Consider the following 70729-nt stretch of genomic DNA (forward strand, 5'->3'; position numbering starts at 1 on the left):
ACTTCATAAGCACAGAAGCCTGTCTGCAGCCAAACACCAGTTCAGAATCAAAAGCTAAAGTAACTGCAGTTGTACCTATAACTCATCCATGTCTAGACCACTGAATAACACCCCAATGAATGAGCGGTCTCAGACTCTGCAATTAATCCTGGAAAGGACGAGACATCAGGACAAGAAAGAAAGAACCAAAGTAAGACAATGCATGCATGTAACTTCTAAATCAGTCAACCTTGGGCAAAGGGAGGCCTGGAAATTTTCACTCTGAGAGAAACAAAGCAATGTTTCATCCTGGCCCTTTAAGCGCCAGTTAGGACTGAGTGAGAGAAAGCACAGTTGAGCAACATCTGAGACAAACTGAAATACAAACTTATCTTGGGCATCCTCAGTCTGATGATGTGGCTACTACCATGACGGAGCAGTCCATGGAGAAGTTTCAGGAACTTTCCAAGTTGAGTGGGCAGAGTTGCCACTTATGACAGAATTGGCAGATGCCTGTCAGTCACTTCTCAAAAAGTGAGTGGGGGGCTTCCCTGGTGGCGCAGTGGTTGAGAATCTGCCTGCTAATGCGGGGGACACGGGTTCGAGCCCTGGTCTGGGAGGAACCCGCATGCCACGGAGCAACTGGGCCCGTGGGCCAGAACTGCTGAGCCTGCGCGTCTGGAGCCTGTGCTCCGCAACGAGAGAGGTCGCGATGGTGAGAGGCCCGCGCACCGCGATAAGGAGTGGCCCCCACTTGCCACAACTAGAGAAAGCCCTCACACAGAAACGAAGACCCAACACAGCCAAAAAATAAAATTAAAAAAAAAAAGTGAGTAGGAGGAATATTAAGCAAAGAACTAGCTACGAGGATCAGCCAGAGGGCCTATGACTGATGATTCTGGGTGGCCAGCACTCACAGAGGCATATTTGACCTCCTGGTTCCTCAGATGACTGAAGATTAAATACATGGTGAGAACGGGATCTCTGGAACCTTGAGGTTCTACACTCTGAATTTTTAGCTGGAAAACCTCTTTTCAAGGCAAAAACATAGCAAAGGACATTTGGAAGTATTTCGAAGAATGAATTCACATGCACTAACTTTGTAACAGAGGAAGCTGCACATCTCACTTCAAGAGCTGAAGCAGAATCCTCGCTGCAGGCGAAGTCTAGAGCAAGGGACTTTACACCCTGGATCAAAGCAGAGTCTTCAAAACTACCAAGTCTCCCATCTACCCCTCTCCACACATCCCCCACCCACCAAAAAAGCAAAGAAACAGCCAGCACACAATCTTAAGGCTCTTTATTTAAAATAAGTATCTCTGAGTCAGGCTGCTGTATAACCAAGCAGGAAAATCTACTGAAACTTGACAGTTTGATCAATGGCCTTCAGTCTTGGATGTTAATGAAATGTTTGTTATTGTTGTTGTTTTTTAACCAAGCGGTCTGTAACTCCACTTTCACGTCTAATTCAGAAAACTCCATTTCATGAAACATCAGGCTCTGAAGTGAAGAAATGAGCATGATTCTCCTTGCATTAATACTCCCGAGGCAAGTGTTAAGAAGCTGCCCAGATAACCCATGGTGAGGTGTCCCAGAGGAGGACACCATACAAGCAATCTGGTTGTTGAGAAAGTGGATGATTCATCTTATTACTTTTTTAAAGAACTGTGCAGTGTGTGTCCTTTTAAACTGTATTGTAAATCACACATTAATTTGTTCCACATAGGAATGCCTACACTGAGAATCATTACACTTTTTCAGGTCAACATTCTTTAAACATTATTTTAGCTTGTTTTATGTTATTAACTAGTTAATTATTATTATTGCAAATGACCTTATATTCTCTTTCTTAAAGGTATGAAGTGAGTGGATACTGGCCAAATAATTTATACACATAGGTATTTGGCTATGTTTGTATCAATTAATATAAAAACGGGCTTCCCTGGTGGTGCAGTGGTTGAGAGTCCGCCTGCCGATGCAAGGGACATGGGTTCGTGCCCCGGTCCGGGAGGATCCCATATGCCGCGGAGCGGCTGGGCCCGTGAGCCACGGCCGCTGAGCCTGCGTGTCTGGAGCCTGTGCTCCGCAACGGGAGAGGCCACAACAGTGAGAGGCCCGCGTACAGCAAAAAAAAAAAAAAAATTAATATAAAACCCATAAAATATACCCATTTTAAAATCGTATCTTGTGAAATTTTAGAAATAAATGTTACATAAAAAATAATTTACTCCTGTGCCTACCTTCTTTATAGGTAAGAAGACAGACCAAATTTACATTTTCTTTGTCCTTTTTCTTTAAAAGTATATATTTATTTATTATATTGCCTGCAGAATTACATTTTCTCTTGTCTCTTTTCACTGACAAAACTGATAGGGGTTCTGGCACACTATCCAGCTCAGAAATATTCTTGAGTAATAAAGTGAAGACAATATTGATTACGAATTCACCAAAACTGCCTCTGTGATTTAGTTCAATGCAAATCCTTTATGTATGCAGATTATATAATCCGATTTGCTATTTTTCTTTTGCATCTTTAAGCTTTCTAAATAGTTTCAAAAGTAAACTATCAGACATAAGATAAAGATAATTTTTTGCAAAATTATATTCACAAATAACCATATGCTGAAAGTTATATATTAAAGAGTGACTTTTTAAATGAAAATGATACTAGTATGTGGCTTTTTAAATATGCGTAAAAAACAGAGTTTTAATGGGCAAAAATTAGCAGCTTAAATAGTAATGGGATGAACAATAATTCTGAGGTTTAAGTTTTGTTTTCCTTGGGATTCTTATTATATAGTTGTATCTTAAATATAGATTTAAGAAATTTAGAAAACATATGACATCATTATATGATAAAGTATATGGAGAAGTGCAAAATTATCATTGTAAACGTTCAGCAATATATATTTTTTAGTTTAGTGATTCAAACATCATTTAATAAAATAAAGGCAAAAAGAAAAAGAACTGTGCAGTAACTTTTCGAGCAGTTGAATGATGTTTTAAACATACTGGGCTGCTATACCTGTCAGAAGAAAAATCTGGGTCTAAGAAAATCTGGCAAAGCTATCTGAAATGAACCCCAATTTTTACCTATCCTAAATGTTCAGATTATTTTTAAATGTTAATTTATAGATATTTGTACACTATGGGAAAAAGTGTCTGGTGAGCAGACAGCTAGCCAAGGGAAAACAGATCAGAGGCCAGGCAGGCTGTGGATCTTCTATTTAAACCTTTAATAAAGTGTCTGACTCCCTCACAGAGTACAGGCCATCCTAGGGTTGATGGGTTGCCAAGCTGCTGCCAGAACATTTCGAACGCCCCAAGTCGCACTGTCTCAAGGTAACTCTGGAGATACAGCCTCTGTCCTTTAGTTCTCTCCAAAAGGTTTCAGTATTTTCATGGTCTCTCTTTTACCCATCTTTAAACCAATTAAGGGCATTTCTGAGCATTCATTAGTTTCCCAAGATACTGCAATGAAATAGCCATATCCCTAGGTCAGCAATGGTTCTGAAGAAAGCATCACTTATTATGGCACCAGACTGGACTGGGGAATTAAGAACTTTGTGCTGTATTTCCAACTCTTTCTCTGGCCATGCTCACTGCTCTCTCCACCACCCACCTCCTCTCTTGGGTCCTCAGGAGGAGGTGCTGGAAGAGAGGAAATGCAGGTTAGCACCACCCAGGCTAGTATCTGTGGGCCACTGCCAACTGATTTCTAGTTAACTACCAACAATTACCCACTCATTTGGCAAACAATTATCAGGTGTTGCTCCTGGCCAGGCCCCACGCCCTCAATTACTTTCCAAGTTTCTCCCACCCTCAAAGATTAGGTTGGAAATCATGTTTCTCTGCTCTTTCTTAATCGATTCCTGCAGTATGTAGGACTACATGCCTGAATTAGAGTTAGGAATATCAAAAACGTTTATAAATAATAAAGGATTCCCATATATTAGAAAGGAGAGTCTGTTATTCAAAAAGCCACAAAATATCTCATTTAGAGAAGCCACTTAACAAAATATACATCTTAAAAATTCAGCAGTCAAGAATGCTTTTTATAATTGTTTCCATTTGAGCAACAGAGAATTAAAATGGATAAGAATTATAAACACAACTTCACACAAAATACGCAAGAAGCATCACCATGTTTTTCTGAGGTTCCTCTTTGTGGTTATCTAACCACACACCAGGGAGGGACCAAAGTTCAGATGTGCCCCAGTCGCAGTGCCCCAAAGTGGCAGTGCACTCAAGGAGTTTCCTTCCCTCAGTAAATGACATGGGGGAGGCGGGGAGGCTTTACCAAGAAGCACACAATACAGCTTCTAACCCAGTCTGCTACCATCATCAACTGTCAAACCATTTGCTCCTCTTTGCAAGAGGAGCTCCTTTAGAAGGTCCCAATAACTTCTGCTTATACTGTTCGACCAGCTGGTTGAAACGAATTTCTGTCTTGTTTCCCTTAGCTTTCTTCCTAGGTACCTACAAATGAAAGGCAAGGAAACATAAGATAATCAGTTTCAAGCACTAAGTATTACCTTACCCTTAGGCCAGCCAAGGAAGAAAGTAGGTTCAGAGATCTTGTCCACCACAAGAGGGACTTCCAGACAGTGACCCCGCAAGGATCATCCATTGGTAAGAAATCAGACTGGGAGTGCCTAGGAGAAGGGCCCCACTAAAGTACCGAGTTTCAAAGGCCTCTCCCCCTTCAATTCCCAAATGTTCACACGGATCTCCTCCAAGATGAGTCAGCCCCAAGTCTGGATGGTCTTGCTTGTTGCCCTTTCCCTCACCAAGAATTACAGGGTTTCAAAGAGAGCTCTATAAGATAGTCCGATGGGTCAGAGGCTTCCCAGAGACACAGATTTCTTGAGTAGGATGAGAAGCTAATGCTCTTGTACCCTTTAAAGAAAGGAACTAGGCAAGGAAAAAAAGAAAATTTGACTTCAAATGATCAAGAATGCAGGACCACCACTTTCTATTAAGAACTAGGGCCCCTTGGAAGCTAATGCCAGGGTTGACGAAGAAATAGATAAGTTGGGACATCCAGTTGTACTAGAAAGTAAGGACACTATCAAAGACAGGGTCATGTCAGAAGGACTCAGGCAAGAGTCAACCTGAGGGGGCTTCTGCTGGCCTCAGATGGGACAAGAATAATGACTGCATCTCACTGAAACACATCAAGTACATAAAAACTCAGGAATTCACAACACTAAAAAAAATCTTACTGGTCATCAGAGGAGGTTGGTAGGGCAACTCATTACTCTGGAAACTGATAAAAGGAAAAAAACAAAATCAAGCATTTACCCTGCCTTTCCTACACAAATGATATTTCATGGGAACCAAACAGTTGACGAGGGAAGATTCTCTTTTCCTAGAAATATTCTTAAAAAACACAAAAGCGTTGATAAAATTAGAAAATTACCATTCTGCAACTCGTATTGAAATACGGATCTAGATAGCAATCATCGGTGGGTGCTAAGACCCTTAGGTGGGAGGCTGATGGGGGACTTTACAAATGGAGGGATAAGGTAGACAATTCCTAAACTTACTGATGAATCACAGCATCACTAAAAATGGGGCAACCAGACACTACGCACCTTATGGTGCAATGCAACAGAAAGCACACAGCACCACCTATGAAATACTCTCGCCAAGAAAACTGAACTTGAATCTAATCTAGCCTCTAGATCTAACAACCAGTTTGTAGGCAACATGGGGTGTTAGAGGAACAAGTTACATGACAGCACAAGGAAGAAAGCAACTAAATTCAAAATGTAATACATTCTAAGGCTAAGGACTGGCTTATCCAACAAATTAACTGCATGGAAAAAAGCGGGGGTGGATGTAAGGAAGACTGGATATTATAGGGGAAAAAAAAAAGATTTAAGAGATTTAAAAACGAAGTATAAGGAATTCCCTGGTGGTCCAGTGGTTAGGACTCTGTGCTTTCACTGCCGTGGCCCAGGTTCAATACCTGGTCGGGGAACTAAGATCCCATAAGCTGCAGGGCATGGCCAAAAAAAAAATTCCGAGTATAACATGTGGACTTTGTTTGGAACCTGATTCATACTAACCAACTTAAAAAATGTATTTTTGAGGCAACTGGGAACGTTTTAATATGAGTTACATATTAGCTATTCAGAGCTTCTTATTAATTTCATTAGATGTGATGATGGCATAATATGTGTTTGTGTATATGTGTGTTTAAGGCCTGATCAGCTCGAGATGAATTCTGAGATATTTTTCTGAGCAATATACCTCATTTTCACATGAGGCACATTTACAAGTGAAGTAGAATTCGCTTTAATATATTCACAGGGTGGGGTGGGGCGGGGGGTAGGTAAAACAAGATAATTGTTGAAGCAGAGTAAACAATACATGGGGTTCGTTTTATTATTCTCCCCACTTTTAGGACCGTATACCTCCACATCCTCTAAAAAGCTGCAATCCTGTACAGAAGTGCAATCCAGAAGCCCTTTCCTTTTGCACAACTAATCACGGCACAAGTGGCTGCTGACCCCGGCAGAGCTGTGCCATGCCAAAGCCTCAGGGCCTACAGAACTTACCTGCTTGGAAGATAATTTCTGCTTCTCTTGCTTCCAGTGGTTTATCTGGGGGTTTGGCTTCTTGGGAGGGAGAGGCTTCATTTTGCCTTTGTCCCGTAACCTGAAACAATATGGTCAAGTGTCACCCTGAGTTCCTCCTCTAATTGGGACCCCTGAGATTTTTCTCAGCCCAAAAGATAAAATGCCTTTTCTTACACTAGCTCTTTTTAAGCCCATGAGAAATCATGCTAAAAAGGGATACTGCAACAGAATGTCCTATGGCTCAACATCTGTATACTTGTCTTTTTGTTTTAGCTTAAAACCTCAAGGGAATCTCAAAAACCTTCATATACTTAACAAAAATTTTGTTAAGATCGACTTGACGGCACTAATCTGTTATCCCAAACAGAAACCTCACATAGATGGGCCTCAGCTGACAGAGACCGCCATCAGGACAGGAGGAAGCTCTTCAGAAGAGAAAAATCGCATAAAAGCCCGCACTGGAAGGCTCCTCTGAGGCCCCCTCTGCCAGTCCTGTTCCGGCCTCCATTTGGTCCAAGAGCGACTCTGCTGGTGTAGAGATACTTCATGTGGGACTGGCGCACACTAAGCATCCCTTTCATCCAAACAAAGCCACAAAGAGGAAAAAGGATGAAGCAAAACAAACCCTCTGAGCCGCCATCCTGCATCTCACCTAATTTTGGGGCCTCGGTGTGAGGGGAGCACCAGGACCTTTCTTCTCTTCTTCCCATCAGACAGCTCCACGTGCTCCACTTCGGCCTTGGTCTGGAACCCTGTCCACGAGACAGATCCTGTCTTCTCCTTCTGCTCCATGGGGGCCTTGCTTTGTTGATGCATGTGGTTCTGAGCTGTCTCCTGTTGCTGTTTTTTTCCAAGCTCTGGTTGTTCTTGCTGGGGCTGCTCACCAGTTGCCGACCTGGATTTCACTTTTTGCTGTATAAGACAAGAGAATGCCATTTAGTTACTGGGTGAGGTTTATTTGCTGGAAATACTCAGAAGAGGAATGAGCTGGTGAGAGAAAGGGAATTCTTCCCCCAAATAGTTAGAGACTATAGAAAAGTGAATGCAAGTAGTTCACAGGCCCTGAAATAGTAACAGATGGTTACTGGGTGGGGGACACAAAACAACCATTTCCCTTTCCACATGCAGAAATAGGGGAAAAGTACAGGTATGTCCAAAATGCAAAAGCCAGTAGAAAATAGGCCAGTAGCATGGGACAATTACCAAAGGTGTAACACATGTATAATGGGAATGAGAAGAAAGAAGAGAAATATTTGAAGTAATAAGAGCTAAGGATTTCCAAACTTAAGGACAGACACTAAACCACAGATCCAGGAAGCTCAGCCAAAAACCAAACAGGACATTAAAAAAAAAAGAAAAAGAAAAAAGTACACCGAGGCATATCATATCAAACAGCAGAAAATCAAAGAGAAAATCTTGAAAGAAGCCAGAGGTAGGGAAAATACATTACCTACAGAGGAGCAAAGTTAAGATTACATTGGATTAAAAAAAAAAAAGATTACATTGGATTTCCCTTCAGAAACCATATACGCAAGAAGAGAATAGAAGGAAATATTTAAAGTTTGGGGGAAAAAATCACCAACTTAGAATTCTTTACCCATGTAATTATCCTTCAAAAGTGAAGGAAAGGGGCTTCCCTGGTGGCTCAGCGGTTGAGAGTCTGCCTGCCAATGCAGGGGACACGGGTTCGTGCCCCGGTCTGGGAAGATCCCACATGCCGCGGAGCAACTGGGCCCGTGAGCCAAAATTACTGAGCCTGCGCGTCTGGAGCCTGTGCTCCGCAACAAGAGAGGCCGCGATAGTGAGAGGCCCGCGCACCGCGATGAAGAGCGGCCCCCGCTCTCCACAACTAGAAAAAGCCCTCGCACAGAAACGAAGACCCAACACAGCCAAAAATAAATAAATAGATAAAGCAAACTGTCAACAAGTAAAAATAAACACTATAAAAAAAAAAAAAAAAAAGTGAAGGAAAAACAAAAACTTTCTCAGACAAACAAAAATTAAAGAAATCTGGGAATTCCCTGGCAGTCCATGGTTAGGACTCAGTGCTCTCACTGCCAGGGGCCCGGGTTCGAGCCCTCATTGGGGAACTAGGATCCCACAATACACACAGTGAGGCCAAAAAAAAAAAAAAACTTTAAAGAAATTTATCACTGGTAGACCTGCCTTGCAAGAAATACTAAATGAATATATTAAGGGAGGGGAAATGACAGGTCAGAAACTCGAATCCATATAGAGAAAGGAAAAACATTAGAGAAAAGATAAATGAAATGAAGATAAGGAAAAGATGACGTGAGAAGGAAGACATAAAGTATGTTACAGATTTATTTTGCACTGAAGTGGGGGAAGAAAAAGAAGATTCATGTGAAATTAATGTAGTAATAATAACGTTATTTTGTCCTTTTCACCTCAGAAATCTAGATAGGCACACTGACACAACAAAGATCTATTATGTGCCTCTTATGTGCCAGTCTCTAAGTGGTAAGGGTACAGATGGACAGAATGAAGTGTCTACCTTTTAGCACTCACAGCCCAGTGGAGAAAGGAGACATCCACAAAGTAAAAAACTAAAAAAAAAGTTTAAGGAACTTCATGAAGTACAAGTAATAAAGTCTTATCTCTTTTGAGAGAGGTGGGGAAATGCTACTTGTGGAATATGAGTATGGAAGCTGAGTAGAAGCATCCTTGAGTCAGGAGAGAGGAACACTTTTACACAGAAAGATCAGTATGTACATAAGTATAGGCAACAAATAAGGCCAGCTGAATTTTTTTTTTAAGCCAGTAGCTACAGAATCACCTCTGACTTAGGCAGTAAATAATTCTATAACTACAATAACAAAGCTGCCTTGAATAATAACCAGAACTCAGGTTTTTCCAACCCAGGGCCATTGTATTAACCACTGATACCGCTCCTCTAAAAGTCATGCTCAGGGCTTCCCTGGTGGAGCAGTGGTTAAGAATCCGCCTGCCAATGCAGGGGACACGGGTTCGAGCCCTGGTCTGGGAAGATCCCACATGCCGCAGACCAACTAAGCCCGTGCGCCACAACTACTGAGCCTGCACTCTAGAGCCTGTGAGCCACAACCACTGAGACCACAACTACTGAAGTCCGTGCACCTAGAGCCTGTGCTCCGCAACATAAGAAGCCACCGCAGTGAGAAGCCCGCGCACCGTAACAAAGAGTAGCCCCTGCTCGGCGCAACTAGAGAAAGCCCGTGTGCAGCAATGAAGTCTCAACGCAGCATAAATAAATAAATAAATAAATTTATAAAAGTCATGCTCATGATATACACCATAAAGACACCAAAGCACTGCAAATGTTTGGTATATACGCAAGTTAAGGTATAATATCAATGAGATCTGTAAGAGTTATGGTGTCAAAAATAACCTGGCCTTCTATGTCCTGCGGCAAGATGGGTAAGAGAATGAGTACTGACTGTGCTGACTGTGTGGTAACCGAGACAACTTACACGCGTTACCTCATTTAATTCTCATCAACCATGTAACACAGATGATGTTAATCCTATTTTTACAAACTAGAAACTGAAGCTGAGAGAGGTAATAACTTGCCGAGGAACTCAGAAAGGGGCAGAGCCTGAGTTTGAACACGAATATTCTTGTTCCCAAAGTCCCTGTTCTTTCCTCTATACTACACTAGATTAAAAACAGTACTAAAACTATCAGGCATCACACTTCTGGAGCCATCTAAGAAGAAAACAGAATTATGGAAGAGAGAGCTGAAATCTACAGGTAATGTAAAACTTAACCTTGGCTATTAATTTTGACACGTGCCATCACCAAACACTGCAGTACAGGCACTGCTGACTGGTGATAACATCAGTCTGATTCTCCTCTCTCCTTCCTCCCCATTCTGTGCAGCTATCACAAGACAGGCCAGCAGAGGAGAGATGGCCTGCAGAGTTCTAGGGAACTAAGAGTAAAGGGTAACAAAGAACCTAACGAGGAAAAGACCTACTTTAAGGGAGCAGAACCACAACCTGAACAAAACAGGAGTTTAAATATGGCCCGAAAAAAAAATTGTTCTAACTGAACCGTACACTTAAAAACAGTAAAGTTTATGTGTATACTACTACAATTTAAAAAACAAAGACAGAAAAAACATTTCAGTTCCGTACCAGGCTGCGCTGGATCCTCAGTTCCTTTATTTTAAGTTTCCTTCGATCTTCCAAAGAGAACTCCACTATTGGTCTCTGTGGCAGAAGGGGACAGAAAGTCATTCATTAGATTTCTTAATCTCTGCATGCAATGAGCTGAGATATCGTCCCACCACTACCCTCTTTCTTGCAAGTCAGAGGATGCTGCTCACTTCACTCTACTTAAATGCAAGGGGCCAGTTCTGCAAGCAGTCTATCCAGTTTAGTGTTCCTTCTAATCATCTTATCACCTGAATCACTGATCACTCCTCCAACGCCTTGCCACTCTTACCCACCATACAAACGTCAGAGGGTTTTCCGCAAATGGCCCTCAGAGGAACATGTTCCCCCCCCGCCCCAGGATGAGGCTCACCTTCTGAGGCCCAAAGATTTCTGGATTGTTGTTGATGTGGCGTAGGGCTGCCAGGGCATGCTCGTGCTCCTGGAACTCTGCAAAGGCATAGCCCAAGGACTGACCGTTAATTTTCCCATGAGCTCCTTTAAGGCCTCGCATTACCCGACACTACGAGTAGAAAAAGAAAAAGAATCAGTAATTGGAGGATAAAGATCCTTAACAGCTTCAACAAGAAATCAGGTTATTGGAACAGTTTTCATATATATATCACCATCACAAGAGTTTTACTGGAATAGCACTTATAAATGTCTGTTTTATTAGAATACACCTACGGAGAGCACAAAACGAGTTAAACAGATATTTTCTTGCTTTCTAAGAGCTTACAGACATCAATACAGACCTACAAATAAGCATGTAAATAAAATTAATTTCCCAAGGGAAAATTATAATAGCTAACTGTTGACACAACAATACACACAAGCTGAGAGGTACGTGGTACTTGAGGTTGTATAAGTTAGCACTGAGGCTAAAAAGCCATCTGTGTATCCCCTCACTGAAGAAACCACTCAGAAAGGAAATTACTGAAGAAGGGAAGGATAAGGGCCTGATGGCTTTAGATAAGAAAGACAATTCAGGTATGGGGAAGCTCCTGCCCAACATATAGCCTCAGAAATACAGGAAGGAGCTTCAGCCGTCTTTGCTCAGAGCTCAGATCCTCTCTGGCATGATTTTTCCCTAAATCCTTAAGCTGTAATAGGCATCCTGGGGCACCGAGGAACAGTAGGATATTTTGGGAAAACTGATTGTTTACGTGCTTTTACTCCTGGAAGCTGTAGTTATTATGTAACAGAGAAGTCCAGGTATTGGGTACACATGGATGCTGCATTTGGTGTGTGTCCGGTATCTACTCTGTGCCTAGAACTGTGCCATGTACTGTAGGATAATCAAGAAAAGCATAAAATGAGGCTCCTATCCTCAAGAGGCTTACTATCTTACTGAGACACGATATTTACACATATGAAAGAATTAAAGAGAAAATTCAATATAATGTAAATATTGTAAAACACACATACATTTCTCTAAATGATGGCAGGTGTTAAATGTGCAGACTCTTACTAAGCATTGTGGATGTTAATGAGAAATTACACAACTCACCCCTATGCCAGTAACAGTTGGACAGTTACCAAGTTTTACCAAGAGTGGTGTCGGCTACGTGCTGACATGTTCATATTCTCTCCTGGAATTCCCTGACTACCAATACCTTACATTTTGAAGAGGCTTTCCAGGAGTAGGAAAATAGTTTACGGTGATGAATCAGAGCAAAGCAGATTCATAATATTGGCTAGGTTACTTATTCAGTAAACACTAATCAAGAGATGACTATGTGCCAGGTATTATGCCAAGAACTGGGAACAATGAGGTAACGCCTGCTCTCTAAGAGCTCAGCCTGGTGGGGGAGGAATGACTGGCAGACCGTCACAAGACCTGTAGTAGTCAGTACTATGACAGAGGTATGCAGGGGTGTTGTGGGAGCAGAGGAGAGGTCTCTGTACGCACACAGAGCCTGACCAAGGCTTGGTGTGAATCCAGAGTCTGTCTAACGTAACTGCTGAAGACCCGGGTGGCTCTCTATGCTCACCACAGGGCACTGAGGACTCTTACTACAGGGTAAGAGCCTAAATGGTAGTGAAATGCCCTTCTAAAGAGCAAAGCACACAGATTATTTTCTCTGCAAGAAAATTAACCTTACAGCACCTGGTATAATGCTGAGAACACAGCAGGTATTCAATAAATGCTTGCTAAATTAATTCATGAGGGCAGAGACTTCCTCACATTCTGCTGCAATTTGGTCAGATGTGAAAGGTAGTTCTTAGAAGAGGTTAAAAAAAAAAATTTTCAACCCCATAAAACCACAAAAATCACCAAACTCAGCCTTGTCTGCTGACAGTGTGTCCAAAAGAAAATCTGTCAATCTGCCACACCACAGCCTGAACGAAATATTCGATCTGACCCAGGTTGAGTACCTAAGTTCTGAGTGGGCAGGGCCAACTCTCACCTCCTTGATGCGCACCCCCTTCTCCCGTCTAGTGGCATTCAGCAGCAGCTTTCTGAGCTGTTTGTCATCCACGGCCTTTGGGAGATTGTGCAGGCACAGCCTGGTCCGGGAGACAAAGATATTCTGGTCCTTGAGTTTCTGATGCTTCAGCAGCTCAAACTGAAAGAACAATAAATTGTTAACAATACAATCCACCCTTTAAAAATACAGGCTCATAATTCTCCAACAGGAAAGAATCATGACGCCTATCCAATAACCACACATCTAGAAAAAAGGAGGGAAACCACCCACCCTGCAGCCTTATGATACTCAGCACAGGGAAAGAAAGGGTCAAGGAAGCAAGATGATGGTGGAGAGGTGATAAGATCATGGGCTCTGGAGTCAGACTGAATTAGAAATCCATCTCTAACTGGAGAAGCTACATAAAATTGTTTAAGCCTCAATAATTTCACCTACAGAGTAGAACTGTAGATCAAAATATAAGACCAATCTTTCAGTACTGATGTGAGGCTGCAATGAAGTAATACACATAAAATCCCAAGCTCAAACCTGGCCCAGAGAAAATAAAAAATAATAACTGTAGTTAACATCTATGCCAAGTCCTTATCTACCCATCAACTCAAACTAATTACTTAGTCTTTCCAAAAGGAAATGGAATTTATTTAAGAATTCTTGACAGAATATTATCTCGTCTCAACTCCGCCACCTTGAGGCAAAGAAACGTCTCAACTCTGCCACCTTGAGGCAAAGAAACGTCAATGGCCATAGAAACAAACTGCATCTAGACCCTCAACTATACTACACAAAGCACTGGTCCCAGGGCAACCTGTCTCTAAAGTGAAAGGATGACATTCTTCTCCTGATTTGTTTGTTAAAATTAGCTCAGTAGAAAAAAGTTTGCAATTAAATTTTTTCTTTTATCAAGTCTCATTCCTGCTGCTTCTTGTTTGGTAAAGGTACTAACAAATCACAAAATAAACAAATACCCTGGAAATGAATATTAAAAGGGCTATTTGAAGAGGTTATCATGCTTAAATTAAACAGTCTAATTTTTCTCCTAGGAAAAACTGTGCTGCTGTGAATTACAATGTATATAATCTAGTGACATTTTTGCTAGAAAAATTCACTCTAAGAGAGAATTAAATGTGTCACTATCACATTGTGATCAGAAAAGGGCATACAATGCCCCCCAAATAACCAGGATTTCCAGATGTTCACTACCAAAAAAAGTTGAGAACACTAGTCTAGAAACTGCACAGAGAAAAGACATGCTGCCTCTTGCTGTCACTATATTCTCATCTCTGTCCGTCATCTTCTGCACTTTCAGGTTCTATAGTTCATTCTGTTAATGAGCATGAATCTTTACCATTCTAGGCTGGCTTAGCTTTTTGAAAGTAAGCTATATGGGCAAAAGTAAAAATTACCAGAACAAATATTGCCGAGCAGCAAAGGAACTCAATAGCATCAGTTATCAGTAGAAATCCCATAACATAGTTTTCCTACTGGAGACACCACCCTCCCCCCGTCAAAACAGACATCTTAACTCTCCCTTCCAAGACCCACATCTACACCTCCTTCCCTACTAACTCTAGCCACCCTGACCTTCCTTTCTTATGTTATTCTGCATTTATACTGACACCTAATTATATACAGCCCGAGCCTCTAGGTATCTACTCCATGATCCAGACACATACTATGTGGCAAACGTTTACTGCTGAGCATAAAATAAAGAATAAGACCCAGTTCTTATAATGGCATATAATGCTGACATGATATTATGTATAACGCTGGGTTAATTGCTGTTTCACCTGTGTGCTTGTTTTCTAACAACAGTGTAAGTAGCACCTGTGACCGATACTTGCTTGGCTCTTTGATGAGCATCTCTAGCATTCAATTATTATTATTTATGGATTTTATTAAGTCATGCAGAACATGAAGACTGGTGCCTATCTACTCACTCGTTCTCTTTTGGCCATATCAGCAGCACTCACACCCTCTGCAGCCTTCGTCCCAGCACGAATCACTGCAGAAAGAGGGAAAAAGGCCAAGACATCAGCAAGGGAATTTTCACTGAGCAATAAGAGGAATGTGATTTGAATGATGCAAGCTCTCTGTACAGGGCCCAGAGGACTATGCTGGCCAGGACATAGTGGCATCTGGGTAGGTCCAGAAATAGGCTACAGGGCTAAGTTCTTGTCTATGAGCTGCTCTCAAGGACTAAAACTCTGAACATTTTGTGATTTTGTTCCTCTCCTTCCTTTCTCTCAGAGTTTCATGTACATGCCCAAAGTCAGATGGTAAGGCCTAGAGAAAGCTCTGGAAATAAGTACATTTTAGGCATCTAGAATGCAAAAATGCTCTACCTATAACCTGTCCTTGGAATTTCAATGCACATGTATTTGGGAGCCATTACTAAGCAGTGAGATAAGCCAACCTAGAAAACAGCTACATCGTAACACAGGGCCTAGTCTCAAAGGCTAATGGTCTCCCATTTGCTAGTCCAGGCTGTGCAGCTGTGCAGCAGGTGGCAATATTGTGATCTACAGGAAAGGATTCTCTTTTATCTTAATTAAAGCTAATTCCTGATTATCTTTCTGACATTAAGGGAAAGGTACTCAGTGCATATTTAAAATCCATGAGTAATCCAAAAGAGTAATTTTCATCATAATTTTCAACTTCTTCAGAAAACCTATCAGGAATGATGACAAAAGGCAAAGGTAATTTGAGTTTTTCCTCCCTCTTTGCCCTGCTAATCCTCTGACAAAAAGGTCTAAAGGCAAGCAGGCAAAAAGAAGAAAGGGACTCGTTAATCCAGGAACTGGGTGAAGGCTTCCTAACAGAAAGCCACATCTACTAAAGTGGATTAACAATATATCACTGTTAAAGAGGACACAGGGTTTTTAATTTGAAACATGCCCCAAACATACTATTGCCAGGTCACTGTCACAGCAAGGGGCCAGCTACTCAGAAGCCTGGTTCCCATATCTCTGCCACCACTCACAGCCTTCTCGGGCCAGATAGAGGTTCCGGGTCCCAGTCGGCTTCTTCACCTTCTTTGTCCGGAGCTTTGCAGCCTCGTCACGGGTCACTGCCAAGTCAACCTTAAGCTGCCGGCCATCCAGTTTAAGCCCACCACTCTGTAACAGATTGCAACCTCTCTTAAAATTCATGATGCGCAGAAACTAAGCACCTGACAAGGAACACCAAGGAAAGGGAAAACAGCAAACCCAAATTATACTGTGGAACCCAACCCCCAGGATGTTTTAGCCCAGCTGGTTGCAAGTAGATCCCTGAGCCTAACAGTATTTAGCACAGCTGTGCAAAGGCCACATGTTCATTTGTTTTAAGGGAGCTGATTAGTCCCAAAGTAGGCCCAAATTGAGGAAAATGATCTGGAAACTGGCAAATTTTTAGTATTCTAAAGAAAGCTAATGAAATGGTAGTATTAATACTCAGGAGAATTTAAGAGACAATGGCAATACAGAGTAACTTATCTCAAAACAATTTACACTTGGTTATAGAAATCACAGAAAAATTCTCCGTCACCCACACTTTCTCTCTCAAACATTTACTCCACTTCACAGATGGCCTTAATCCCTTCTTGTCCCAGTGTTTCATGTCATCAGCCTAGGATAGAGACTGACATACAGAGAGTGAACCGTAGATTATTATACCTGTTTCCTCACCTGTAAAGTAAGAATAATGATTGTACTTACCTTATATACACCTACAGGGCTGATGTGAGGATTAAGTAAAGTAACGTATGTAAAGCTCAGTGCCTAACATACACTACGTGCTCAACAAGTGTTAGCTTTATTATTATTATATCATTGACAATAATAAGGCTTTGTGTAAACCTCAGATGCTGCCCCTGGGAGCCACTACTGCCTAAGTTACAGAGTAAAGGAAATGTCTTCCTTACCTCGGTCTCTGGAGAGGCAGCTTCGAGGCATTTCTGAGCCGCTTCTTGAGTCATGAACTGGGCAAATGCACAACCTGCACAGAGAGAAAAAACTAAGTAGATCCCAAACACCCATGGCCCACCAGGAATCCAAAGACAACACTACAGGGGCTTCCCTGGTGGTGCAGTGGTTGAGAGTCCGCCTGCCGATGCAGGGGACACGGGTTCGTGCCCCGGTCCGGGAACATCCCACATGCCGCGGAGCGGCTGGGCCCGTGAGCCATGGCCGCTGAGCCTGTGCCCCGCAACGGGAGAGGCCACAACAATGAGAGGCCCGCGTACCGCAAAAAAAAAACAAAAAAAAAAAACCCAAAGACAACACTACAGATGGTGGCAGCCTGACACAAAGTGGAGGGGCAGTAGCATCCTTTGGTTTAGTACTAAGAGACTTAACTAAGAAGCCCTGTGTCAGGCCCTGGAGGTTCAAAGACAGGCAAGATAGCACACTTGCTCAAAATGAAATTTTATTATTACTTCCTTCATCTTTTCTAAGGCTTCTTAGAAACTTTAGTCTCACCGTCCCACTCCTTAATAAGAAACATCCACAAGAAATCTAGAGAAATTCCAGCCTAACATTTAATTCAGCATCACTCGCTGCGTGCCTATCAGAGGACTAAAAAAATGAGGCAGCAACCACTTAAGCCTGAAATTAAATTACAGATCTCACTGTTATCACAGTCACTGGGAGGCATTATATAAGGACAGATCTAGCTCTTGGAGTAAAAGTCCCTGGCCTCTATCCCATGAATATAGTGGTGAACCAGAAAGCCGTGAGCTCAACTCTTTTTTGTTTTGTTTTGTTTTCATGAATTCAACTCGACTCATGCTGTAGAATTTCCACACCTTTCACTGGTTAGAGGCAGGGCCAATCAACCCATCCTAATTTTCTGCTCTTGATAAAAAGCAGCTTATGTAAGAAAAAAAAGTTCACCTTAAGTAAACTCAAAAAAAAAATTAAGTGCCATAATATTTTGTTAGTATTCCTTTAAACTTTAATTATTCCCTCATATATGAAAATAATGCCATATTTCCTGGAGCTACTAGAGCACTGATCTTTTTTTTTTTTTTTTTGTGGTATGTGGTACGTGGGCCTCTCACCGTTGTGGCCTCTCCCGTTGCAGAGAATAGGCTCCGGACGCGCAGGCTCAACGGTCATGGCTCACGGGCCCAGCCGCTCCGCGGCATGTGGGATCTTCCCGGACCGGGGCACGAACCCGTGTGCCCTGCATCGGCAGGCGGACCCTCAACCACCACGCCACCAGGGAAGCCCTAGAGCACTGATCTTTTGCCCCTCTAAGAATGAATGGCAGCAGACTAACTGAAAGGACACCTGCGGCAGGCCAACCCAAGGGTCGCCATCTAGTGAGGTCTTCCCTGCTTCCTCCAGGCAGAGCCAAGTGCCCCCCCACCCCCCGCCGGTCCTCCACTCTCATCTCTATTACAGCACTGGTCAGGTGGCATCTTCCCCAAAAGACTTGAATGTCTCTGGAAGAGGGGCCATGTTTCTTGGCTATTTCTACATTTGTAGCACCTACCATAATGTTCAGCATTAGTAGATACTCAATAGGAAGAAACAGGTAACATAGAAAGAAATATGGGGGGAAAAATGTTTCTAACAGGCAGATTAGCCTGTTTGTCCAATATGAAGAAAATAGGATGAGTTCTTCTCTCTGAATGGGTAAGAATTTTACCATTGGAATTTCCAGGGTAACTACTGGGTTAAATCCTACCACCTTCCTAAAAGTCTTCAGACAATACCTAGCCCTTCCAGGCAGTGAAATAGCATGCTGACAGGGGTGAGGAATAGGAGGAGGTTGTGGGAGGAGGCAGAAAAAGTGCCAGAAAATTTTAATATGAGCTGAGGAAAGACAATGCATTATGAAAAAAAAATAATGGAAACTATGCCTATTAAGACCATTAACTCTCAGCTAACATTAACAGACCAAGAAAGAGACTGAGCAAGTCAACTAGACTCCATTCTGAAAATGTCAACCCAATACACTACTGCACCCAGAAAGAGACAAAAGAGATCATCAAAGTCAAGCAATATCCTACAGTACTTGTAACATTTTATGCAATCCTAGTTGCCCATTTTCAGAAAAATATACTAGAAATGGAGAAGGTCCAAGAAGTACAATTGAATATCAGAGCTGAACGCACGTTAAGTGATTCGTTGAACCCACTCGTTTTACATGTAAGAAACTGAAGCCCACAGTGGTTAAATGATTGCCAAAAATCACCCAGCCGGTCTATGGTTTAGCTGGGATTAGATCCCTAATCTCCAGGAAGCATTTCAGTTTTCTTTCCATTATACTACCTCATTTACATCTTTCACAGCAGAGTAAAAACCAAAAATGATCAAGTTTCATCAAACTGGAAAATAAGAAGGTTCAGAATGGAGGCAATTAATCCATAGATAGGCTCCAGAGAGCCCCAAAACACTCAGAAATGGCATTTTTCTGAGGACAGGGTTCAGAATTTTTGCTAGATCTCAAAGGAATCAAGAACCAGAATGAATTAAGAATTCACTGCTTTAGTAGAATGACTGCAGTTGATAAAATCAAAGATTATGAATGGGTCGAAAAGGTGCTTACCTAACAACAGTATATTAGAATAAGGAGTGGTCAACCTTTAAGCTCAAAAAAAATAGCTTTAGGGGGGAAAAAAAAAAAATTAAGCCAGCACTCCTGCTACATAGTTTTCCTTCTGACTGTTGCCACTGCAACAAAGTTTCTGTCAGCTTCCACCTCTAACAAAAGCAACTGAAAAATATCCCAGCAATTTCAAGCAATGTGGAATGATTAATACCCACGAGATGCTATCACATCTGAAATTCAAAGAACAACAAATGAAATTCATTACCCTAAAGTAAATAAGCAAGAGCTTAAAAAGCTGAGACAAAATTATGGCTGGCAGCACCATTACAGATGCTGAGTTTGACAACATGGAAGACAACCTCAGAATGTCCTTGGTGCTTCTATGGATCACAGAAACCTGGATAATGATGGACCCCTCAGAATGGCACACACTATGCTCCCATGTAACCTAGTCAGTGCCCATGGCAGTGGTCTCAACCCTTTTGGGCCTCACCAGCTGACAGCAAATACCTTTAGAATGCTCTGTGTCTGGATGCAAGACAATGCGGACATATTTAAGATCTCCAAACTGCTGGAGGAGCTCTCCAAGGTCTTCTTCCTCTGAGTCGAAGGACAGGTTTCTATGGAGGACAATCAGGTCACAAGAAAGGTCAATTACAAAAGTGAGATCCTACCTTCCAGTACAAGGTGAGTGAGTCAGACATCAACTGGAGTGGTTCCCTTGCTCATAACCACCCTTCCCAGGAACAGCACCAGGGGGTGGCTCCCACTAGCCAGGCCTCCAGTGTATGACTCTGCCTATTGGCTGTAACCGACTGACCTTCCTCTGTTAATCAAATTCTCCCCCAGGAATATAAAACTTGAACAGACATATACAAAGACCAGAAGTTGTAGATACAGATTCACTTCAAAACAGCAGTGTCCCACTTGAGGGAAACTTACGGGGAGCTGAAAATGTTCTATATCTTGATCAGAGTGATGGTTACACAGATATACACATATCCATGTATAAAGGTATATGTATATAGATGGTTATATACATGAAAAATGTCACTGATTGTACACTTACATTAACACACTTTACAGAATACATGTTATACCTTAACGAGGGATAGAAAAAAGGATGGGTGTCTTCAGAGAAAAGAACACATAGCCTTCTGCAGCCAGGGTCCCAGAACCACCCAGATCTTCATCCCCTTCTTGAGGTCTGCTCTTTGACAACTTTTGTTCTGTGAGCCACCCTAATGTTCATCCAACATACCAGCCTTTTCACTTAAACTGGCCAAACTTAGTTTCCCTTACTACAACCAAAAGATTCACAGACAGCTAATGAAAAGTCAAATGTCTCCTCTGTACTCCTATGAAATCCAGGTTTCAGTTAAAATTTTACAGAAGTCAGAAAATCCTTCAAAATAATAACTCAAAACCAAACATGGTAAAGTTTACTAGCTAAGTGCAAAAACAACAAAAAACTACTATTTCTCTCGATGGGATTAAAAAATGTTGGAAGGAGATTCTGTTCTACTAAATTTCAACACAGTGTAAAGATTCCTCTTTTCCCAGCTATGCACAGCCTTCCAGGGGTAAGAAAAACAGTCCCAAATAAATATCTACAATTTTACTTCTCTTATGCTAGTTAACAACCCCATAAACAGCTCTATCTTATGGAATAACCAAGATAAAAAAGATGTTCTGGAATAAGACATATCCTAGCTACATTATTTCTTCTAATTTGCCTCATCGTGGACATAGTTTTCTCTCTTCCATCCTTTACTTCCCTAAGTTCTTTTTTAATTAAAAGATGTATAAGGAATGGTATCCTTGGTATTGAGGTCACAGGCTTCTAAGTGTGACATTCCTTCTTTCCTGTTACACAGAATCCTCTACAAATACAAAATTATATAGAAATTACAAATAACACAGTAAAAAAACATGGAAAGACATGCTATAAAGAAAGAAAATGGGACATATATACACTAATATGTATAAAATGGATAACTAATAAGAACCTGCTGTATAAAAAAATTAATTAAATTAAAAAATTAAAAAAAGAAAGAAAGAAAGAAAATGGGCTACAGCACAGCATGTATAGGCTAAAATCATCTTTGTAAATATTTATGATGTTATGAACATGTGTGTGGGTGTTCCCCAAGCAGTGATTAAGGTTAACTTTTTGCTTATTCATTTCCTGTATTTCCCACAATAAACATAAATTACTTGTATAATGAAAACAATCTTAAAAGACTATACAAGAGAATAAAATAGACATCTCTAAAATAAGACCCAAATGGCCCTAGCACAATGGTACTTAAGGATGAGAAGGCATGCTTGAGGTATGCCGAAGATATCCCAACCTCCTGAAAACACCAACCTACTGCAGTCAGTAGGACTAAAACAGCAATGGCAACATGATACAACACCTATCTCCCTCCCTCAGTTTTCCAGGAAACAGATGGGATGCCTCACTATACTCTGGACATGACTGTAGAAGATAAGTGAGGCATGAAGAGAGAATTCACTTGGGATAAGTGGTATCACCCCTCCCTAGCACTCACCCTAAAACAAAGGCCAGAAGCAAGATGGTTCTAATAGTTGAAAAACTGATCTGTTCCAAATGATCCCACCCCAATTACAAAGAATGAAATCTAAATGAGGACAAGATATAAAGACCCCTGCTATTTATCTTCTGTGTATAGTTCTGATTCTCCTACACATTTCTCATTGTGTGCTATGTTCCTAGCACACATTATGTGCTAATGGTCTTCGATGCATCTAACTTTTTGGCCTAGCTAACAGAATTAGTGCAAAAAGAAGATGATGAAGAAAGGAAAGAAGGGAGGGAGGAAGAATGGAAGAAAAGAAACCTATGAAGGCAACACAAACAGCAGTTCTCAAGATAGAAAGTCATACCTGATAAAGACAGTTTTCCCTTCATTCACATCAGAGGGTAATTTCCTCTTCTTCTTCTTCTTTGAGACTTGTATATCCAAAGTAAAAAGAAAAACAAAAAACTGAAAAAGACTAGTACAAGCCTTACAACAAAGGCTTTTAAATATATAAAGATCTTACATAAATTAAGAACTCCAATTAAAAATGAACAAAGGATATGCAACTAAATATACGAAGATGCTCAAACGCACTCATAATTAAAGAAAAACACAGCACAAGAAATGAGATACTATTTATCACCAACAGATTGGCAAACAACAAAAAAGACAGATGAAATCCATTGTGGTAAGGGTGTGGGGAAAAAGAGAGATTCCCATATACTGTTGTGACAGTGTAAACTTTCTGGAAATATAAAATGTAAACATTTGAGGAGAAAAAAATATATATCTACATTCGCATACACAAATATACATTATATTCTACATAAGTGCATATACATTCATGTTTTTGCTTATAAAAGCATTAACTATCCTTAGATACACAAGAAACACTGGTTGTCTCTGGGGAGGGGCCCTAAGTGGCTGCGGATTTGGGTTTAAGGGAGACTCATTGATTTTAAGAATAGACATAGGGGCTTCCCTGGTGGCGCAGTGGTTGAGAGTCCGCCTGCCGATGCAGGGGACACGGGTTCGTGCCCCGGTCTGGGAAGATCCCACATGTCGCGGAGCGGCTGGGCCCGTGAGCCATGGCTGCTGAGCCTGCGCGTCCGGAGCCTGTGCTCCGCAACGGGAGAGGCTACAACAGAGAGGCCCACACACCGCAAAAAAAAAAAAAAAAGGAAAAATAGACATATATGCTTATATATACACAGAAAATTTCTGGAAGGATACAAAAGAAATAACAGAGACTACTTTGGGGGACTACTGGGAGGACTGGTGAGGAACTTTTAAAGATCTTACATAAATTAAGATCTTACATAAATTTCTATATTACACCCTTCTGCACTATTTATATTTTTTGTACTGTATTTTTAATTAATTTTCTCTCATTATTATCCATCAGTCTTATAATTTTTTCAAGTGAAAGAATGGTAAGAGACAGCTGAATCTGGTTATAGAATGCAAGGTCTCTCAGTTCCTTCAGAATAAAAGCTTCTTTGCTTCTAAGGTGTCTACTATTCTCTCCTCACAGAAAAAGCTTATTTCCTCAGATTTCTCATATGGTCAAATCAACATGCCAGACTTACAGAAAAGGGAGAAGGGAGACCTGAGAAGTGAATAAAAACCTCCACCCAGACAAACTAAAGGACCACTTACTGACTGCTCCTCATTCTGTAATGACCTGCCTCCCTCAATAAACTAGTTGAGTTTAAACCCAACATTCTTGATAAAAGTAGCAATATGGTTTGGTTACAGTTTTACAAAATGCCCCAGGAGGGCCTTTATCCCCATTTCAGTTCAAAATTGTTGTTTATACTCCACCACTGCCACAGAACAGTAACAATGATAATACTAGTAGTACAAGGCATTAGTCACACAAATAATTTAATCTTCACAACAACCCTATGTGGTTATTATCTCCATTTTATAGATGAAGAAACTGAGGTATAGAGGTTAAGTAACTTGCCCCAAAGTCATACCTTAAGAAAGGAGCAGAGACAGGATGTGAAACCCTCTGCCAAACAAGCTATTATTGTGATTTCTAGGAAATGTGGCGTTTTATTTTCTTTTAACTCCTGTTCACCCAGTGTGTAGCACTGCAGGCACTCTGAATATTTGTTGTCTGAATAAACGAAGGTGTAGTAATAGTAAAAAAGAAAAAAAAAAAGTACATTTTTCTCTCATGACAGGTTTAAAAATCACTGTCTCATGAAGCATCTATTCCAACCTTTCCAAAGAGCAAACACATGGGCATTTACATACAACATGGGAAGGGTGTGCACCGAAGTGTTCATTCATCAGTTCCAAATTGGTTCATCTACATTTTTAAAAAACTCTGATGAAAGTGCAGAAGTGTTTTTGTTGGTCTTTGCTTGTTTTCCTGCCAATCCTTTGTGACTGAAAGTAGTGGAGCCAGATCAAAAGCTCCTAGAGGGGCTTCCCTCGTGGCGCAGTGGTTGAGAGTCCGCCTGCCGATGCAGGGGACATGGGTTCGTGCCCCAGTTCGGGAAGATCCCACATGCAGCAGAGCGGCTGGGCCCGTGAGCCATGGCCGCTGAGCCTGCGCGTCTGGAGCCTGTGCTCTGCAATGGGAGAGGCCACAACAGTGAGAGGCCCGCCTACCGGAAAAAAAAAAAAAAAAAAAGCTCCTAGAGAACAAGGATTTTTTTTTCTGTTCAGCCCGAAGTTTAACATTAGTAGGTGTTCAATAAATGATTCTTTTTAAGCAAATGATGAGGAAAGGAGACTTGATTTGCTCAACTGAATGGAGTAGCGGAATGCTCAGACTGCCTCCGCCTCCCTCCCAGTGACCACTAAAGGCAGAAGATTTTATCAGCAGCCATCTTACATCTAACCTAATGATACTCACATTTTTTAGAAGATTGTTGGTGGCGGGGGTGGGGGGAGGGGGGCGCATAAAAATAAGATTAGTAGCAACAAAGGCAACTAATACTGTTGGGAAGGTACTCTCTGCAATGTCAGGAGATGGGGACCTCTAACATCCAATCACAGATGAAGTAATATGGAAACTAGAGGCAAGGACTTGACCAGAACCAGACAACTAGAAATGGAAAAGCCAGGACTTGAACCCACATGGTTTGACTCCTAAGCCCATGATAAAAGGCAGAAAAGACTGCTTAAAAGAACTGAGCCTTTCCAGGTAAGATATTCTGAGTTCAGTAGTTTGTTACTATCATAATGGATTATTTTATTGTTGTTGTCAGTCTTCATCCTGGAAGGTGCCAGTGGTTCAAGTACCTCTGATTCTGAGTAGAATATACTAAGCTGATGTTCTGGGGTTTGCTAACACTGCAGACACACTTAAAATAATACCTCTAATCACTGAGGGGAAAAAACACCATCTTTGGGCTTTCAAATCTACTCCGTATTATCTGTTGTTTACAGACAACAGCATGGATGGAAAAATACAAGTGTTTCCCTTCCTGAGTTTGTTACATTTAATAAAATGTAATTTTAGTACAGAAGTAAATAAATTAAATTAATTAAATAGAACCCATTTTGGTGGTAGGATGCAATATCCTGTTTATCCAGTTATTCATTCAATTTGGGTAATTGAGAGAGACAGAGGCAGTGCCTCAGCATTAAGCTAGGTTTTAAATTCCCTAAGAATCTTAATCCTCAAACACGATTCCAAACTCGTTAAAAAAAAAGAAAAAAACCTTTAAAAGAAGGGAATATAGGGGCTTCCCTGGTGGCACAGTGGTTAAGAATCCACCTGCCAATGCAGGGGACACAGGTTCGAGCCCTGACCCGGCAAGATCCCACCTGCCGCGGAGCAACTAAGCCCGTGCGCCACAACTACTGAGCCTGAGCTCTAGAGCCTGCAAGCCACAACTCCTGAGCCCACGTGCCACAACTACTGAAGCCTGTGTGCCTAGAGCCCATGCTCCACAAGAGAAGCCACCACAATGAGAAGCCTGCGCACCGCAACGAAGCGTAGCCCCCGCCCACGGCAACTAGAGAAAGCCCGCCCACAGCAACGAAGACCCAACGCAGTCAAAAATAAATAAATAAATAAATTTAATAAAAAATAAAAAAAAAAGAAAGGAATATAAAGGTTTCATTTTCAGCATGTAAACATAAATTTGACAGGACACCTTAGGGTCCTATTTAAAAAGAGGACTGAGCTGAACTGATGCACATTTCTCACTAACTTATTTTAAATTTAAGGCAAACCTTCCTCCTCTTGCTCTTCAGTGTTGGTATCACTCTGAGTGGTGTCACTCAGGTCCTCTCCACCATCAATCCTGTCTCCTTCCTCCAGGTCGCTGTTGTCATCAGAATGCTCCTCTTCACTGCTTTCTGCAGGTGCTGCCCTCTTGACTGCTCTGCAATGGCACAGATCAGAACTAAGGTTCTGGGATGAGAGAGGGGCCTGCCTCTCCAACTTCACCACACATGTCAATTCTGCAATGACGGGGGCAGGCAAAGATATTTTCCTCTCAGGGACAACCCTGAATCTTCCTCTGCTGTCTCAGAACACACTGAGCCACTTACCTCTTCTCAATTTGCACAGGCTTGGTCAGCTTCGATTCTCTATTCTCCTCCTCCTCCTCCTCTTCTTCTTCATCATCTTCCTCATCATCATAACCACCATCATTCTCCTCCGCCTCCATATCCTCTTCTTCCCTGCCATTCTCTTGACCTAATTCCTGACACTTAGGTTCAGGCCTCTTCTCCTCACCTACATACATAGTTGGTAAAGAAAGTTAGGAATTCATTTAGTATCCAAAACAAGGTTATTTAAACAAGAGTAACTAATACCCCAAGTTCCCGGTTCCTTTGGTTTTACAGAAGCTCATATATTTTTCTTACTGTACATAATAGGAAAAAGTATGGGGGAAAAAAAAAGAAAAAAAACAAACAACAAAAACCCCTCATCGCTGAGATTCCCTCGGAGGCTGTCCCATTCATCAGAAGCCTTAAGGTTAACCTGGCTCAGCAACTGAGCCTCTGCAAACAGCCTACCATTGTGCACCATGGCCAGCACAATGCATGCTCTGGAGCCCAGCCATGAAATTTAATCTCTGTGAGTTCTGTTCTCTGAGCTCCTGGTGGCTTAAAAGCCAACTGTTTTCTAAATAAAAATCAAGTTTTAAGCTTCCCTATTTTTAATGTTCCATCACTCCCTATTATGAAAGCTGGGAAAGTACAGCAAGTAGTAGGGACAATGAACTTGGGCCCCACTCTTCACATCCACATCAAGGAGTGGGCTTAGATTCAAAAGATCCTGTTTTGGGACCAGATCACCAGATGGTACAATACAGACTGACAAACAGTTAGGACATAAAACCCCTCCTACCCAACACCACTGCATCTTACCTGCGACAGAGGCAGACTGTGTATTTTTATATTTATCCTTTGCCACAGCCCAATCCACAGCCACTGTCCGCCCTGTCAAACAGAAAAGTAGCATCAGAAAGCCCTTCTCTTTAACATTTCTATTTCCTATAAATGGCTTCCTATTCGTCAAAGACAGTAACGGAACCAAAGGAGACAAAGAAACTACGGATTCAGAGACCGTTGGTCCTAAAATAAAACTCCTGGTAGGTGTCTATTCTTTTAACCCTTAACCTTTTTATCAATGAACAGAAGTTTTGCCTTTCTACACAGCCACTACACCTGGAACAAGACAGAGTAAGAATCAGAACAGTGTTTCCAGTTAGACCAAGTTTCCACTTATACTAGCAAGAGGGAAAAGAGACATTCTGGAATAATTGCATGTTACTCAGAAGTTAGGAAGTCTCCAAGCCAATCCCTTCTTTAGGCACTGTACCTGGTAAATCAATACCCAGAGTAATGTCAAGGTCAGTTTAAAAGCCCACAGGTGGACTTCCCTGGTGGCACAGTGGTTAAGAATCCACCTGCTAATGCAGGGGACACAGGTTCGATCCCTGGTCCAGGAATATCCCACATGCCACGGAGCAACTAAGCCCGTGCGCCACAAGCACTGAGCCTGTGCTCTAGAGCCCGTGAGCCACAACTACTGAGCCTGCGTGCCACAACTACTGAAGCTTGCACACCTAGAGCCCACGCACCACAACAAAGAGTAGCCCCCGCTTGCTGCAAGGAAGACCCAATGCAGCCAAATAAATAAATAATAAATAAATTTGTAATTTAAAAAAAAAAAAGCCCACAGATGCTGAATAGTGATCATAACCAAGAGGGAGGAACCTGCTAATCCCACATCCTCTAGACAGCAACCTGCCTCTATCAGTCAGGGACAGTTTTTCATTAGGGATTTAAAAGGACACTCATCACCAAAAAAAGAAAAGAGAAGGACAGCATGGGTTCTTTCAAGTTTAACCCTAAGATCAAGTACTAGGAATATTTCACCAAAACAGCTTCTATATTAGCAATGAGACTCTCCACAAGGCAAACACCTTTTGAAAATGTAGAAAGTGGGTTACTGTGCTAATTTGCCTGAACACCAGAAATATCTGAGTCAATGGTATGGGCATAGAAAACTTACCTTTTATCTCTTTCATGTTCATGTTTTTGAGAGCCCTTCCTGCTTCTAGGAGGTTTTTGAACTGAACAAAAGCAAAACCACGCATCTTTCCATCTGCGTGCAAAGACAACAAAGAAGTTAGAGGTAGCTGGTAGGGAACCAACAGACACTAGGAAGGATGTTACAGAAACCTGGACTGGCAAGAAGACCCAAATCCTATCAACCAGTCAGCCCCTGGCCCAAAGCACAAGCCTATATCCTGCTGAGGTTACCCTGACACAGGCTTGGGGAGAGCAATGCATTTTCTCAAACTGTAACTTGTCTTCTAAAAGTAGTTCTGATCTAACTAACAATACCCTAAGGGGACTAAACACTGTTATTTGTCAAGCACTGTGCCTGATACTTTACATATATCATATCATCTGGGGCTCACAGAGTATGATCCGAACCTTGTATTTCTGCTTAGTTCAAAGGTGATACAGAAAAAGACCATTATGTAAAATAACCTTAATCTAATCCACACAAAATAAAGGTTTGCCAGTACCTGGTTTCCTAGGGATGTTTACTTCCAGCACAGCTCCAAACTGAGCAAATACTGTCTTCAAGTCATCTTCTAAACACTGAAGCCAAAAGTGAAGAAAGAAAAAGAGATATTATCACAGCAAATAAACACAAAACATCAACTATTCAATTAGTTCACTAGGAAGAGCTTGAATATTTGTACTCCTTTTTAAATTTTGAGACTAGGACACCAAACATTCAAAATAGACGACATCTTGCTTTGTTCCTATACAGGCAAAAAGGACAGATATCAGAGAGCTTTTCCTCCCCTCCCTTTCTCAGCAGTAGTTTCCCCAAGGCATCTTCACAGTCTCTGTCCTTAATAAGTTCTTGTTTATACAGGCCCATTTTCTGAATTCAACAAGGCTAAAGTTCGTTCCCAGAAGGAATTAAGCCCAATTATACCATCCTGGTGAGGAGTTCGACCAATGAGCATGCCTTGGCTCCAACAGCCTTCAGAACACTCACTGTTAGTTTTCTCTGTCTCTTACCTTAAAGCTCAGGTTCCGAATAATTAATCTGGCTTTCTTATCTGCCACTTTAGCTTTTTTAGGCTGCAGCGCCTTCTTTGGGGACTTTGAATTTTCTAAAAAATAAATGGCAATGAAGTAAATCTGTGATCCCCTTGGCCCAGAACATCACAGGAAAGAAGCTACTAGCAACAGATGGCATTTAACACAGGGTTAAGTACGGCAATGCCCAGGAACACCAGGTTGTCCAGACTCAGAAGTAAACAAAAGACTAAAACTAGTAACAAAATACATTGGATGATTTTGGACATCAAGAGGAAATTCAGGAAGCTTTTAGGCCTAGACACTACTCCCAGAGCCAATCTACTGCCCCCTCAATCCTGGAGGAAAACTCCCTTCGGCTACTAGAAACTCACCAGTTTTCCCCTTTTCCTTGGACTTATTTCTCGGTTTTTTCTTGGCAACAGTCACGGTGATCTTGCAGCCTTCGAAGGTGGTAATCTCCTTGAGGGCCCTCTGAACATCTTCCAGCATAGAAAAAGTGACATAGCCGAAGCCTCGACATGCCTTACTCCCTGGAACAGTATGGGGATGGGAGGAGGGGAGATTAACAGTAAGCCAAGATCCCTAAACCAGTAAATTCTCACAGCCCTAAACTAGCAAATATACAGCCAGGCCAGCCAGTCTGCCAAAATTCTCAAAAGAGAAAGAGACAAGGTTAGCATGAGTGGCCCCCATCCCCTCTTTGCTCAGAAATTATTAGGCTTCCTCTTCTAATGTGGTGTCTTTGCTGTTAGCTCCCTTTCTTCCTTCTTTCCTGATAATTTCAAGAATTTGGAGGACCCATGATATGCATTACACCCCTGAAGAAGAACTCAACGTCAAACAGAACAAAACATCACCAGAGAAGGCAGGAAAGGTAAGTACAGTAGCTTCAAAAATTACAAAGAAATAATTCAGCCAGCGCCCCACAGAACAGATCGGCAATGAACGCCAGGGGTCCTGAAAAAAGAACCCCAAACAATAAACATTGCTTCAGAAGCCTGCAGACACTATTACCATTATTACCAAGCCCTAGAAATCAATATCAAATTAAACCTTTCTAAAGCGGCTGTAAACCTCTTATCTCATTTTGTCAGAACACACCAAGAAGGGAAAAGCCAATATCATCATCGCTTTTTTCCAAACGAATCATTTAAGACAAACAGTTGCAATTATCAACTGTAACCCACCTTTTCCCTTTTTGGTATTTCTTTTTTCAGTTTAATATTTTTGTGTAGTAAAATTTTAAGTAATTTACTGTATCAAAAAAGAAAAGGACAGACCAAGTAGTCAGTCTGCTTACTACCCAAAGAAGAAACAGAGCTCACACGCTCTCCTTTTACAACTACACTCCAGTCTGCTTCAGGGTACAAGCTCTCTAACACAGGACGCTGATCCACTAATAAACTGGTTAAAGTTGACACCTGGCACCAGGAAAGCATACTACGATCTGACGATCTCTTTTTCTCTTGAAACTCCTTCTCACAAAAGCCTGCCCACTCACTTTCAGAAAACAAGAACAAGAAAAATCAGGGCCCTTCCTGATCAGTACAACCAAAAACGAAGCAGCTGAAAGGTGAAGGAGTTCAGTGACAAAACAGAAGCATGTTGCTCACAAAAACACCACGCATTGTTTATGTCTGCACAAAGCACTCTCACACATTTACTTGAATCTTTACGACAATCCTGTGAAATTATTCCCATCGTAAAGAGGTTAAGTGGCATGTCCAGGTCACCACTACTGGTGAGGTCTTACCACAACCCCTCCCTCCCATCCCACTAAGTACAGCATTCAGTACATCTGGCTGCCTGGACAGAAAAGCACGTTTTTTCTTAAAAAGGGAATAGCAGCTTCTGTTAAAGATGTAGACTACATACACAAGCTACAGGTAAGGTTACATGTAGCCTATATTCTGAGGACCCAAAAGAAGAATTCCCATTCAAAAGCCTGTTCTTCCCCAGAACACAACCAACCACTGTTGAGCAGCGTTTCTCAATTGTTTTGATAACCCACAGTAACAAACGTAACTTATAGTGGATCCAGGATGCAGTTTTTTACAAAACTGAAAAAAAAACAATTTTATGAAAACTTCTCCTTTACCATGTATAGATATACTCCTATTTCATTAAAAAAAAATCTCTAATCATGACCCACTAATGGACAATGATCTGCAGTTTAAGAAACACTGCTATACAGCATTCATTCTCATTCTCTCATTCGCCCATATCTATACTTAAAATGACAAAGAACCAGGCAGCTGCTATGGTTTGTATAGCAATCAGAGCCATGTCGACAATCCTAATTCTAATTTCTGTTACTAACAAAATAGAAGATAAGAACAGAGTGATCATTAGCACACTATTAGCCTGCCTACTCATCACGTACTTGGATACCGTGGGGGGAAAGAGAGGTACACAGGATGTTACTTCCCTCCAGTTGCTCTCCTGAAAGACAAGGAGGTAGCCACCTACAGAGACACACTGATGACTTGGAAGGAAGCTAAATTTATGTTCTGGGCAACATCAGGTGCCCCTTGACACAGTCTAGGCAAGAGTAAGAAATGCTTCTACAATTAAAACCCTTACAATTCTTCCTCAGTCTAATACATGCTAACCCTCCTTCATAGTGATGGAATGAGCATCAAACAGAATGCAAAGCATATGGCAGTATTCCACGAGTCAGTAAATACCTCCTGCGGCTCAAGCCAAAACCCTTGGAGTCAGACTTGACTCCTTGACACTCTTTTTTTTCTCATACCCCACATCTGATCCATCAGCAAATTCTTTCAGCTCTACTCTCAAAAATATCCATATTGCAATCACTTTTTAACCACCTTCACTGCTACAACAGCTGGTCCAACACCATGACCTCTCTCTCACCTGGATTACCACAAGAGCCTAATAACTGGTCTCCCCGCTTCTGTGCTATTCTTAGCAGCCTATTCTTAACACGGCAGCCTGAGAGAATCTTCCAAAACGCAAGCCATATCATACCTACTGCTCCCTGCTCAAAACCAGTGGTTTCATATCTCAGAGTAAAACCCAAAGTCCTTGCAACGGCCTATAAGGTCCTACATGATCTGGTAGCACCAGATCTCATCTGCTAATTCTCTTCCCTTCTCTCACTGCATTCCAGTCACCCTGGTTTCCTCACTATTCCTCCAATATACTACACACACTCCTCTTCAGTATCCTTTAGCTTCCTCTGCCTAGGCTGCTCCTCCCACTGAAAAACACATGTTCACTCTCTCACATCAGAAAGGCTTTCCCTGGCTACTCCTCACCCCTCTATAGCTTCCCCACCAGCACACACACACACACATCTACAGAGACCCCCTATCCTTTTTCCCTGCCTTATTTTTCTCCTCAACATTTATCACCATTATCACTACTTATTTTGCTTATTTGCTTATTGGCTGTCTTCCCCATCTTGAACACAAGAGCAAGGTTTTTGGTTTGGTTCTGTGCACTGCTGTATCCCCAGGACCTACAATAGTTGCCTGGCACAAAATACGCATTCAATTAATATTTACGGAATAAATAACTGGGTGAATGAATATCATACTGGTTAAGAGCTCCGGGTCTGGTGATCAAATTCTGAATCCACTACTGACTAGCTGTATGAACTTAAGCTGAAATTACTAAATTTCCCTAAGCCCTAGATTCCTCGTCTGTAAAATGGAGTTAACTCTCCACCCAACAAGACTAATGGGGAAATTAAATGAGATAACACATGGAACTCAAGCACCGCACGTGGCAATCAGTTGATTCTCAATAAGCCTTACTGGTGTTTTATTAAAAGTTAGTTATTTACTACCAAATAAGATCTTATATGTGAGCGCGCATAATAAACGGAAAGCGCTACATAAACTTAAGGGACTGATTTGACTTTCAGAAACGGCCCGTATGGATTCATCTAAAGCAGAGTCCGTTTAGAAAAGAAATTCAACTTCCAAGTCTTTTCACTATGGGGCAGGTAAAGGATTATACGGGTCGCTTAAATTTGGGTGTCCTCGCCCCCATCCGGCTCCCAGGAACCCCAACTTTGTCCTCGACCGTCCCGCCTCCTACCTTTCTCAGTCACCACGAAGCACTGCTTCACCGGCCCCACCTGACTGAACAGCTCCTCCAGCTGCTCGCTGCGGGCCGAGGGCGGGAGGCGGCCCACAAACAGGGTCAGCCCGGCCATAAGGCCGAGAAACAGAAGCGCGCGGCTTCGCGCACGCGAGTCAAGTGACAGGCTTTAGTAAGAGGACCGCGCCAAGTTGCCGGGAGACTCCGGAAGTGCTCTTCACTCAAAAGAGTCCGAAGGAAAACATGGTAGAATGGGAAAAAACATTCCGGAAGGAAAAAATCGTGACGCCGGGGCGGAGCTTCTTGAGCGGGGTTCCACCCCTAATCCAAGTACCGCCCCCGCCGCTGTAGAGAAATTTGGCTTCGCTATTTCCTACACTGCCTACAATCTAACCTCCTGGAGATGGATACCAAACTCAGCAGGGCAGGCCGGAGAAGTTGGTTTTACTCTGGCCCTAACCCAGGATCTAACATATAATGGATGTTTAATAAATATTTTCTGAAGTGCCACCACAGACTCCCAGATTACGTGCATAAAACACAGCCAGAATGCACATCAACACAAGTCACATACATCATTCGGATAATTCTCATGTTCTCAGAGAATATGAGACATCTGTCACACTATAACAGATAACTACAACTGTGCCTTTAACACTTCGCAGACAAATTATAGCTACTAAAGTACAAATAGGCACAGATCATACACATTCTTTCAAAAAAATATTTACTGAGCTCCTACTATGTGCCAGGCACTAAGGATAAAATTGGTGAGCTAAAAAAAGATGGGACCCCTACCCTCGTGGGGTATGCAGTCTCGTGGGGGTAGACAGACATTAATCAAAAAAAGAAAAAAAAAGAAAAAAAGTGCTTCCCTGGTGGTGCAGTGGTTGAGAGTCCGCCTGCCTGTGCAGGGGACACGGCTTCGTGCCCCGGTCCGGGAAGATCCCACATGCCGCGGAGCGGCTGGGCCCGTGAGCCATGGCCGCTGAGCCTGCGCGTCCGGAGCCTGTGCTCCGCAACGGGAGAGGCCACAGCAGTGAGAGGCCCGCGTACCGCAAAAAAAAAAAAAAAAAAAAAAAGGGCCGTTGGCCGGGGCCTGCAGTACGCCGCTTCAGGGAGGGGCTCAACCGCGGTCAACAGCCTTGTTGCTTCACTGGTCGCCACTCCCACGGCCGGCCCGACAAGACGCGCCTGGAGCGCAGCACCTGATTCCTCTCGGGCTCGTGGGCGCTGCTCTGAGCAGCGTCACCCTTTATACCAGAAAGCTGGCGGACACTATGGGGAAAAAACAAAACAAGAAGAAAGTGGAGGAGGTGCTAGAAGAAGAGGAAGAAGAATATATGGTGGGGAAAGTTCTCGACCGTCGAGTGGTAAAGGGCCAAGTGGAGTACCTGCTAAAGTGGAAGGGGTTCTCAGATGAGGACAACACATGGGAGCCAGAAGAAAACCTGGATCGCCCCGACCTCATTGCTGAGTTCCTGCAGTCACAGAAAACAGCACACGAGACAGATAAATCAGAGGGAGGCAAGCGCAAAGCTGATTCTGATTCGGAAGATAAGGGGGAGGAGAGCAAACCAAAGAAGAAAGAAGAGTCAGAAAAGCCATGAGGCTTTGCCCCGGGTTTGGAACCGCAGCGGATTATTGGCGCTACAGACTCCAGTGGAGAACTCATGTTTCTGATGAAATGGAAAAACTCTGATGAGGTTGACCTAGTCCCTGCCAAGGAAGCCAATGTCAAGTGCCCACAGGTTGTCATATCCTTTTATGAGGAAAGGATGATGTGGCATTCCTACCCCTCAGAGGATGATGACAAAAAAGATGACAAGAATGAACTCTCGGGCCTCCCTGGTGGCGCAGTGGTTGAGAGTCCGCCTGCCGATGCAGGGGATACGGGTTCGTGCCCCGGTCTGGGAGGATCCCATATGCCGCGGAGCGGCTGGGCCCGTGAGCCATGGCTGCTGAGCCTGTGCGTCCGGAGCCTGTGCTCCGCAACGGGAGAGGCCACGACAGTGAGAGGCCCGCGTACCGCAAAAAAAAAAAAAAAAAAAAAGCTGTGAATGCTAATCATTAGAGAAATGCAAATCAAAACTACAATGAGGTATCACCTCACACCAGTCAGAATGGCCATCATCAAAAAATCTACAAACAATAAATGCTGGAGAGGGTGTGGAGAAAAGGGAAGCCTCATACACTGTTGGTGGGAATGTAAATTGATACAGCCACTATGGAGAACAGTATGGAGGTTCCTTGAAAAACTAAAAATAGAACTACCATACGACCCAGCAATCCCACTACTGGGCATATACCCTGAGAAAACCATAATTCAAAAAGAGTCATGTACCACAATGTTCATTGCAGCTCTATTTACAATAGCCAGGACATGGAAGTAACCTAAGTGTCCGTCGACAGATGAATGGATAAAGAAGATGTGGCACATATATACAATGGAATATTACTCAGCCATAAAATGAAATGAAATTGAGTTATTTGTAGTGAGGTGGATGGACCTAGAGTCTGTCACACAGAGTCAAGTGAGCCAGAAAGAGAAAAACAAATACCGTATGCTAACACATATATATGGAATCTTAAAAAAAAAAAAAAAGATTCTGAAGAACCTAGGGAGGGGCAGGACAGGAATAAAGATGCAGACATAGAGAATGGACTTGAGGACACGGGGAAGGGGAAGGGGAAGTTGAGACAAAGTGAGAGAGTAGCATTGACATATGTACACTACCAAATGTAAAATAGATAGCTAGTGGGAAGCAGCCGCACAGCACAGGGAGATCAACTCGGTGCTTTGTGACCACCTAGAGGGGTGGGATAGGGAGGGTGGGAGGGAGACGTAAGAGGGAGGAGATAGGGGGATATATGTATATGTACAGCTGATTCACTTTGTTATAAAGCAGAAACTAACACACCATTGTAAAGCAATTATATTCCAATAAAGATGTTTAAAAAAAATAGAAAGAAAAAACAGCTGTGAATGCCTGAAACTTAGAAGCCAAGGTGTTCCCTGCCTGAGCTTAATGCTATTCCCAGCAAAGGACTAAGCCAGTTAAGAAGTTACCAAAGCTGCCATTTGAGGGATGGAAACTGGTTGAGGACGGAAAGTCTTTTATTTTTTTTATTTTATTTTATTTTTTTTTTGTGGTACGCGGGCCTCTCACTGTTGTGGCCTCTCCCGTTGCGGAGCACAGGCTCCGGATGCGCAAGGCTCAGCGGCCATGGCTCACGGACCCAGCCACTCCACGGCATGTGGGATCTTCCCAGACCGGGACACGAACCCGTGTCCCCTGCATCGGCAGGCGGACTCTCAACCACTGCGCCACCAGGGAAGCCCAGGACGGAAAGTCTTATGGGAGTGTATACACAGGCAGATCATTCTGTCTTAGAGGTGCTAATTCTTGAAATTGACAAGAAGACCCTTTTTTTCCAATTATGAAGTTATAAATATCAGCTTCTCCATCCAAGCCACTGGCTGAAGTATTTGAGGAGGGCAGAGGGTGGTATAGGAGGTGGGAGAGTAGGCAAAGACAAGGTCTGGTGCTCTTAGGTGGAAAACTCTTGGAGCCTCTGTTTTTTGAACTTTGAAACCATTGGTGGCAGGGTTCAGTCACTGACAGCACAAGTTCACTGAATCACTTCAAGAATTGAATGATTTCAGAAGCCCTGGTCTCAGGAGAAGATTAAATTTTCATACTGGGGCAGTGGTTCACTTTAAAACAAAACAAATTTTTTTAATCCTAAGAATTAACTAAAACCCAAAATGCTGTCTTGAATCATGAGATCCATCAGTTCTTGATATCGTCTAGACCTGCACCTAGAACTCCCTTGTAAAATCTTTTTAGGCATGTGTTAGGTTTCTGTGAAAACTTTTGTTTAAATGTTAAACTTCATACCAACACTGTCAGTTTTTGTCTTAACAAAACTATAGATTTATTTAAAAAATTACAAATAAATCATAGCCTGCGCCATGCAAGATCACGTGAGAACACACCCAGAACAAACATGACATCCAGCTTGCACACACAGACCTAGTACCCAGGTCCTCCCAGAGACAGGAGATCTTTCCTCAGATCAGCTTATCAGACAGAGCCAAGGCTGAGGAATCTCACTGGCCAGGAGATCTGGGTGCTCCTGGATTCTGGAACACAGACAGTGTTTGCCATCCCATTGGGCCCAGGAACTGACCTGTGTGCAGGACTGCAGCACCCTGAAGAACATCTGTACAGAACAAAAGTACCCAAAGCATTTTTTTAATAATTATTTTTAAATGGCATAACCTGAACACAGGGTAGGTAGAAAATTCAAAAAGTACAAAAGGTACAATGAAAAGTGTTTCCCTTTCTCCTCAAACCCCATCTACTTTCAGCACATTTTGGTTGGATGGATGACTGGTTGATTGTGATGGGGGAAAGGGAGAACGTTTAACACCAGATTTACTAAACCCTAGCTTTTAAGCATTTATTATACGCTTAAAAGAAAATGCCACAGTTAGTTTTAAACACACAACTCAGCAGAGGAAGTATTGAAATAAAAAACAGATTTTTAAGGCCATGGGTTAATTTCATCCAGGATAAAGAGAGACAAATAGACAAAGGAAATGGGATGGATCATTTGAATACAGTTGGTATGGAATTCCACATTCCTCTCTCTTTCTTCTCCTCCTCTCTTGCCCCCTCATCACCTTAGAAACCAAAATTTCATACCCAAAGTCTAAATTGCAAGCTTCAGGGCCCTAGCTATATGGAGGCTTTCCCAGTCCTGGCTGCAGTGTGCACTGGGGAAAGAATCCTGAGAAGGCTGCTCTAACATCCCTTTGGGACACACCCTACAATGCTCAGTTGGAAATACTTTGGACCCAAACCTTCCCTAAAGAACAAAAGGTAACTGTGTCCCTGTGCCCATCAGAGGGCAGCAGCCACCCACAGTACGGAGGAGTTCTTTGCCCCTAGGCGAGTGCAACAATGCAGCTGACCCTTTGTACTCTTCCCAACTTTCAGACCTGGCTCCCCATCTCAGTCTCCCAGCCTCAGCCACATCCCCTCCTATCCATTTGTAACAGGGAAGCCATGTGGTTCTTCAATCAGGAATATTTGCTCATCCATCTAACCAGGACACATGCAGGGTTCTTTATTAAATAGCGGGAGTCGTGGTACCCTGCACCACATCAGCAACGTGGCTTCCAGGGGAAATAAACTGCTGGCCTCTTCTCATCCATCACTTGCAGGAGCCTGGAAAGGAAGGAAGAGAGGCGTGGGCTGTGCTCAGCCAGCCTCTCCCAAGCCCCATCCCTCTGGCTCCATTCCCGCTTGCAAACCAAACCTTCTTATAATACCGCATACTTCTTGTTCTTAGCACTTCTCGCAAATGTAATTAATTACTTGTGTAATTGTAATTATTTATCTGATTAGCTCTTTAACGTCTGCCTTCCCCAAAAGACCTTCAACTTCATAAGTTCAGGGCTGTTGTCCACCTAGTTCGTCTGTCTACCCCCATCGCCTAGCACATTGTAAGCATCCAATAAACTGTTTTAAAGAGATTGAATGAATGAAGGTGAGTTTGTTTCTCAGTCTCCTACAGTAGTAAGAATTGGAACTGAGGGCGTATATATTACACCCTGGTCTACCCGGGCTCTTCTGGGAAACTGCTTTGGGTAAGGAAGGGCTGAGGCATGAGACAAAAGGGAAGGGTTGTCTCACCAAAGTCTCAGCCTCTTGATCAAGTCAAAGGGCTTAGGCGATTCTTGCTGAGGAAAATCAAAGAAGTGCTGGAGCTGGCGAGTAACAAGCTGTATTCCCCTGCCCCCTCCCCATCTCACCAGCCCCATTCAGAGCTTCCAAAGAGAAAAGGAGTGTGTGTGTGTGTGTGTGTGTGTGTGTGTGTGTGTGTGTCTGCGCGCGAGCAAGTGCCCGCTTCTGTGAAAGAGAGAGAGGCGGACAGACAAACATACAGAGAGACTGACTGTGGGTATGTGGGGCTTGGACTGCTTTGCTGAGAGCTGTGTGCCTGAACCCAAGGACCCGTGATGGGGAGAGTGAGTGAGTGAGAGGAGCTGGCAAGGATTAGGATGAGGAAGAGATGGCAGAGAGGACTTGAGTGTGAGCAGAGGCAGATGGAAGGGTAAGTGGGCAAGAAAGGAAACAATTTCTCGGAGCAGCTCTGGTGCTGGGGCCGCTACAGCCACTAGGACACCAGTGAGAAATGCCTGTAATTAGGAGAATGGCAGTTCTCTGGGCCTCAGCCCAGAGTGACGATGCAGCAAGCATTTCTGAGCCAAGCTGAGCCAGGTGATGGAGGAGACACAGTCAGAACCACTCCAGTCCCACTCCTCAGCTGTGCCTGCCCCACCCTCCTCTCATTTTCTTCCCTACGATGACCCTCACTTGCCCCAAGCATCATTGGCTTCCCTCCTCCTTCTGAGATTCCAGGCTCTGGATGCTCCCTTCATCCAAGACAGAGCTTCATGGGTGAGGAGAGCAGTGCTTTAATTCTTCCACTAGTGCATTGGACGTGGTCTGGTGAGGGGCCCCTCCCCTCCCGGCCTCCCTGCTTCCCTCTTGGCTCCCTTGCTTCCCTTCTCCAATCCGCACACACTGATGGGCAGAGTTGGAAGAAAAACCATGCCTATTCCCGTTTCTCCACTTCAAGCCTAGTATGTGTGCCCCTCTAGGCTTCCCTGTGATGTGCAGGACATCTGCCAAAACACTGCCAGAATTTAGTTTTCAAATCTATGACTCTGTTTTAGTGCCACTCTGAACTTACCGCATTTTAGCCAAATGACAAATGCACACTACAGAGCTCAGAGCCAAATGCTCTGGACAAGGGAGGGATTACAGAGTGCCTGGTGGCCGGATATATTCATGGGTCTCTGCACTGTGAGTTCTGCTTTGGTGGGTAGGATGGGGCTGGGGTTTGGGGAAGACAGGCTTTCTCCAGGGAGGATCTGCACCTGTGGGAGATGAATGTTCTCCAGGGGAAGGGCGTTGTTAGTCCAAACTTGAAGAGGTCCTGCTGGTAGGTGGAGCAAGTAGTTTCCTCTGTGAATTCCTCTGGGTACGTGGCAGGGAGATTGCTGCGAAACCCAGCTCAAAGTGATCAAGCCCTTGAGATGTGTATCAACATTTCCATGAAGGACTTTGACACTAACTAGCCCCTAACCACTTGTCCATCAGGACCTGAAGCCAGTTTCCTAGGAATGCAGACATTTCCACCAACGATTGTAGAGTTTCCGCCTCACTTCTCAGGGCAGTGATCCAACTCTGAAAAGCCACTTCCCAGGGAGTCAGAAGGGTCTTCAAGGGGCCACTCCCAGGACCCTCACTCAGCCCAGATGGGCCATGGACCCGTCTATGGGGAAAGGTCATGCGGAGGACAAGACCCCTTGCAGTCAGGAGTGAAGGTCACTGGGGTCTGAGATGGACCCACCCCACCCAAACACTGCTTCTCTTCCAGTTCTGGCAGAACCATTGCTGCTATTGCCTCATCTAAGCTTTTCCAAGAAGGTGAGACCTTTCTCCTCTGAAAATATTTTATTGATAAATTAACTCTGAAAGCGCTCACCTCCCACCCATCTGCTGTAGAGGCTCCTAGATGGGCCATGGACCCTTCTATGGGGAAGGATCATGTGGAGCACGGGGAGTCTCACTCACGCAGGGGTGGGATTCCTGGGCATGGCAGGGGTGGGATTCCTGGGCATGGCAGGGGTGGGATTCCTGGGCATGGCAGAGGTGGGTATGGGGACTGAGGCCAGTCCTGAGGTCGGCTGAGGACAGCCCCTCTCACTCAGCACCAGAGTGGCAAGTGGTGGTCTAGAGTGGAGCACCTTGGAGCTTTATTGCTGGTGAATGCCAAGGAAAGCGGGACCCCTGCCAGCCTAGAATTGCAGCTGAGGGCATCAGTGCCCAGGGCTCCAGAGAAGGTGGCACTAGTTCCCAATCAACAGAACCTGGCTGCTGACTCACCCATCCAGGAGTCCCTGGATGGGAAAGGAAGCGGGGAGAGGTATCTGAGCCAGGCGGGATTGGGTAAGGGTTACAGTGTGCAGGTCTCGGGCAGAAGAGGCGCCAGAAGGGGGCGTATCGTCGGGGCGGCGAGGGGCCCACATCTTCACAGGTCTATGGTGTCGCTGCCCACGCTCAGCTCGTCAATCTGCCGGCAGGCGTCCAGGAATTGCTCCTGCAGCAAGGCCTCTTCGGCCTGCAGCTCAGGAGGAGGCTCTGGGGAGTCGCGGGAGGGTGGGGACAAGGCCTGGTAGGATCCTGAGGCCGGGAGGTTAGGGCTGCTTCCTGAGGGCCGCGGGGGACTGAGGACGCAGACCAGCGGACAGCGAGGGGGCCTGTCCGGGCTGGAGCACAGCAGCATGGACGAGCTGTCCCTCGACAGTCCGCACAGCGAGCCGGATGAGGCGCTGCTGCCCGCGGGCCAGGCCCCGGAAGAGGGGAGCTCGGGGGGCGCGAGGGAACCAGGGGCCTCCCCAGACCTCCCAGTGGGCCCGGCCCCGGCCTGCGCCCCCAGCGAGGCGGTGCGGTAGAGGCCGAGCCCCGGCAGGGCTTCCCCGAAGGCCGGGCCCTGGAAGAGGCCGGGCTTCAGCAGGGCTTCGCTGCAGAGGGCCTCCTCGATGCTGCGCCGCAGGTTGATGGGGGAGGGCGGGCGGAAGTCCACGGTGTAATCGCTGCAGGGGGAGGAGGCCGGGGAAGGGGCCGGGTTGGCGGCCGCGCCGTCGAAGCCACGGCAGCCTCCTCCCTGGAGAAGGAGGTCGGGACCCGGCCCTGCCAGGGCGCACAGCTGCAGCAGCTCCGCGTCGCCACGCGCGATGGCGCTCCCCAGGGGCTTCTTGTCCGGGGGCCCGGCGGCCCAGCCTCCAGGCAGCAGAGGGGCGGCGTGGCCGGGGGACAAGCGGAAGAGCTTGGCCCAGCAGCGCGGCGGCACGCGGGGGCTGCAGAGCGCCGGGTAGAGGCCCAGCAGCGCCAACGGGAGCGCGACGCCCACCTCGCCCAGGCGCAGGCCGAGCTGGAAGGCCCACCAGGGCCAGGGCCCCTCCAGACCAGGTTGGCCGCCGTAGCCCAGCGCGTGCAGCACCTCGTAGCCCTGAAGGGCTCCGCTCAGCAGCCCGAAGGTGCCCGCCACTGGGGCCGTGCGCGCTGCGCGCCGCCAGGACTCGAGCGGGCCGAAGGGGCTGCGCGCCTGCGGGAAAGGAGTGGCGCCCTTGAAGCCGGACGCTCCCAGGGGCGCTCCGGCACGCCGCCGCCGCCGACCCCCCAAGCACGACAGCGCCAGCAGGAGCCCGGAAAGGAGGGCGGCGAGGAAGGCGTGCAGCCCGCGGGAGGCGAGCCGCAGGGCCCGCAGCGGGCGATGGGCGGCGCTCCCGAGGGCGGCGGCGGCAGCCAGCCCCAGCCCCAGGAGCAGCAGCGCGGCCAGGGCGGCTGGACAGCGCGGCGGGCGCGGCCGGGCCAGAAGCAGGCAGGCCAGGCCCAGGCCGGCGGCCAGGCAGGGCAGCGGGAGGTCCTGCAGCAGCAGCCAGGCCAGCGCCGGCAACCGGTCGCGGTGCCCGTAGGCGTCGTAGAAGAGCGGGAAGGCCCGGGTGGTCCCGGCGGAGAGCAGGAGCAGGTCCAGCAGCGCCAGGCAGGGGGCGCCGGGCGGGCAGCGCCAGGGCAAGAGGGCCAGAGCCAGCAGCGCCAGCAGGGCCACGAGGCCGAAGAGCGCGCCTACCCCGTACACATGGGCCTCCCAGGCCAAACCCCAGCGAGCCTTGGCCTCTGTCCAGTCGGCCTCCAGGGTCAGGAAGAAGAGAGGCAGTGGGGCCGCAGGAGGCTGCGCTTCGCGTTCAGGCAGTTCTCGGATACTGCAGGACCCTGGCCCACATTCTGGCTGCACCGAAAGGTTCCCAAGGCTGGCGGGAGAGGGGTCATCCAGGCCAGAGGTGGAGGTGGTGGAGTCTGTGGGCAAAGAACGTTTGTCTGAGGCATTCCGTGCAGCCCTCCCTACAGCCAGTAGCCTGTATGCCCATCGGAGAGTCCTCATAGCTTCCAGGAAGGACTTGTCTTAAATTTGAGACTCACTGACCTCGCAGCCCCTCACCTTCCCCTCCCACATCAAACTCCTCCGGCTGCAGTTTCAGCCCTCATGCCCTCCCCCCACCCCATCCACCCCCAGCTCCCTGCTTTGTTCATTACCCTGTGATTCCACTGAAAAGGGTTTTTCTTAAGAAGTCACAGAATTTTACAAGTGGAAGGAGCTGTAGAAGCCCCCTCTAGTTCAATCCTCCCGCCAGGAAGGAGACTGCATGAGAACAAGGATCGCTTTGCTCACATCTGAATACCCCTGCCTAAAACAGTGCCTGGCACAGAGTGGGCACTGAGCAGATATTCGTTGAAGAAATGAATCCTCTTATTTGCCAGATGAAGATATTGAGGCTCTGCCGAGAGGCCAAGTAACTTGTCCAAGGTTACAAATTGGCAGAGCTGCAACTAGAATCCAGATCTGAGCACCAGTTTAGCCCCTCTCCTTGATTTGAGGCGCTTCATAATACTAGTTTGCTTATCTCTTGTTCTGCACCCCTGACTCCCAACTCCCACCTTGGTGCTAGAAGAAGCTTGCCCTGCCTTTTTTCAGCTGCTCCCCACTTCTCCCTGTCTCGTCAGGAAAAGCCACCCCGCACTGCCCCCCCACCACACACACACACAGCAGGGGGAGTGATATGACCCTCCCATCCCCAGCACTCTGAGAAAACACAACCTTCCCTATTCACTGGCCTTCCTGCCTGCTACACCTCCAACCTCGGCCTACCCATGGCTATGGTCCCCATCCTAACTCAACTATAAAGCCATTGGTCTGAGGCTCTTAATACAATGCCCCTTTGGTTCTCACCCCTTTTTATAGAAGGTGACATTGAGATGGACTCCCCTGGGTCTCAAGACTACCCTTGAACTCTGAGGAAGGAACATTAGCGAGTGAGCCCCTCAGGTGCTCTGGGGTTTGCTAACTTAGGCTCCCAGCCCCATCCTGTGCTCTAACATCTTCCCCACATCCCTTGAGGAAAGGGAAGTCAAGTAAGAGAGTGTGAGGACTAAGATCCCTAATTCAACTCTCCTGGAGCTAGAGAGGGGTGAAAAAGAGTTAGACCCAAGGATTTTCCATGGCCAGGCAGCAAGGGAAGATGCTTCACGCCGAACCTCCCTCCCCCATCTAGCAGGCTTAGCAGAACCGCAGCTGCGGGCAAGGATGGAGGGAGAAAGATGGTGGAGAAGGATGGGAGGAGCCATCTGGCGATGGGGAAATGCACGGGAGACAGATGTAGAATGAGGCGGGGAGGATCTCCTGACAAGCAGACTCCTGCCCCAACTGCCTGGCCCTACCCAGCCATGCCTCAGCAGGACAAAACAGGAAGACTCCAGGCGCACCCCCATCCCTACCCAGGCAGTGCCAGCTTGTGCTGGGGACATGGAAAACAGAGCAATCCTAAGAACAAGGAAAAGGAGTGAGCGGGCCAGAAAGCAGCCCTGGAGAGAGGGGAGGGGAAGGTAGAATTGCGCAACTGGGAGGGCAGAGAGGGAGCTGCCAAAAAATTACATATATACAGCTGGCTGCCTACTGCAAGTGGCAGCATGTTCCCTGGTTCCTGTCCCATCATATGCCTCAAGTCTAAAATGGGGAAGCGCACCTACTGCACAGGGCTGTTATGAGGATACATGGCCAGTGTGTGCAAAGCTCTTTGGAGAGACTGGTGCATCATAAGCATTTTACATACAACTGTTGTTGGTCTGATCATTAGGGGCTAATGTTTATCACCCGTCAGTCATCGGTGTGTGTCTGTGTGAGTGTGACCATTTCTGGCCTCAAACGAATTCTCGATTTAACTAACAAAAGGCTGTTTTCCCTTAGAAAGTCAACAATTAGTCAAATGAGTGAACATCAACGCATTGTCTCACTCTGTGAATGCTGTGTAAAGAACACCGTTTGGATGGACTGACCATCCCCAAACACCTACTGAAGACGCAGCCCTGAGTTAAATGAGGAATCATTCAGCTGGGAACTGACGGCTTGCTGATTCGGTCGGGGGGCAGGGTCAGTCTAACACCAGTGGGATCAAATACACAAACATCCTCCCTCACCCCTCATTTATTGGTCCCCTCAGATACCCTTGCCCAAACCACTTCTGCAAAGTGGACGAGTCTCCTTGGTCTTTCCGGTTTTGGTGGGCTCTGCAGAGAGGCAGGGAGACCCCAGCCAGGAGCCCACAGCCTGCGCCAACCTGTCGCCCCTCATGCCTCCTCCTCGCTCACTGTACAGACAAGCGCAGCTCTCAGTGAGCTGCCTCACCTCACCCTCTTCCAGCTCCACTTCTCACTCGAGGGCCACAGAAGACCCCATCTTTCACCTCTGGCCCAAAGCATTATGGCAACTAGAGCAACTTGCAACATTCCTAAGAAGCCAGAAAAAGAAGGAAAACCAGGAAATAGAGTACAGGCCCAGCTCAAGTGTCAGAGGAGAGAGCTCTGACCTAGGAGCACTGCTCCCAGGGGGCAGGGCAGGCCGGGTATGGGTGGGGACAGGTGAAGAAGGCCCAGCCTCTGCCTTTGACGGGTCCGCTTGACCTCATCCTCTGTCTCCCCATTTGAGGCTCCCACAGAAGGGGCCCTCGGTTTCCCCCAGAAGGTAGTGACTTCCTAGGGTCCCTCTCCTGTGCAGGCCTCCCTTACAAGGTGGTCCCACTCTGGCCCTGTGGCTCCTCTTGACCTCAGGGGCAAGAGAGGAGAGATGGGATGTCAATGTGAGTAACTGGTGAAGCCAGAGCTGACTGGGGAGGAGTTGGGAAGAGGGCCCGGCTCAATTTATGGAAAAGTCCACTAGCTGCCCAGATCAAAGGGCTGGGGAATCACTCTCTACTCTGGATGCCTGAAGCTGCAGCCCGATCAGTGGCCTGGCCCCATCCCTCCCCACAACCCCACCTCCAGGATCACAGAGGATTGGTACTCTTTGTAAGGGTGACATTCGAAATATTTAACCACTGTTTCAGGTGAATCAGAACAGCTGCCAGCCAGGGGGTCAGGGAGGGGAGTGGTGCTCAGGAGGCTAAGGAGGGTGGGTAGTTATCCACTGGTATGGAAGTCTTTTACTAAGTTAACGACCTGCACAACTGTTCAGCGCTTACTGGCTGAATGCAAGCTCTGTCCGAGGTGAAGCAGACCTAATGCAAGAGAAGAGAAGCCCTAGGCCCAAAGGTTAACTGTACCGAGGTTAGAAAGTTCCTAGAGAAGACACAGAGAGACTCCCTTTATCCCCTTGCCACTACTTCCCACAGAAGGTGCTGGCAGGAACAAGGCTCTTTGGCCTTCTCTCCAGGAGGCCTGCAGCCCTCCGGGGTTTATCCAAGACGAAGAGCCAGGAAGAGGCTGGGTTCCTGTAGCCGTAGAGAGGAGGGGGAAGGAGGGCGGGGCCACCAGCCGGCTGGGCTGCCTCTGGTATTGTCCAGACTCATTAAACCTGCCCGGCCAGCGCTGTCACCAAGGCTGGCAGACCGCCACCCAGCATCCTTCCCCTGAGGCCACAGAGCCTGCCCCCAACTCCACAGCAGATCCTGCTGCTGCTGCACACTGGGCTCGATGGGCGGGGGGAGACGGCAGGCTTGCCACCCACACGCCCAGGAGTGCCGAGTCCGCTCCGGAGGAAGCGACAGGCAGGTGCTGCGTTAAGTCTGGAGCTGGAAGAAGCTCGGGCGGGGACCAGCGGTTTCCACTGCTGCACCAGTTCCTAGTGTGGAGTGGCTGAGAGGATTCCCAGCCACCGTTAACCCTTTGCGTGTCCCCCTTGGCCTCACCTACCAGAACCTCTCCCCAAGCAGCGTGCCCTCTGCCTTTTGTGGTATGTGTTGTCCCATCACATTTAGGGGCCACGGTTACCGTGTCTGAGAGGTAGATCTGGAATGTACTTGGGACACACCGGGGAAAGAAGCAAGGTTAACAGACACTATTTAATGAGCTAATACTTTGTGCCCATTACATTATGTGGAAGCTTTACAATAACAAAATAGGCACTATTATTAAACCCCAGATATAGGAGAAAATTTAGGCTCAGAGAAGTTAAATAGCCTGTCCAAGGTCACCAGCCAGTTAGGAAGGGGATTGGGATTCAAGTCTCAAAGCCAAGTCTCAGGATTCCAGAGCCCCCGGTCTTTCCTCTGCACCACCAGCCTGTCTATGTGCGTGTTCTGAAAGGCTCCCTTGAACAAGGATGGCATCTGTCTGCACAAGGTCTTCTCTTTAACGTCTTCCCAATGAGGGGCCCAACTCTGCCTATGTCTGACAGCATGTCATGTCAGATCAGACGGCAAAGGAGAGAGCCCCAAGGTCGGAGTGGGAGGGTGGGGAGGCAGGCCAGGCAGACTGGAGTGGAGGGTGGGGTTAGTGCTGAGGCTGTGGAAATCATGAAGGAGTTCCTGTGTCCGTTTGCCCCTGATACATTTGTCTACATCCTGCTCTGCCTATGACTGCAAAACTCCCAGAGGACCATTACTTAACTCTGTGTGGGACCATCCTCGGCAACACTTGTTCTCAGACCATTAATATATGTCTCCGTAGTGGTGATGAAGAGAATGGTGATGACAGTGAAATAAAAGGATCCCAGAATGCCGATGAGTGGCTAGCATGTAGTAAGTGCTCAATAAATAATTGTCAAGTTTAAATGAATTGGATACTTACCTAGTGATGCTGTTGTAATCAAGGCAGAGCTTAGGGAAGCAGCTGGGTCCAGTGGCCTTGGACTTGGGAGCTTTTTCTCCTGGGGGGATGGGGGCGGGGTGGTGCCAAAGAACCCTGCAAAGGGAGCATATAAGGCTAGACTGCCATCCTCCCAGCCGGCGTTGGCCTCTGGAGCTTTGGAGAAAATCCTGTCCTTTCTCAGAGCTTGACCTATGGGAGCCACTGTCCCAGGAATTGTAGCCACATGTATACCAGAAGCTAAGCTACAGGGACCAAACCAGACTTAGTATGGCCAAGAGGGTGTTTCCCCATAGAACAGTGGCTGGTATCCCAGGTCCTGGGAGAAGGACTGCGAGCTGCCCTTGAGTGAAGGGAAAAAGGAGGTGCTGGCATTTAGAGGTGTTCCATAAACGCTTGTTGCGGTGAAATAAACACTCACCTGGAGAATCCGAAATTCTAGAGGCAGAGCTTGGGGATGTAACTGGGCCCGGGGGGCTCGGGCCTGATAAGTTCCGGAGTGGGGACACAGTAGTGCCAAAGAACCCTGCAAAAGGAGCCCAGGCTGAAGCTTCCTCCTACCTGCCAGACTGCCCAGCAGGGGCTCTCCTTGGGTTGGGGTGGGTACTCACCAAAGGGTCCCAGGCGCCCAGCAATCTCTGCCAGGCTGGCCCGCAGGCTGGGCAGCAGGGGCAGCGTTCGATGTCCAAGCGTTGGGGCTACGCCTGCTCTCAGCGCCATGTCAAACTTCAGCTCCAGCTCGCTCTGGTGGAGCCTGGGAGCACTGGATGGAGGTGCTGTAGCCACCAGAGCAGTATCCCAGGTCATGGTGCCCATCCTGGGCTGGTAGGGAGCAGTGGGCCGGGCAGTGGGCCCAGCGAGGAGGGATGTGGACTCCAGAGGCCAGGAGGAGGCCCAGGGAGTAGAGCTGCCCTCAGCAGAGCCCCGCTCTGGGGGGGAGTTCCCGAGAGAGCCCACCAGTAGTTCCCAAAGGGGGCCAGTCCTCAGCCCACCGGCCACCTCTTCCTCCGGCTCCCAGCTCGGCCCAGGAGAAAGTGCCTGGGTCTCCGTGACAGAGCTCCCCCAAGCAGCAGCAGGTCCCCGAAGGTGGAATTTGAAGTTAAGCCCCAGGTTGAGAGACAGCATAGAGGCCTCACTCTGAGGTGGCGGGGCCAAAGTGGTGACATGGGCACCTGGGACAGAGGAGGCAGGCTGGGAGCCCAAAGGGACTGCAAGCAGGACCCAGCAGAACAGCCCCAGCCCCAGACAGCCATACCCTGCCATGGCCCCTCCTGGCCTCAGGCGGCCTGGGTAGGCAGGGGACTCAGGTCTTCAGCACCTTTGAGCACGAAGGTCCTGGAGAGAGGAGAGGTGCTATGAGCTCTGGCTGCCTGGGATCTGATGCCCCAGAGAGGCTTCTGATCCCAGAGAAGCAGGTGGTGGGGATAGGACACAAAGGCTTCTGCCCAAGGAGAGTTGCCAGCCTCTTCCTGAACATTCAGGCCCCAGCACAAATCTCTTCCCTGCAGTTTCCCTTCTCTCCCAGCCAAGGTTCCTTCTCCCTAAGCCCCTGCCTCCCCCACCTGCTCAGTCTGGGGACGGGTCTGACTGCATCCAGCTGCCCTCATCCTTGACTGACAGCAGAGCGAGTGAGTGGACGTGGCTCCCAGACTCAGATCCCTTCCCTCCCTCTGTTCTCTCTTTCCTCCCTCGAATATCTGTTGAGGCCTACTATGTGCTGAGCACCCTTCTGGTAATACAACTGTGAACAAGCTAGCCCTCACAGATGAGCCTCAACACATTCCCACCCCAGCTCCGGCCCCCTCTAAGATGTTTGTCCTCTCACTCAGACCCTGGGAGCACTGGTCCCTGGAGGGATGAAGCACAGGGTGAGTGATCTGGCAGAGATGGAGAAGGCGGCTCTGGCCAGGGAAGCAGGGTGCCCTGGTCTGGCAGAAGCTCTGCCCTTCAGCCTTTTCCCTCTTTCCTGCGGCTTGGCCGGCTCCCCATCCCTTAACCCTAGAAGTATTGGGGGGAGGGTCAGCTTGGCCCTCTCTGGCTTCCGGGGGGAAGATGGCCAGGCAGGCAAACTGGACAAGGGGCTGCTGCAGTAGACTCCTAACTCCCCGGCCCCCACCCCAGGCGCCTACATGTGGTAGGGGAAGGGGAGGGTGAGCCAGGGACAGAGGTGCACCCAGCACCCTTACATCACACACACGGCCACACCTAGCACCCATGACACACTCACCTTCTCACCCTTCACACACCCCTGCACGTAAGTGCGCACACTCACACACACTCACACACACACACACTTGGTCCTGCCGAGCCCCCTCCCTCCTACATGGGTTCAGACCCAAGCTCTGTGAGCTCGCAGCCTGCTCTGTGTCACAGGCACACACACACACCCCTACCTCACAAACACACACAGTATATACCAACACAGAGGCATACACACCCCTACACACACATTCGCACGCTCCTTACAGACACACAGCACACACCGTCATCCCCCGACATGCACATTCCTACACACCCACCCACCCGCCCCTACAGGCAGGCGCGCGCGCGCACGCGCACACACCTCCCTCTCCCGCTGCCCTGACGGCAGACGTGCTCCTCTTGCTCCCTCCTGCAGGCGGGTCTCCTCCGACAAGTCCCCAGAGAAGGGGCGGTCGCGGCGGCCCAGGCACCCCGCTGGGCGATGCTCCGCCGACTCTGATCGGTTCTCTCTGCGCCCGACGCCCCCTTGGCTCGTCCCGGCCACCGCGGCTTCGCCGACGCGCTGCCCCGGGTCTGGCGCGGCCCGTCCCCGGCCCGCAGCGCTGTCCCCAGGCAGGCGGCCCGGCCCGGCTCCGGCTCCGCGCTCCCTCCCACTGCGCCGCCTCCTGGCTGCGAGCCTCGCTCCCCGGCAGAACCGCGCGCCGGGCTCCGCGGCAGACGCGCTCTGACCGCCCGCCTTCCCCGCCTCCTGCGCTCCCGCCCCGCGCGCCCGCCCTCTCCCCTCCTCCTCCCCCGGCCCGCGGCCCGCGGCCCGCCCCCAACCTGGCCGGCAGGCAGGCGGGCGCGCACCGCAGCGCTGAGCCGCCGCCGCCGCCTCTGTGCCCGCGTCCCCACGCGCGCTCATTCACCCGGCGCTGCCGCCCAGCCGCGGCGGGCGCGGGCACCGCGTTCTCAGCCTGGCGCCGCAGCTGCACGCTCCCAGGGCGGCCCATCACACACGTCCACTCGTACGCCCTCCCCAGGAAACACCGCGGGCCAGAGCACCTCGCGCACGCTCGTGTGCACACACACGCGCGCGCGCGCACACACGGCAGCCTGCCCAGGATGGCACCCCCAGCAAGAAGAACCACTATGTTTATTAAGCCGTGAGTGGAAAGTGTAATGAGCACGTCTGCACCCCTTATTTCATTAGTCCTCAGCACAACCCTGTGGGTGTCCCCATTTCACAGATAGGTAAATTAAGGCCCGGGGTGGGTGGGGAAACTCACGAACTTGCCCAAGATTACAAAGCTGGGCAACCTGAACCCAGTCCCTCTGCTGTTTTCTCCATCACCTGGTGGCTTTCAACAGTTGGAAGTGCCTCCAACACTTCATAGGTGAACCACCAAGTGTCAATCCGTGTGTAACATTTCTTTTTGCTAAAACTGATCTCTCAAAAATACTGAAGAGTTTCAGAAATGTCTCTCACCTTGTGAGAGGTGGCTTACAACTTGTTTCCAATAAGGGGCAAGAGGAGAACAGTGAAGTCAAAGAGTGTGCAGTCCGGGAATATAAGAGCGTGCAGGCCAGTGTTGAAGATAACTAAAGAGCAGGGCTGTCACTGTGGATATTTCATGGACCCTATCATGCTGTCACAGTGACTGATTTAAGTAGTACTGGCTCGTTTATGCTGACTTGGATCTCTAAATCCCTCCCAAGGGCTTCCCTGGTGGCACAGTGGTTAAGAATCCGTCTGCCAATGCAGGGGACACGGGTTCGAGCCCGGGACGATCTCACATGCTGCGGAGCAACTAAGCCCGTGCGCCACAACTACTGAGCCTGCGCTCTGGAGCCTGCGAGCCACAACTACTGAGCCCACGTGCCACAACTACTGAAGCCCACGCGCCTAGAGCCCGTGCTCTGCAACAAGGGAAACCACCACAATGAGAAGCCTGCGCACCGCAAGGAAGAGTAGTCCCTGCTCATGGCAACTAGAGAAAGCCCGTGCACAGCAACAAAGACCCAATGCAGCCAAAAATAAATAACTAAATTTCTAATAAAGAAATAAATAAATCCCTCCCAAAATGTTAGTATTTGAAAGTATCGGGCGAACATAAAACACGGGAGGTTCCTTGCACCATACAAAGCTGTCCCAAAAAATCCAGACATCCTACTGTGTGCCGAGCACCATGCTGGATGCTTAGGTGTCTCCTCACTTAGTCCTCATCATAGGCCACACAGAGAGAAAAATGAGTGTTACCAGGTAACAGCCTTGGATGTTACCCTGATCCCCCTACCTTGCTGTTCTGCAAGGCTGGGGAGAGGGTGCTTAAAGAGCTACCCAGGGGCTTCCCTGGTGGCGCAGTGGTTAAGAATCCGCCTGCCAATGCAGGGGACACGAGTTCAAGCCCTGGTCGGGGAAGATCCCACATGCCGCGGAGCAACTGAGCCCGAGCGCCACAACTACTGAGCCTACGCTCTAGAGCCCGCATTTAAAAAAAAAAAAAAAAAAAAGAGTTACCTAGGGCAGATCTGTCTCAAAAATGGCAGAATGGCTAGCATAGCACTTGGCCCAGGCACATGCTCAATGAATATTAGCAAAGTGAAGAACGAATGAATGAATGATTCTAGGGCCCAAATGGGCAATGGGTTGCATTTCAGAAAGGCATCCAGAACTCACTTTCTTATCACAGAATTCCCCCAATTGATGTAAGATAAACTCAGGCCACTAACTGAGCCCCTCTCCAGGGAACATCAACGATGAAGTCTGGGATTTATTCTGGGTCTCTAAACAAAATATTGCCAAGGACATTCCCTGGATGCACCCTCGGGGATCACTATAGGGTCCCTCCTCTAGTAGGAAACCGCCCTAGTCATTTAGGGGCTGCCTGGAGGCTGCATACTGGGATCCAGCCTCTGGGTTTCTCTCATATACTTAATAAAAGTTATCCCACTAAATAAAAGTTATCCCACTAGAGACATTTTCCTTGAATCCTCCTCATAGAAAGGCTCATTTCCTGCTAATCATGTTCAGTTAAAGACTGAGACATTTTCCTTGAATCCTCCTCATAGAAAGGCTCATTTCCTGCTAATCATGTTCAGTTAAAGACTTCTAGATGAAAAGACAGAAATAAACATGCCCCAGTACGTTAAAGTAACAATCCTCCATGACCAATAACAATCCTCCCAGTAATTATATTTTTTAAAAAGGAAGTTAGGGTTCTGGGTTAAGATCGTAATTGAATGTGTACATCTAATTTCACTCCCTCCTAAAACCCCACTAAAACTTCCATAAAGAGATTTTTAAATCAAGAGATAAACCTACAAGGATAGACAGAACAGGGAAAAAGACAACAGTCACAAAATTTTTGAAGCAGGGTGGCAGACCAGCCATCTGGTTATTTACTGACTTACCAGCCCCAAGGAAAAAGACATCTCAGCTGGCAGTGGCGAAAATTGAGAGCCAACTTGATCTACATGGCAAGGTTTTCAGAGGCACAGAAATTGGGAGTCCAAGGTACCTCTGGATTCCCAGAGGTGAAAGGTGGAAGAGGTTGCTAAGATAAGGACCAGGATGGGAAGTTAGATCCCTCCATCTCTCCCCCAGCTCCAAGCCCCTGGGCAACAGTCCCTCCCATATGCCAGCCAGAGTCTGGGGGATTTTCCTCTGAAGAATGTAAGATAGAAGGTGTCTGGGTTGGAGCACAGTTGTGAATGGAGATACCATACTGAAAAATACTGAAAACAAAGGGATTAAGTGACTGAGCCATATGGAATGAGGAATGCTGAATGCTGAGCTTCCTTCCACCATCAGGGTCCCCAAGTGCTGGGAGCAGGACCTAGGCAGGAAACTGGAAGACACTACACTGGGGTATTTCACCAGTCCACGAGGAAAGACCTAAAGATACTGACATAAGAAACAGCCCAGCCAGCCCACCCTATGGTGGCAAACCCAACCTCTGAGCTCAGAGTTTCTGACTAGCCTCCCTCCCACCTACACAACCTTAATCACGGCCAAGTGTTACCAGACATCCAGGAAATTTCCTAATGCAGAAGAGAGCCACAAAACAATCAGAAAAAAAGTAACTTGGAAGAAACAGGTTACACAGGGAGAAGAAAGTGTCAAAAAGACCACAGTTAATATCCTTAGAGAGATAAAAGATACTGCATCCATGAAACAGGAACAAGATGCTATACAAAGGAACATCCAAAGATGTTTGTAGCAAAAGCAACAATTATGTCTAAAATCATGACAGCAGAAACAAAAACATCAACACAGAGATAGGCAGATAAAGTTGATTCAATCTCCCTGGAAAGTAAAGCAAATATACAAAGAGATAGAAAATATAGGAGGGGGAGGGGCTTCCCTGGTGGCGCAGTGGTTAAGAATCCGCCTGCCAATGCAGGCCACACCGGTTCAAAGCCCTGGTCCACGAAGATCCCACATGCCGTGGAGCAACTAAGCCCGAGCACCACAGCTACTGAGCCTGGGCTCTAGAGCCCGCGAGCCACAACTACTGAGCCTGTGTGCTGCAACTACTGAAGCCCGCGAGCCCGTGCTCCACGACAAGAGAAGCCACCGCAGTGAGAAGCCCGCGCATTGCAACGAAGAGTAGCCCCTGCTCACCGCAACCAGAGAAAGCCCATGCGCAGCAACGAAGATCCAATGCAGCCAAAAATAAATAAATAAATAAATAAATAAATGTATTAAAAAAAAGAGTAAAGGAGAAGCCAAAATATCATTATATTGTGAAACATTTGGAAAGCCATTAGAAAAAAAAATGTGATTAGGTTAAAGCTAAATATCCCCATCAATAGTTTTTCTATACAAGAATGGGGAGAAATATCCCATTCGATATAGGCAAAATGCATTAAAGAAAGAAATAAACATATTAAGAAATGAAAGGAACTTATGTGAAGCAAACTACAGAACTTTACTGAGAGATATAAGAGACTTTGATAAATCCTTCCACAATGTATACATGTGTCAAATCATCACATTGCACACATTACATATCTTACAGTTTTGTCAATTTGTACCTTAATAAAGCTGAGAAAATAAAAGAGGCCTTGATCAATGGAGAAATCAACCTTGTTTCTGGATAGAACCGCTCAATATTTTATAAGATCATTAATTCTTTCCAACTTGATTCGTATGTTGAGCACTATTCCAATTAAAACATCAATGAGATTTTTAAAAATTTGAAATAATTATTCCATAGCTCATCTGTAAGAATAACAGGCACAAGAAGAGAAAGAGTGGCAAACGGGATGTATGGCAAAAGTTTGCTCCTTGGGTAGTGTGAATTGATTTACATAAATATTAAAATATAGTACAAAGCTACAATGATTTCTTTTTTATTTTTATAAATTTATTTATTTATTTTTGGCTGCGTTGGGTCCTCGTCGCTGCACGTGGGCTTTCTCTAGTTGTGGCGAGCGGGGGCTACTCTTTGTTGCAGTGCACGGACTCTAGGCGCACGGGCTTCAGTAGTTGTGGCCCACAGGCTTAGTTGCTCCACGGCATGTGAGATCTTCCTGGACCAGGGATCGAACCCTGTGCCCCCTGTATTGGCAGGCAGATTCCTAACCACTGTGCCACAAGCGAGGTCCCTATTGTTATGCAATTTTTAAAGGTTGCTTTCCATTTACAGTTACTACAAAACATTGGCTGTATTCCCGGTGTTGTACAATACATCCTTGAGCCTATTTTACACCCGACAGTTTGTACCTCCCACTTCCCGCCACTGGTAACCACTATTTTGTTCTCTATATCTGAGAGTCTGCTTCTTTTATGTTATATTCCCTAGTTTGTTGTACTTTTTAGATTCCACATATAAGTGACACACAATGATTTTTTTAAACTGTGATTCTGGCACAAGAATCAATGGGGAGGGGAAAGCAGTGGGAAGAAGCACTAGCCAAGCAACTGGCCCATTTCTTTACTCCTCACGGCAGAACTCCAGTTGTCTGCACCATCGTCTCCACTTCTTTACCTCCTACTCCAGCCCGGCTTTCCATCCCCTTGCTCTACTGAAACAGCTCCTGTCAAGCCATGTGTCAAGTCACGATGACTTTAGGTTGCCAACTGCAGTAGACCTGAATCTTCTTCCTTGACTTTCCTGAAGCAGTAGATACCGTCCATCACTTACGCCTCCTCTATCACTCACTCCTCTTGGCTCCGGCGGCACTGCACCTGCCTTGTTCCCCTCCTTTGCCACTTGGCCTTCTCCACTTATAGTCTTGCCTAGGCAATTTCACCTGGTAATACGGTTTTAAATACCAACTCTGACCTCTAAGTTTCAGTCTCATATTATCTAATCACCTACCTGACTTCTCTCCTTAGCTAAGAGATGCTTCAAGCTTGTCATGTCCAAAAAAGAACCCTTTCCCCCAATCATTTCCCATGAAAAACCAGTCAACCTCTCCACCAAAAGAACTTTTCCTCCAGTCTCCCTCATTCTTTCCTATATTATGTAATACTACTACTTTTCCCTACTCAGTTGACTAACCAAATATCTAGCTGTTGTTTCTGATTCCTCTCTTGCTCTCACCCTTACATCTAATTCATCAGCAAATCTAGGCAGCTTTATCTCCAAAAGACTTCTCACATCCATGCCCTTCACTGCTCTGTGTCGCCATCACTGTCTCACCTAGATTACTGCTTTCTGTTCCCAACCCCTGGCAGCAACTGATCCTTTCACTGTCTCCACAGTTTTGCCTTTTCAAGAGTGTCAATTGGTTGACAGCGTATAGTTTGTAGCCTTTTCAGATTGGCTTCTTTCATTTAGTAATATGTGTCTAAGCTCCTTCCATGTCTTTTCACAGCTTGATAGCTCATTTCTTTTTAGTGCTGAATAATATTCCATTGTCTGGATGAACCACAGTTTATTTATCCATTCACCTACTAAAGAACATCTTGGTTGCTTCCCAAGTTTTGGCAATTATGATAGAGCTGCTATAAACATTCACATGCAGGGACTTCCCCGGCAGTCCAGTGGTTAGGACTCTGCACTTTTGATGCAGAAGGTGCGGGTCCCATCCCTGGTCGGGGAACTAGGATCCTGCATGTTGCCTGGCGTGGCCACAACAAACCAACCAACCAATGGACAAAAAAAAAAATTCATGTGCAGGTTATTGTATGGACATACGTTTTCAACTCTTTTGGGTAAAAACCAAGGAACACAATTGCTAGGTCATATGGTAAGAGTATGTTTAGTTTTATAAGAAGCCACCAAACTGTCTTCCCCTTTTGCATTCCCACCAGCAATGAATGAAAGTTCCTATTGCTCCACATCCTCACCAGCATTTGGTGGTATCAGTGTTTCAGATTTTAGCCATTCTAATAAATGCATAATAGTATCTCATTGTTGTTTTAATTTGGAACTCCCTGATAACATATGATGTTGAGCATCTTTTCCTATGCTTATTTACCATCTTCTTTGGTGAGATGTCTTTCAGATCTTTTGCCCATTTTAAAATTTAGTTGTTCACTTTCTTCTTGTTGAGTTTTAAAGGTTCTTTGTATATTTTGGATTACAGTCCTTTATCAGATATGTCTTTTGCAAATATTTTCTCTCTGTCTGTGGTTTGTCCAAATACTACTGTTTAATCAGAAAAAAAGAGCTCTTCAGATTCAGCACAACACACATCACCCAGGCGAGTGCCTCAACACCTTAAACACCTCCATCACCCAAGAATCCTATGATCTCCCTGAGTCCCACACTAGGATCCCCCTCACCTGTTCCCAGTGGCCTGGCTAGCATCTTCCCTCAGCCACTGCCCTGTCTAGCCTTCCTGAGCTCAGCTGTTCTCTCTCACTTCCTCTCAACCATGCTCTGAGGCTTCTTGCCCCTTCTCCCAGGTCTGAGAATGAGGCCACATTCCAGTGATACTCCTAGCAGCCAAGAACCAGCCACCTGAGAGTGGAGTTTGGTTTGGTCCTGAGAGGCAGGCAGAGGGAGGGGAATGGCAGTGTGGAAGGGCCACGGCAAGAATCAGTGAGGAGAGTCAGGCGTCAGGTCTGGGATGAGGGCTCCTCAGTCCAGCTGTGTGGGGTTGTCCTCTCCCAGGAGGTCAGAACACCACCCCCCCAGCACCCAGAAGGCCAGTGCCTACCAGTGACTGCCTGCTCTCTCCAAGAGAGATGAAGAAAAATGGGGGTGAATGAGAAGCAGAGTGGTGAGAGGAAGGAGTCTCGAGGAACGGAGATGGGGACCCTCCTGTTGATGGCTCCTGGGGTGGGGGACCTGGGGCAGGCTGGCAGAGGGTCCCTCCAAGGAGTCCCTGTGTTTCATCTCTTTGTGTCTTTAGCTCAAAGACACAAAGCTTTAGCTCAAAGATTAGGAGTGAACAGGGCAAGGGTCAGGGAGGTCTGCTGCACACATTGCTGTGTAATTTTTTTTAAAAAGAAGAACGGTGCTTTAATCTTTTGACAAGGGCAGCTGTTCCCAAATGTCTGCTTTGTGGGCCTCTATCTCCTTGTTTTCTGCAGTCCTTAGACTTAACTCTACCTTACTGTTTTCCAGTGTATCTGATTCCTCATTTGCAAAATGGGATCATAACAATCCTTCCTCGAAAGAGTTACTGGGACCACTAGATGAGCCCATATATACAAAATGCTTTGAATATGTAGAAATGGCACATTGAAATACTTATGGAAGTGTTTGCTACCATATTACTATGGTATTATGGTTCCAGGAGTGACAAATAAAGCCTCTGGGGTTAGTGGAGGAGGTGAAGTTTGGCGGCAGTGTACAGAAGAGGCTGGTAGGGGATGCGGTACCAGGAGCGGGTGGGGATAAGTAAGAGACGGAAGTGGCTAGGAGAGGAGGATTCCTACCCGGGCATGGGCTACAAGGCGCACTCTAGCCAGCAGGTAGAGAGAGGTAAAGAGCTTGCGGCTGGTAGGAGCTGTGATACCATCTGCAAGGCTGATCTGTTTAAGTTTTATAGGACAGAGTCGGCCCCAGGGAAAAGTGTCCTGGTTCTCATATCCCGGTGAAAAACCACATGCCCTGCTTAGAGCAGAGGTCCCTGCCCCGCCCGTCCCATCCTGCCCAGACCCTTGGACCACCCAGGCTCAGGACAAGAGGGGAATGGGGCAAAAGGTTGAGGGCTGCACTGGGGGCCCTGCTCCTCCTCCCACACAAAGCTCGGCTGGGCTTTGGCTTTTGACAACCTGACGTCTTCCCACAAGTGCCCAGAGAACCCAGCTGTTGCCCGCAGCAGCCGAGCGGAGACCCGCGGCCCCGAGTGCTTCTGCCCACGACCCTCCCCCTCCTGGTGATGCCCCCAGCCCTCAGGTGCTGGGAGGACAGATCGGAGCAGCTGAGGGACCTGCGGGAGGATGACAAGAGCCACCGCAGCAGCACCCATGTGTGGCCTGGTCAGGGTGTAGGTGGGGGTAGGCACCCCCCTCTCCGTCTATCGCCAGAGGAGAAGCCAGCAGCCCGAACAAGGGGCCGGCTCCCCCAGCTACCCGTGCAGGCGTCCCTCCTCCTGTGGCTGGGGAGGAACCTCACAGCAATCTCGGGTCCTCATCTCAGCCCTCTTCCCAGTTTCCTGAGACCTGATGCCGTCGTTATGTAAATGGCAAAGTTGATGCTGGGGACACGCTTCCACCTCACCTACCACAGCACCTGGGCTGGGCGGGGCATGAGGGAGGGGACGGGCTCCGTTGCCTGGGCTGCCCTTCTGGATGCCCTCAGGTCCTTTCCCTCGCCCTCACATCCCCTCCCCCTGGAGCGCAGGCCGTGGGTACCAGTGGCTTGTGTTCTACCCGTTTCCGCGCTCTGGACCCTACTCCCACCTGATCTGGTTGCCTGTAGGAGGGGGGTTGGCGGAGCCCCTTGTAAAACTTTTCTAGGAATAAGGGCACGGGTGAGGGAGCGAACCAGGGACACTATTGCCTCAGGCGGTCGGAGCAGATTGCTTCTAACACGCTTCTTGTTTTACTACGTGAAATAAGCCATTCATCAAACTCCACCAATAACAGTAATAGTAATAATAATAATGTGTCTGAAGCAGCCTCACTTGGGAACCGGGAGACCTGCCTTCCAGTCCTGTCTGGGGCGGAGCTGAGAAGAACGTTCACCCTTCTTCTTTCAGGGCCTGACCGCTGCCGATAGGAGGGTGAAGTCACGTCTGCAGGGCAAGAACAGGAAAAGCTTGGAGGGCGGAGACCCCTGGGAGATTCAGGGCAGGCAGGCGCTTGGGAGGCGATAAGGGAAGGCAGAGGTGGGCAGTGAGTTGCTGAGGTGAGGAGAGCCCACTTCATCCCGGCTCCCGGGGCAAGGCCGTGCTCTGCCCTGAGGGGAGGGCTGCACCCGCTCAGACACTCACAGCCAGTAAGAGGGAGGGGCAGGGGGTGACATGGGAGGAGAGCAGAGAGTGACCTACTGTGAGAGCTGAAAAAAATACTGAATCACTGACTGAATGCAGGGGAGAAGGGACAGCAGGTGGATCCTCTAAACCCGTGCCGTTCACAGTGTGCACCGTGGACCAGCCCCTCATCCCAGCGACACCTCAACCTTCTTGGCCTTGGCCCCTGGTGCCGGGTGTGCCAGCAACAGGCCGGTTCAGAGAAGGGAGCCCCGAAAAGGGGGGGTGAGGGCTAGCCCCAGAGTAGGGTTTCTTGATCCTTGGAGGTCGAACTGCTTCTGAGAATCTGGTGGAAATTCTGCTCCTGCTGCCCAGAAAAATAGACACACAACCTGACACGCATGGCAGGGGGTCCGCCAGAGCCCATCCATGAACACCAGCCCACAAAATCCTCTCTCTTCTTCCCATCCCAATATTGCCCACTTACCTACTCCTCCATGCCCCATGCCAGGGCCCCAGGAGCTAAGACACAAGCCCTGCCTCTGGGAGCTTGCAGGCCAGACCAAGATGCACACCCAAGGGACTCAAAGCAAAAGCAGAGGGGCCCATGTGGGAGTTCCCAGGAGGGAGGGGCTCATTTCCAATCTGAGGAGGCAGCCTTGGGATCACAGCAAGCCCACAGGCTCTGGAGTTGTCCAGTCTCTTCATTTATACAGTGGAGATCAATGACCGCCTCACAGGGATGGCGTGGGATAGCGTCAACGGTTATTTAGCGCGGAGCGAGGCTCAGGTAACCATGCCATAAACACTCCCTCTAGCATTGGCCCAGCTGGGCATGGTAAATTGAATAATGGCCCTCCAAAACTGCCCGTATCCTAAGCACTGGAACCTGTGACTCTCTTACCTTAGATGGCAAAAGGGACTTTGCTGATGAGACCACGTTAAGGGTTTCGAGGTGGGGCCGTTATTATGGATTATCCAGGTGGACTCAATGATTACAAGAGTCCTTACTAGACAGAGGCAGGAGTGTCAGAGTCAGAGCAGTTGTGACAATGGAAGCAGAGGTCAGAAAGGCAGGGAGATTTGAAGATGATGCACTGCTGGATTTGAAGATGCAGGAAGGGGTCCAGAGCCAAAGAATTCAGGTGGTCTCTAGAAGCTGGAAAAAGGAAGAGAAAAGATTCCCCTCTAGGGCCTCCAGAAGGAACACAGCCTGGAGGATCCATTTTCATCTTCTTTTTTTGTTTTGGTTTTTTGTTTATTTTGTTTGTTTGTTTGTTTTGTTTTTGGCCACACTGCGTGGCATGCAGGATCTTAGTTCCCCAACCAGGGATCTAACCCGCACCCCACCCCCAGTGGAAGCACCGATTCTTAACCACCAGACCACCAGGGAAGTCCCCATTTTCATCTTCTGACTTCCAGACTATGAGATAATAAATTCGTGTTGTTTTAAGAGGCTAAATTTGTGGTAATTTGTTATAGCATCCACAGGAAACTAATACACCAGGCCTTGCCAGGGGAGGCCAGAGCCTGCTGGGGCGAGGCTGTGGTGCTGGAGGGAGGCCGGAGGGGGAGTTTTGCAGCTGGCAGTGCAAGGAGTGAGGCTGCACTGGGAGGGAGGAGGGGCTGGGCATGGAGTGCTCAGCCCGTGACCTCACCCTTGGCCAGCCAGGCTGCCCTGGCATCCGGACGCCTGTCAACCCGAGGTTATATGCCTCACTGGGCCAGAAAGGGATCCCCGTGTAGCCAGGCCCCAGGCAAGGGTGGGGTTGTGGCAAAGAAGGCTGGTGCCAGGGGAGGGAGCCCAGTCAGCCCCTGGGGCTGCAGAGGCCACATCCGTGGAGGGGGAGGCCAGCAGGGGTTGGCAAGGTGCCCTGTCACCCATGGCCCCCTGCCAGCTCGTCCTGGTCTACCTCTCTCCTGTGGGGCACGAAACACTCCCTTCCTCTCTTCTTTTTCCCTCTCCACCCCTGGGCTCCCCTAGGAAAGTGGGAGGAGGAGGGACTTGGGGGTAGAGAGCAAGTGATGGGGTCACAATCTCAGCTCAGTGGCTGAGTAGCTGGGTGACCTCGGGGCAAGTCTCGTTGTCTCTCTGAGCCTGTTATCTCCTCTGGAATTGAGGAAAGAGTCTCCACTTCACGGGGCTATATTAAATGACACAATACAGTGCCCAGCATAGAGTAAACCCTCCAAGTGCAGCTGGTCTTTGTGTTATCACATGTATACACGCCACTGCCCACAGACAGAACATCAAGTTTATCTGCCCTGCTAGGCGCCCAATTCCTCCAGGGAACATGGTGTCCTGCCTATCTTTGCATCTCAGCATTGCTACAATTACTGGTGTGTATTAGATGATGAATATGTGTTTTACCTATTCATTCACTCATCCAACAAGTACTTATGTGTAACACTGCTTTCGATGATGAAGACATATGAGGGAAAACAGACCGTATGCATTTAAACAGAGAGTATGTTTGTGATGTGTTATGAAAAACAACAAAGCAGGGAGAGGGAGTGCCAGCGGAGGGGGGCGGGGAGCGGTTTGCTGTTTTGTACAGGGTGTCAGGGAAGGTCTGTCTCACAAGATGCTGCTGGAGCAGAGACCCAAGGGAAGTGAAGGAGTGAGCCCTGTGGATTTCTGGGGAAGTGGAGGGTTCAGGCCTGGTGGAAGCATTCGAGGACAGCAAGGCTGGTGTGGTGGGATCAGAATGGGTAAGGGGAGAGGGACAGAAAACAAGGTCTGACGTAGTTGGGGCCAGATCACACATGGTCCTGCAGGCCATAGGAAAGCCTGGATTTTACCAGGCTTTACTATGGAAATTTACTATAGAATGGATTTGCTATTCTCCAGACAGGGTAGATTTAAGGAGGAAAGGTCTGGGAGGATAGTGAGGGAGTGTGATGGTTAATTTTATGTGTCAACCTGACTGGGCCATGGGGTGCCCAGATATTTGGTCAAACATTCTGGGTATTCGTGCTGGTGTTTTTGGATGAGATTAACATCTGAATCTGTAAGACTGGGTAAAGTGGATTACCCTCCCGAATGTGGGCAATCTGCTGAAGGCCTGAATAGAACAAAAAAAAGGCTAAGAGAGGGGCTTCCCTGGTGGTGCAGTGGTTGAGAGTCTGCCTGCCGATGCAGGGGACACGGGTTCGTGCCCCGGTCTGGGAAGATCCCACATGCCGTGGAGCGGCTGGGCCCGTGAGCCATGGCCGCTGAGCCTGCGCGTCCGGAACCTGTGCCCCGCAACGGGAGAGGCCACAACAGTGAGAGGCCTGCGTACCGCAAAAAAAAAAAAAAAAAAAAAAAAAAACGCTAAGAGAGAATTTGCTCTCTTTGCCTAAGTTTTTGATCTGGGACATGAATCTTCTGCTTTCAGACTTGGACTCAGACTGGATGGCTCTCCTGTTCTCAGGCATAAATAAATCTTGTGTGCCTACCTCCTGCTGGTTCTGTTTCTCTGGAGGCCTAACACAGGGAGTCAGAAGTCGGGTGTTGGTTATGCTCAGGACGAGATCCTGGTCAGTGTCCTGGTGGAGACGTGGAATAGGCAGAGATATGAGATCTCAGGGACTGAGAGCAGATCGGATCATTGAACTGAATCTGAATCCTCCCCATCTCTGTCCCTTGACCCAGCTGAGGCCGGTTTTCTCCTCTGCACAACTGCTGAAGTGGAATCCTTTCCTGCTTCTTCTCCCCAGAATAGCCCTGGGCTCCAGCTTTGTGTCCTGCTTGGAGAGCTCTCCTGTCCTTGGCTTCTCCAGAGGGTTCACATAACCTCCAGAAGCCCTAAATCCCTTCCCCTCCCCAACTCTGTGGTCCTCTGACAGAGGGGAGCCCCCACAAGGTGAGGGGAGCCCTGAGCAGAGGGGTTCCCCACCCAGGCCAGGAAAGGACAACCAGGCTAGCAGGGGTGGATCTGTCTTCACTGCTGCTCTCCTGGTCTCCCAACAAGTTCTGGCCCCCAGCACCCCCCATGCCAGCTTCCCCTGGGGGCTTGGACACTTCACACCCGCCAGGAGGTGCAGTGGAATGGAGGGGGACATCCAGGCAGGCCCAGCTTCCTAACTGGGTGTACCTCTTATCAGCTGGTGACCTGGGCAGGACACTTTGTCTCTCTGAGCCTCATTTTCCCCATCCATAACAAAGGGATATGTGTGACTGCCTTATAGGGTTGCTGAGGGTAAGATGCACCTACCACAGTGGTTGTTGCTTAGTAATAACTGACAGCAGATGGTGGGTCTTTCAGACTCCTTTCCCCACCCCCAGCCAGCCTCTCTCCTTTCTGAGAGATTAGATTATTTTACCCCCATCCTGTCCTTCAGAAGGCAAATTTTACTATGGACGTGGTTAGCCAGGGAATGGTTGCCAAGGGCAGGGCTTTCAGAAAGGCTGCCGGTCGCCCAGGAAACTACCCCACTCGGGGTTCCCTGGGGTCCCACAGGTCGTTGGGTTCTTGCGCCACCTGCTGGATGCAGTGCCACACCGCTCCTAAAGCACCCAGACCCGGGAGTCCCGCATCCCCCAGCAGAGAGCACTCTCTGCCCCGCCCCTCTTCTCCTCACAGCATCTCCACCATAAAAGGTCCTTCTTACTGTTTGTCCCTACATTTTCCCAGAGGCCAGAGGCATGGAAAGGAGTTGGAAGCACCGTGAACCACAGGGAGGAGTGGGAGCCACGTCCTTCCCGGAGAACGACGAGGACGGCGGAGGGCTCTGGTAGTGTGGGGTCCGAAGGAAGTCCCTCCCCTTAATTGATTTCCTGAAGCTCGGACTCCGCAGTGCAGACACACGTTTTGTTTCTCATTAGTCCACTTTCCACCAAGAGGGAACAGTGGGGAGGAAGAGGTTAAAATTGGGGGTGGGAGAGTGACGTTCAGGGTCACAGCCAGGTCCTTACGCAACATCCCCTCCTGCCTCCCTCCTCCTTTCCAGCGGCTCAGCCCCTGATGCCCCAGTCCTGACTTCTCTCTTCTTCTCTGGGGAGAACCTCCCTACCTACCTTGACAGCATGACAGACAAACCCCTTGGAGCCTGAGATCATCCTGCCTCAGAGGGAACTCCCGGGGGCGAGGGGCAGAAGAGGGAGAAGCAAAAAGCCCTCTGCTATGAGGGACAAGGTCTCCTGGGTTGGATTCCTGCCTGAGGCAGCCCCTGTGCTTGGCCATCCTGAGGCCATCCTGCCCTGAGAGGTGAAGGGTGAGGTGGAGCAGCTGACGTGTGCGGTCAAAAGACAGGAAGCTATTGGGGTGCCTGGTGCGGGGGGGTGCTCCTCTCTCCCCGGTTAGGATCACAAGTAGAGAAACCGAGGCAGAGGCACACAGAGGGGGAAAGGCTGGTGTCTACCCGTCCCAGGGTAATACTGCACCTTGCAACCCACATGCCTCCTCCCTGACTTCAACTGAGCTGGGGTTGTGGATGCCTTGGGAGCCAGACACCCTGGCTCCCAGCCCAGAAGCTGAGGTCGCCAGTGGGCTTAAGAGGGCGTGGAGCAACAGGCTGGGGACCAAGGTCTCCCTGACCCCGCCCATCTTCCCTCCTGAGCTGAGCTGCCAGGGAGGTAAAGGAGGAGGCTGATGGAGGTGAGTCCGAACCCTGCAGGTGAGGGGCACTGCCCTGAGGACAACAGGTACGGCGGGCCCGGGAGAAGTTGCATCCTTTGACCCTGGCACCACCCTCTGACCAGATGCCCTGACTCCAAACCCCCCTCAGCCGCAGACAGAAGGGCTGCTGGGGGTGCACTGGGGTGGATAGAACTGGCCCCTCAACCTCCAGATGGGGGGCAGCCTGTGGGTAAAGCAGAGGGGGGACCAGAGATGCTGGAGTTGGGGCGTGTGTGGCCCTACAAACCTGGAGGGATCCTGAAGGAGCAAAAAACTCTTCATAAGAGTGGAGGGGGGTGCTGCCTCCCCACCAGCCCCCCGGGGCTGGTCCCGCCTCCTCTCCAGACTGCACTTCCGGGTGTGAGGAGAGCGGGTGGAGGGAAAGGTTGAGGGCAGCTGAGTTGCACGCAGCTGGGGTGCTGACCCCTCCTCTCTGGGCTGGCTGCCCAGTTCCTGATTGGCATTAGAACCACAGAAGCTTAAAGGGCCCTCAGAGGGCTAATCCGACCTCTCCTGAGCTACCCAGTCGTGCCATCTGAGAGCGATATGTGGGGAAAGGTGGCGCCAGAGTTGAGGGCCACCCACCACTCTTCATCTGTCCTCCAGGGTGCACCAGCCCCGGCCCCGCTGCTACCCACCGATGTGACGGCGACCCAACGCCCCTGCTCCATCCACCTGTACTGCAAGCCAGGCCCCCTAGGGTCCCCGGAGCCCTGCCCGATGCTTCTGCTCCTGCTATGGCTGGGGGCACAGCCGGCTGCCCAGGCCAAGTACCTGCAGCTCTACCTGGCCTGCAGCTTCGACGTGCTGGCCGTGGAGAGCATGCTGAGCCGCTTCCTGTGCCTGCGCCGGGGCCTGGGGCAAGCTGCCCGAGTGCTGGCGCTGCTGTGAGGGCCTGGGGCACCGGCCAGCCGCCCACTGGTGATGCACGAGCTCTCCCTGGGTGGCTACACCTTTGCACAGATGCTCCTGCTCATGGGCCAGGACCTGGGGCGCCACAGCAGCGTGGCCCAGTGCCCGAGGTGCCGTATTTTCGACAGCCTGGTGGTGGGCAGCCTGGACCGCATGGCGCTGGGTGAGTGTGCGGGGCAAGGGTGAGGGGGCACCTGGGCCACACAAACCAGGCTGGACTCCAGGCAGACAGGCAGTTCTGCCGACCAAGGGGTCTGTGATCTGCATCTGTCCGAAATGCGGCTCTGGGTTTTCTCTGACCGTCCACCTGATGTGGCCTTCCTACCCGGAGCATCTGTTGTTTTGTCCCATCTGGGCCTCCCCCACTGTGGCTGAATTTACAACCCAGAGTGATCATGTTGTCTGGGTCCAGCCTGGCATGCCTTTATCTGCAGCCTCTATTAAGGCTAATTTACTAAGCGCCTCTAACTTTCCATACTCACTCACATAATCCCCACAGCGAGGCCATGAAGTAGGTGCTGTGCCTTCTGAAATTTTCTGAGGACACATGCTTTGCAGAGTCTCAGAAATCAGGTACAGTTGACTCTTGAACAACACGGGTTTGAACTGTTGCACGGGTCCATTTATATGGGGATCTTTCCAGTAAATATGTACTATAGCACTACAGGATCTGAGGCTGGTTGAATCTGCAGATGTGGAACTGATATGCAGATATGGAGAGCCAACTATAAAGTTATATGCAATTTTCGACTGCGTGGAAGGTCAACACTCCTAACCCCTGCGTTGTTCAAGGGCCAACTGTAATTGGATGCACAGGTTTCCTCTAAAACAGTGATTTTCGAACTTTGGTAAATATCAGAATCACCTGGTGCTGAGTGATGATTCAGAGGCCCAGACCCTATCCTATCTCAGTGATCCTGGGCCTCTGGGTTTTTAAGCTCTCTAGGTGATTCTGATACCCACCACAATTTGAGGACCACTGTGCTCTAACTTCCTCTAGAAGGACCAAACTAATGCTAACATATCAAGTAACAGGAAGGTCATTGTTACAAAGTAACCCATTCTATTCCTCAGCTCTAACTGACCAACTACGTCTAGTTCAAAAGGAAAACTCTGGCTTCCCCGGTGGCGCAGTGGTTGAGAGTCCGCCTGCCGATGCAGAGGACATGGGTTTGTGCCCCGGTCCGGGAAGATCCCACATGCCGCAGAGCGGCTAGGCCCGTGAGCCATGGCTGCTGGGCCTGCGCATCCGGAGCCTTGCGGAGAGGCCACAACAGTGACACACACACACACACACACACACACACACACACACGCAGAGTGACTGGGAATTTCTCCCAATTGCTGGTCAAATTGCTTCCTGTATGGTTTTTGTAAAGCAGTGTGCAAGACAAACCATGAAACATGGCCTCGTTCTGGTCCATCCCCTCTCATCTTTTACAATCCCCTGGTATCCAGACATCCTTCTCCCACCCAGCTGGGTCACCTCAGACTCCTAGGTGCTCACCAAGGCCACAGATTCCAGGGCACAAGGCCTCTGGGGACTCTCGATGACCCAGTCACTTTGCAACAACTCCTGGAGCCATTGTTGAACCAGTTCTGAACCCACCCAACAGTCCAGCACTTTCCTTCTTGTCCCTGAAGATGCCACAAAGCTGGAAAATGCCACAGAGAGAGGCTGACTCCAGACCACGTGGCTCTTTTAGGAAGGGCCTGGGAGAGGGCAGTTACTGGCCCAGGATGCCAAGAGTGGGCTGAGGGAGCCCCTCCCTGGCAGTCATGGGGATGTTTCCAGCTCTTCACTACCCACAACTAGGCCCCTCTGCTTCCTGCCAGCAGAGCATTCCCAGGCCATCGTCCTTGCTTCTGCCCCGAATGGTGTCTGTACCTGGTGGGACAGCTGGGTGCCTGCTGCCCAACTACAACAGAGGCAGAGAAGGCAATGTGAACATCCCAGGACCCCCAACTCTAGGGATACTCAGCAGCCCATGTGTCAGTGCTGTCCCCACCAGAAGGCGGGTCCTGAGCCACACATGACAATGGGCACTAGCCCCCTCTCCCTGGTACCCACAGGTGTGTCTCAGCTGATGAGACCGCAGGCCCTGGGTCCGGTGGTCAGGGCCACAGCCATGCTCCACTTCCACCTGTCCGCGGGCTGCACCGATCGGCATTACGAGGCTGCGGTGAGCGCTTTCTGGCAGCCGCCCGCGAGGCCCCCGACGCTAGTCTGCTACAGCCACGATGACCCCCTCTGTGACAGGGCCTGCCTGCAGGAGCTGCTGGCCAGCTGGCAGCAGCTGGGCAAGCCGGGGTGGGCGCAGGCCTGGGAGACCTCGCGCCACGCGGCCCACCTGCGCCAGCACCCCCTGGAGTGCCGCAGCACTCTCACCACCTCCCCGGGGAGGCTCGGCCTGGCGCCCCCCCGCGGCCCAGCTCTGATGGGGCTCTGGGCTCCAGCTTACCACCAGGGGAGGGGCTAGCTGTCCAGTGGACAAGGGACAGAGACAGGATGGGGGAGGCATTGAAACCTCTTGATTTATTCAGATTATTTAACATACAATGACGCAACTGTGACCCCAAAGTGTGCAAAGTTAAAGCCTTCAACTGCAGCTGAGAGGAGAGGGCAGGAACGGTACACCTGGGGATGGGGGTGAGTCAGGAATGATGGGTAGCCTCCTCCCCAGGTCCAGGGATGGGGTGGCCTGAGGAGCAGGGCCTGGATAGTCCAGGGCCAGGGGTAGGGGGCAGAGACCTCCCTCTGGCCTAGGTCAGGAGCCCAGAAGTGCCACATGGCTGAGGGGGCAGCAGCCCGGGAAGGGGCCAGAGGCAGGGCCAGGAGAGCACCAATTCTGGGATGGGGGTTAGGGAGGGAGGTGCCCTACAGGAGAAGCCAGGAGGGGCCACGTGTCCCAGGGGTGGGAGCCGGGCCGGAGCAGGCTGCAGCAAGAAAGACCTGAGGCAGGCGCAGGGCCTGAGAGCCCAGGCTGGCTGGGCCCAGGGGGACTGAAGAAGGGGGAACCCGGGGGGCTCCCAGGGCAGCCCGGCCTGGGAGCAGTCCTGACTCTGCGGGGGAAGCCCAGGGAGGGGCCGCAGACCCTCAGGGCCTCCCCTCCTCTCTCCCTGGAAAGGAGCT

The 70729-nt window shown here is 48.0% G+C and overlaps 3 protein-coding genes and 1 pseudogene across 11 annotated transcripts in view; 1 reads left to right on the forward strand and 3 right to left on the reverse strand.

Annotated features, from left to right (window-relative positions):
* Nucleotides 1-3929: 3929 nt before the first annotated feature.
* RBM28 (RNA binding motif protein 28) lies at nt 3930-33972 on the reverse strand (the record flags this gene model as incomplete). Of its 4 annotated transcripts, none has more annotated exons than XM_079711630.1 (19): nt 3930-4458; nt 6546-6645; nt 7219-7478; nt 10703-10777; nt 11094-11243; nt 13132-13290; nt 15090-15154; nt 16133-16268; nt 17054-17127; nt 20200-20309; nt 22600-22666; nt 26436-26587; nt 26757-26943; nt 27582-27653; nt 28732-28824; nt 29255-29330; nt 29763-29857; nt 30158-30316; nt 33855-33972. In XM_079711630.1, the coding sequence occupies 19 exons, from the start codon at nt 33970-33972 to the stop codon at nt 4324-4326; spliced, it is 2283 nt and encodes a 760-aa protein (XP_079567756.1). In that variant the 3' UTR covers nt 3930-4323. The 4 variants fall into 4 exon arrangements, with proteins under 4 accessions (XP_079567756.1, XP_079567758.1, XP_079567757.1 ...); XM_079711632.1 differs by having other exon boundaries at nt 22600-22669; XM_079711631.1 differs by having other exon boundaries at nt 22600-22675.
* A 1165-nt stretch (nt 33973-35137) lies between these two features.
* LOC307058392 (chromobox protein homolog 1-like) lies at nt 35138-39366 on the forward strand (annotated as a pseudogene). The gene is made up of 2 exons: nt 35138-35708; nt 39341-39366. The product of its transcript is annotated as a chromobox protein homolog 1-like (transcript).
* A 2603-nt stretch (nt 39367-41969) lies between these two features.
* Nucleotides 41970-49840, reverse strand: PRRT4 (proline rich transmembrane protein 4; the record flags this gene model as incomplete). Of its 2 annotated transcripts, none has more annotated exons than XM_079711796.1 (4): nt 41970-43798; nt 48560-48673; nt 48999-49103; nt 49189-49840. In XM_079711796.1, 4 exons carry the CDS (start codon nt 49838-49840, stop codon nt 41970-41972), a joined length of 2700 nt encoding a protein of 899 aa, XP_079567922.1. The 2 variants fall into 2 exon arrangements, with proteins under 2 accessions (XP_079567922.1, XP_079567921.1); XM_079711795.1 differs by having other exon boundaries at nt 41970-43819.
* Nucleotides 49841-70113: 20273 nt separating this feature from the next.
* The window catches only part of IMPDH1 (inosine monophosphate dehydrogenase 1), a gene marked incomplete at its 5' end in the record, with an annotated part of 16898 nt that continues 16282 nt past the window's right edge, over nt 70114-70729 (reverse strand). For all 4 annotated transcript variants that reach the window (XM_079711162.1, XM_079711161.1, XM_079711164.1 and 1 more), the window contains one exon: nt 70114-70729. This exon is cut by the window's right edge and continues 132 nt beyond it.

Source organism: Hyperoodon ampullatus (genome assembly GCF_949752795.1).
Source record: "Hyperoodon ampullatus genome assembly, chromosome: 9".
NCBI lineage: Eukaryota > Metazoa > Chordata > Mammalia > Artiodactyla > Ziphiidae > Hyperoodon > Hyperoodon ampullatus.